General features: G+C 40.3%; 1 protein-coding gene across 13 annotated transcripts; it reads right to left on the bottom strand.

Moving 5' to 3' along the window:
- Positions 1–23309: 23309 nt before the first annotated feature.
- On the bottom strand, positions 23310–67208 carry LOC125768586 (sodium-coupled monocarboxylate transporter 1). 13 transcript variants are annotated; one of them, XM_049436458.1, is made up of 14 exons: positions 66222–67208; positions 65281–65378; positions 63723–63926; positions 60489–61082; positions 60211–60414; positions 59988–60136; positions 55775–55936; positions 44520–44635; positions 42050–42213; positions 40954–41149; positions 36713–36835; positions 28381–28528; positions 26085–26380; positions 23310–24567 (listed from the first exon to the last, which is right to left on the bottom strand). In XM_049436458.1, exons 4-14 carry the CDS (start codon positions 60727–60729, stop codon positions 24270–24272), a joined length of 2097 nt encoding a protein of 698 aa, XP_049292415.1. In that variant the 5' UTR covers positions 60730–61082; positions 63723–63926; positions 65281–65378; positions 66222–67208; the 3' UTR covers positions 23310–24269. The 13 variants fall into 13 exon arrangements, with proteins under 13 accessions (XP_049292415.1, XP_049292425.1, XP_049292413.1 ...); XM_049436468.1 differs by having other exon boundaries at positions 66529–67208; XM_049436456.1 differs by lacking the exon at positions 65281–65378 and having other exon boundaries at positions 63723–63914; positions 65934–67208.
- Positions 67209–72089: the final 4881 nt, after the last annotated feature.

Here is a 72089-nt window from a genome sequence, read left to right as displayed (position 1 = left end):
TAATACTGCGCCCTATCGCATCCGTTTGTGTTTTCAGAAATCATTTTTACAATTGCACAAGGTTGATACGAACATGTTAAGAAACGAATGTAATATTTACGAAGGGTAGATGGTACTGGAAATTATAATCAGTTTAAATCCGTTGTCCGAGCTGAATAGTTATCAATAGAATTTATGCTATCATGGACTTCATGACGGGGCATCTCAAGGAACTGCATTGGTCTAACAACCGGCTTTTTTACTTCGGTTCGTTATTCATCTCAACACTCCACATGCTTGTGTACGGCACAATCATTTCCGGTACGTGGAAAGGAGCCAAAATCAGTTCGATACTCTGACGCAGCTGTACCTCGATCACAACTCGATCGAAACGCTTAAGCACAGCACCACAAATACACTCCAAAATCTCACACTGTCTACAGAGTAAGAATATGCGCAAAGTGTTTGCACATCTGAAAAATCGTGAAACATTCGATCTCACGGAAATCAGGAGAGAAAGTATGATCATGATTCGGAACGAGAAGCGGATGGAATATGTTTTTCATCCAATATGTTTCAAGAAGTCTATGGGATTAAGGAATTACAGTGTATAAAGGTAACGTTGGACGTTAGGAATTAAAAATCTTAAGGAAATTACTTAGTTCTAGTGCAAACTGGTAGGTTGAAGGGCAAACACGTTGCAAATGAAACTTAACCACAACACCGGTTCGCTAGATAGTAGATTATCAATTTAAAAAATTTCATCGAAGTTTCGTTTACGATAGCGAATTGAACCAGACGTTTCTGCTTATTTCATTTTTTTGTACTTTGTTAGGTAATTTTTGTTAACAATAATTTACCTACAGCTTCTTGATATTTAATATTATTTCAAATGCTTAAGTATATAAAATCTTTTGATCAAGATCTAATACAAGAATGTCATCCAGAGTGTTGAATGAGGGTTCACCATGAAAAGAGTACCAAATAGAAATCTATTACTATGAATTAAGCTGTTAAATAAATAAAAAAACAACAACCTTGAGTCGATATTTTATGACAATAAAATTGATTAGAATTATTGCCGGATATTGCCATGGCACAAACCCTAGTGACTACTTTATTTGCATTAATACTTTAGTTCAGATTGCGTTGTAAAATGTGACTTTAATAATGCCAGATTAACAATCAACTATTTCTTTTACAGTGAAATAGTATTCAACAATCTATTCGCACTCAAATACCTCTCCAAATGCAAGTAGGCATTAGGTAAATTGTTTTCAACACCTTACTGACAGTGGATTAAAATACTTCCACCTTTATACAACCCGCACACACAAACACAATTCATCCACCGTTCATGATTGCGTTGGTAGCAGATCTGTGAGCTGTTCCGATAATTCTTCTCTCCTCTGCCAACATATCTGCTGTCATTCGCAAAAGTTACATCTTACAAAACGATGGAATTCAATTTCTTTCCAAACAATCGCCTATCCTGGCAGGAGAAGTTTCACAACCATGGTTGCTAATGGTTGCCGACAGTGTGGCGAAAATGAAAAGTTACAATAACAAACGGAAACCGAAGTATTGCGAAAGGTGGTCTTGAGCTTCCCAACCGTGAACCACGCGCCTTTAAATCGTCTTCAGCCGTCTGAACTACGCCACCGGTTTACGATTATTGTAACTGAAGACGGCCAAATGTTTGCTGCGTAGGTTGTGCTGCAAACGGTTTCACACCGAACACACCGGATAAATTCCTTTCGTTCGAATGGGCGCACCCATTCTCGGGCTTGTCCCAAAACTCACTCCCACAAAACGTTAAACCGGAAGGGAATTATTATTATTCCCCAGCCCATCAAGAAGATCGAAGCTTCCCGGGGAAAATCCGACATTAAACGTGTTGCCGCATCCGAGCCCGTCCGGTGTTCGATCGATGAGACGCAGAGGTAAACATTGAACCCGACGGACGGAAGAAAACAAAAATGTAAGAAAAGGTGGCAAAGACGCGAAACTTCCTCCTGCTGGCAACAGCTAACAACCTTTGCCGCTCACTAACGATAATCCTGTTTTCACTGTCGAGGACGGGAACGATGATGATGATGATGATGACGCTCTGATGGTGATTGTAAAGCGAAAAGCTGATTTCGTGCTGAAACGATGACATTAAGCTGAAAAGCATTCGGTTTGGTAGCGATCGAAGAAGAAATCCAACTAGACGGAAAATGGGTTTCCTTCACGCGCACACTTTCACCTTTCAACGCTCACAAATAACCGCCACTGATACACCCGCTCACTCACACACACACTCTCACGCCATTGCCGTCGTTCCGAGCATGAGGTCCCGGATGTGGACAAAAGTATTTAGCATATAAATGGACGACTAATTTATGATTATTTCACATTCACTCGTCTCGATTTGCTGCTCACAATTTGAAGTCGTCTACGGAAACCCCTCAGAGTTTCCGTTTTGCTGTGTTGCGTTGGTTTGATTTGTTTTCTGTTTTCGCATGCTCACCTTACCTCACATCGGCTGCGGCGTACGGAAGCACACTTAAGCCGGATTACAAACTTTCCCATTTGCTACGAAATACGTTTCCAGTGCGTCACAACTGATTCGTGCCCGTAATGTTGTCCTAAGATTCGCCGGGTAAAAGACACTAAACTACGGTGTGTCACGTGATGCTTCCAAGGAGGGAAATCTTCCTTCGGATAATATTCCCCAAAACGGGTGCGTGTGTAGGGTGTGATGTAGTTTCACCCGATTGGCACTGACCGATGCAGGAAAATGAACCACCGAGTGGAAGTTTTAATCCTTTTGCAAGCTTTCACAAGCTGTCACAAACTCTGGTCCGCGCGGTCTTGAACGAATTCCACACGAGCTGTTAGCTTACCGTGTCCATGACCCAGACCTTTCGGCAAACATCACCAAAATGGGTTTTAATCGGATTTCCGGCCGAGAATGGTCGAGATATTGCCGTCCAGCTTGTGCAGGACGTGCGAAGTTCCGCACTTGTCCGGAACGGGATCCGTCAGCCTTGCGTCAGTCGTCGTGTACGGGCGGAAACAGAAACAGCTGGTTCTGGTTGATTCCTTCCCTGTTTTTTTTTTTAGGTGAATCTTTCTAGAGTCGATGCTACACGCCGGTGCCAAATATTCTCACACATGGCCAAATGGATCGAATCAGACCGGACTCCGCTCATACTCCCGTACCGAAACATTTACATCCTTCAGTTTACCATGCTTTGCAAACACAACGTCTTACGTAAATATTTTAAAAAAAGGGCGGTCTGGTTCTGTTTGCCACCGATTTGCCAACCGTATCGCACCATTAGCAGGGAACACATTTATCGACCCCACCGTGTCTGTCGCTGTGTGCCTATGTGTTTTATGGCATTACGAGGGCACATCACTGTCAGCGGCAGGCAATACTTCGGCACTGACCTCGTTAGCTTCTGAACGGCGGGTTTGATTCCGCCGCCACACACTCTGGCTGCTGCGCATCGATTTATCTTCGTTTTCACCTTAATTTATCATAATTTATGAGCCACTGCATTTGGCCCGTCTGTCACTATATGGTGGAGGTGTTTTTTCTCTCTCTCTCTCTTCTTCTCCCTCCAAGCCTTTTTTTGTTTTGGTGCAACACTGCTCCATCCCGCTTTTTGAGGGCGAAGACTGGAGATTTCACCTCAAAAGGTGTTATTAGATCACCTTTCAGCATCATGTGGGGAGCACTGCTAATATTTCACTACCGAAACTACCACCTTTCTGTATTCATTCGGATGGCGAAGCAAAGCTTTCCAGCCGCGACCATCACGAAAACCAGCGGGGGTGGTAATCACATGGTGTCACCCTTCCATCACATACCTTGACACACGTACTCACACACTTCCACAATGCATCATCCACCGCTAAGTTGGCCGCGGAACAAAAGGAAGAACAAAAAAAAACGGTCACCATTCACGCCTATTCGACCGACGACGGGTTTGAAAATTACGCTACCAAAACGGCTTTCGACCGGTTGCCACGAGGTATCGCAGTTAACTGAAAAGGGAGCCTGGTCGTGTGATCTCCCTGAACTGTGCCGTGTGTGCGGCAGTTCGGCATCTCGGTGCGGCGATTTAGCGATGGTTAAAAATCGAACCCATCCCGTACCGACGATCCGGTGGCATCGTGTTTTGTGCTTCGGCTACCATGGAACGTTTTCCTTGCGTCTATGGGCTCGCACTGCTCGAATCGGGCAAACAGGCTGCTCGAACCACACCGTCGAAGGACAACGAATGGGGTGGCGCATGCGCTTGTGTGACACGTCCGTGTGTACTGCGGACGGTGCATAGTGAAATTGAGCTACTCTGGCTGTATGCCAAACCTCAAACCCGTGGTGCGCTCAGTTACCGGGGCCAGCGAAAACACACAAACATCGGCTAGCGTTCGGTGCGATAGGGTGGCTCGAACGTGACGATACACGTATTAAGGACGGTCTGCATTTTCTTCCTTCTGTTTCCTGTCCACTTCTGTAAGAAGTTGCTTTTTTGATTCTTCTTCTTCCTCCTCTTGAAGAACGGTCACGGGAAATGGTTCATCCGTCAACGACCTACGACTATGTTGCAATCGATGCAATGATATAGAACTGCAACAACACAAAAAAACCCTTGCATTCGTGTGGAGAAGTAAAGAACGTCACTTAAATAGATAGGCAGAAATTGATACTTTCGTTTGCAACCTGCAGCAATAATTACAGTTTTGCTACAAAACCGTAGGACGAACCAAATAATCAATTATTAAGCAGACGATGAGATTGGCAGAAATAGGGGGCATCAAAAAGCATTTCCATTCCGTATGTCAGGAGCTTCCAATGGTGTGGACAACGTTACTGAGAAATGCAATCATAGATGATGTGTTTCCATAATCATCTATCAGAACTCGGTAGGATTTCACCTTGATGCATGTGATACCAGCAAAGCCCAAAGATGTTATTTGTGTCCTAGGTTATTATCACTAATTTGACTTTGTTTGCGTTGGAACTACGTTGCTATCATATGTTTGTCTTCTATTAATTAAATCTCAAGAAAGATAATGCTAGATCTGTAGTGGCCTATAGCCATTTGGGTATTATAATTAAGGCTTCCTTTTGCTGTAGATCGAGTTGTAAGGACCGTAATATGAGACCTTGTAATCAAACACTAGTCGCAATTATAATGATTCCATTCGTTTCATAGACTATTCTTCATACCTTTGGTAGCTCTTATCATCATCCGCTCTTGGTTTTAATATTAAATTAATGTAGAGAGCAGTGGAGACTAACAGATCCTTTCTTTTTGTTTCAATTAAAATATACTACCAATGGATGTACTACTATCCTGCTAGCAACACTGCTTAACAGTCTAAAACACGCAAAAAATTGTCCCTTTTCTCCCTACAGTAACAAAACGTAACGCTAGAAGCATCCCCCCTCTATCCTGCTTCTTAGCCTGCTCAGGGTCGAACACGTCGCGAAGACATGGCCAGGTCGTCAATACGTTTCCAGGAAACTTGGTCCAGAGCTGCAGTCCTCCATCCGACAGGTTCGACTCCACCTGATCCAGCCAACTCGAGCTCGCTGTGCTCCTCTCCGCCTCGTGCCGAACGGATCGCTGACAAGCAACTTCCTGACCATATGCTAAAGGAACTGCTCGAAACTTTTGATCTGCCGTTATGTTAAACGATCGCATCGCAGAAATTTCTTCAAAATTATACAGAAATTTGGCTTTATTTGTACATATGAAGGTAATTAAAATAATTTTAAAATAAAAATGTATAGAAATGTTTGTTTCCATTTCACAAATATAGAAACTATGGTCGTTTCGTGGTTTGCTTTGACAAGCGGCCAGTTTCATCATTCAAAATAACAAACCGTAAAGATTAACAACGTAAAAGGGTAAGCGCGGGATGGAAACGTTTCCTTTCCTGTGAGCCGCGGCCAGAATAGGAACGATAGGACCCCAGTGCTGCGCAATAGTTGAATGATCCCCTATCAAATTGAAACTTGTTTGGACACAAACCCTTCCTCGGTGCCATTTTTATTATCCTAATCCTAATAAAAGGCAACAGTCGATAGAACGCCTCGTTCACTTTAACGAGTAACTCAGATGCTGACGATAGTTTTTTTCCCCCAAGCATAATAAAACGCATCGTGACAGCAAAAGCAAATGGCGAGCAATTTGGCACTTTCGAAAGAAAGGAATATAGTACTAGGTACCGTACGGGATTGTAATGGTTATCGAGTGGATTTTGATTAGTTTTGATTGTGCCGGAACAATAGGACGAGTAAAGGGCTCGTGTGGTTTTATAGATGTAGTTTGAATTAAATGTGATGTGACTACATTCTTTTAAATCGTACAGATGTTTCAATTTTTTTTTCGATTCTTTTGTAAGGAAAGAGTTGTTTAATGTGTATAGCGAAAATTTGTTTGTTTAACAACATTTGTTAATAATTGGTTTGGTGGACTTTCTGTGGATCGTTCATTTATCCAACTATTTTCTCGACTCATGTCGATGATTTTGATTCTGGTTGGATATCGTCAAAAGTGTGTGCTTGTGGAGTAGGAAGCCTTCCTTCTTTCGATGCGATAGAGTTGATCAATAGAGATCGATAGAGAACAATATGTAGAGATCTAGATCTCATCAAACTCATTTACCACTTTGCGCCAGACAATGGACTTACCGTTATAATCCCGTTACCCTAATTTCCTTCCATCTGTTATTTTTTTTCTTTTATCTTCGTTTAATTTGTTTAGAGCATAATATTTAAACTGGTAAAGTAGCAGTAGCCCCCGAGGACCTCCGGGTCAATATAGCTAATTTATATAAATTATGTCAAATATATCGAATTACTTTATAAGCCTCCAACTTATTGCAAAAAATATATTCATTATTCAGTAAATATTCACTTCCATGATGATAAAATGATAAGTACAATGTACAGTGATAAGTAGAATTACACGGGAAAATATAAGCCGAATAAAGAACCCAGAAGAATTATTCATTAAAAGTCCATGCTGTCAAGGTTTCACCACAAAAAAGTCATCGAACAGTTTCAGAGAAAGTTTCAATAGAACAACATGTGTACCAGATCACACAAAATCATTGTTTGCTTTCGTTTGTTATGACGTAAATGAAGATTTCTGGGAAATTTAAAAGCTTATTCTACAGATAACAAATAATTAAGAGCAGAAAAACGTATTTTTCTCAGATTAAAAATATTTTAACAGCAGTGAGTTTAATAGTGCCATTAAATAAAAAACCGCTTAAGCTGTAATTAATAGTAAATTACCAAAATTACCGTGATGAACATAATTCACAGAAAAGCATATTCTTTTATGATTATTTGCCTTGCCACATGCAGGTCGTGGTATTTAAAAATCCGCACCAGAAAATCAGAAAACAGCTTAAGAACAAAAAAATCTTCTAGCAAATCAAGCTTTATTGCACACAATCTCAATCAGGGGTGCTTTGGCTTTGCAACACCCCTGTTTGGTACCAGTGCCCGTCTTCCCTGTCGTACGTTGAATTCATACCGGAAAAACCTACCATTTCCGTTCGCTTTCCGGTTAAACATCATGTTCGTGATTTTCATCGAACACCGGTTCACTTTATTTCTTGTGCCCAAGCCTTCAAGCGTCAAGTTCAATTATTTCGTACGTGTGAAATTGAGCAGCGCTTCACACAAAACGGTATTTATTAAAATCAACGCAACGAACAACGCCGAGCAGCAGGGCGCTACGTCACTTAACCGTCACGGAACGCCGAACGAACATGAGTTTAAACTGAACGGAACGGTTATGCCCAACCCCGAAAAGTGTTTGCTTTTTTCTTCATTTTTTGTTCCCTGAATGCTAGCTAACACGCATTTTTTCATGTTGGAAGGTATTTAGTAGTGAACTGGAAACAAAATCAAATGTCTTTCTGTTTTTTTTTCTCTTCTTTTTGTTAAATCATCACTCAACAAAAAAAAAACAGGAAGCTTGATGGATGGAGCTGAATTCTTTCCGTCGCTGTCACATTGCATTTGCAAATACAACATGTCGTTTGCCTTGCCACGATGTAGCCTTAGTGCTTGTAGTTAACCACAGCGTGGTAGTAATTTAGCAGGATAATGTTGTTTGGCAAACCATTTAAAATTAGACGACAAAAAGGAAGAAAAAGGACATTTTAACTTTTTTCGTATTTGTAGAAATGTCGTTACTTATTTGAAATTTTTGAAGCTTGAGAGGTTTCTATAAATTTTATTTTGAAAATTTCTTTAGGGCCTGTTCTAAAGTCATTATTGGTCAATACAAATTATTGCGATACATGTGATCGTGTGATCGTGATAGTGATCCATCAAGTACAGATAATTAAAAAATGCATAATATTTGCATACTTGTAGGCGGGGTTAACTCTCAAGGCTAAATAATTATTTTCTTAACTATTTTTAGTTTAGTACATACTTGTGATGTGTCTTAATAACGTTTCCATAAGTATCAACGATCATCAAAACTCTCATTTGTAACGAATTTTTAACGCTAGAATCTCCCACCATCAATCCAATTAATGGTAATTTGACTAAAAGAATCGTATAAAGACACACATCCAAGCATACTCAATCCTCTAGCGACAAATAAGTAGCTTAAATCATTGTAATCCTTTCGAAATCTTGTCCAGCTTCAATTATCTCTCAACATATTTATACTGCAACACTCTCTCCATTTCTTTCTCCCACCTTTCAACCATTTTTCCTGACTTGTAAAAGCCACACAAACCAATTATCATACAGGAGGCCCCGTGCATCCTCTTTCACCAGCAGCCAATTTTGCCTTGTGGTGAAAGATCCGAGAGGGGGCAACAACAAAAAAAAACGAGGCCCACACCACTCGAAAACACAACAACGTCAAACCTGTATAAATCAGCGCTAATGTGACATTTTAATGTTACTACACGCAGGTAGTACCACTGCATGCCCAGCACACCATTCGAGACGAATGCGTGGGAAAACGGGATCCACATCTATCCGGCCTACCGGCCCGCTAGGTGCAAGGTGATCTCCAATGTCGACGTAGGAAGTACTGCGAATCCTGGAGAAATTACACAAACAAAACGCAGGCAGCGCAGTTGACCGACTGTACCGGTTTCCTCGTTCCTGGCTGGTAAGCACTGCCCATACAAACACACCCGGACTCGTTGTAAGAACCTCCGTTTTGGGTCATCCCTTTCGGTAAGGGCAATAATAATTAAATAAATATTTTATTGTGCTACATAAATAAATTTGCCCACCAAACAGCCGAAACCATCGACGGTTGGACGGTTTTAGGTATGGCCATGTTGGTTCGGTAACGGCCACCGGAAATGTCGCAGCAAAGGGCAAAGACCATCACCACCTCGCATCACCCGTGATGGGCATACGCGGGTTCGTAGCGTTGTGTTGCTCCATGGCAAAGGAATTGCGCAATCGAACCCGTACAGGCCGTGTACCCATCGGGAAGCATCGACACGAAACGATGCCAGCCGGGGCAATAGGTAACATCCGCCAATGTAGGTAAAGGTTTGCTGTGACCCGTGCTTTGAAACGGAATGATGTAACGGACGAGTGTAGCATCGGGTAGTAAGTGCTAGGGCACGGTGTAATGTTTGAACCGTTGAGGCATTAGTGTCGGGGATAGTGTTCCAGTGTCGTTCGCTGTAGCGAATGGACGGGCAATTGTTTATGCTTGTCGAAAACATTATTTATAGGACATTCGGAAAACGGAATGATGATCCTATCATAAAATGGGTATTGAAATTTGTAATGAGAAGACTTGGAATGGGTAGTGTTGACGATGGTTTGCCCGATTGAAAATAGAAATCGAATGTTGCTACCGTACCATGAGTTGGTATGGAATGACGCAGAGGTTGTTTTTGTTAATATACATTTTTTATATTAATATAGGAGTTGATAGAAACGCTAATATGTTCTATTGTAAAAAAGTTAAATAACTTACTTTAACAATCAAATAAAACAATTTTTAGTGTATTACAATCAGTCGCAACTAAATGCCCCTAAAGGTATGCATTCAGCAATACAACAAGATCGCAATAGGAAAAATATGCTATTAACGGACACTAAACCACCGAAGCAAGTATTTCACCAGATACAATTGAAGTTTATCGTTTGATCCAAGGAATAAGTTACATGAACGAGAAATCTACAATTACAGTACTTTAGATAACACTACTTTAAAGAACTACTTTTTCAAAGCTCTCTTTAGAGCTTTTTAGTCGTAGTTGTTAAAAGGTTACGGTTTTTTTAATACTTCCTTCTGTATCATTAACTCCACTAACTCCAAGACTACCGTCCTTGTGTGCTTCAAGGGTCTTATACCTTTATATTGCAGTATCTTTACATCTTTATCAGTACTTTAATTATCTGGAGTGCTTTATTAAATCACTAGCAGTGATTTAATGCTAGTCCAGGATCATAAAGCTGTCTCCGCATCAGATCGTTCATAGATTTAATTGTCACTCAAATCTCAATAGCAATTTTCAATTCGGAAAAACGGATTCGGACGTGTTAAAATGTATACTTTTAAAGGTAAAAAAGTAAAAAAGGATTAGCTGCATAATAATAGCAATCACTTATCCTAAGCTTAAGCTGTGATTGAAATACGTAGTCATAGTGTAAGTAGCTTTGTACTAAGTTAAAGTATTTTATTTTGTATTGTTATAATTAGATGCATTACCCATTTGCAGGACATTTCTCTTTCTTTACATTTCGCTACATTTGCTAAAGTAAACAAAATTAGACCATCGGACAAGGTTCAACAGATGATGAATAATTTACAATATTTGAGTGTGTTTCGAAACGGGTGGAGAAGTACAGCAAAATGTCTGTGTCTAAAGTGTACCCATCTACCATCATCAGTCATACCAGACCACCCAAGAGGTACCCATTACGGGCAGTAAGTTTTACAAGCCAAATCTATAAAGCCATATCCTTTCCCAGTAGCACACAAATAACGACCACTTCAAACAGGCGTTGCTCTTTAATCTTAAGACCCATTACAGACAGGTCTGGAAAGGACCTTACCATTACCAACGTTCATTGCAAAAAAAGAAAAATCCCCCTTTCTGGTGGCCTCTCTGTCGGTACATACTTTCTTACACTAACGCACCCGGACAGCGGGGCAAGACGGGCTAGACAGAGTGGCATTCGGTCGTAAATCATGCCTTTCAACTAATTTTGAATTTTATCACACCTCGTAAATAAACTTCAACTACATTTTATCCGATCATAAACTTGGAGAAGATGTGTTGCCCACTCCCCCCAAAACCCCAACCCTATATCATACCGTATTCACAGCTCTTTGTGCCAATGTCCAAGTGCTGAAATTGGCTACTGGAAAAGTCCCTGTCCGTGAGAAGCACTTTTCCCCGGTTGTTGTTGCTTTGTATGGAAGAGTTTTTAGAGACGGTGTGTGTGTGAGCGTTTGTGTCACTGGGAAGCTCATGTGCGGAGGAGACTTCTCACCCACCCCTTTTTCTCACTTCGCCACCGTTGTTCAACAAAAGCAAGCAACTGACACTTAATTAAGCTTCGGCTACGGACCGCAAGGATTTCATTCTGGCGCGGTTTTGCACCCATGCAACCTAGCAACCAATGTGTATGTCTACCTACACACTCACACACACACACAGTTGCTTCTTATCGTACAATTGCTTTCGTTCGTTCACTTTTCAAAAGTTTCAGTTCCCACACCCCATTGGACAACTTGTGATGGTGGATGTGTGTTTTTTTGTGTTGTTTTGTTTTACTTTTACTAACACTGCACTGCATTTTATATCCTTCGTTCAGCCATAACCGGAGCTTCCTTTGTACCGTTGCTTATATGTGTATGAACGGTTTCAGACCACTAAGTATGGAAACCATCGCTTTTCTTCGCGGGAATGTTCAAAGCAAGGCTTAGATCGAATGAACAAAAAGAAAACAAGGTGGGAGAGACAAAATCCTAATGATTTATGCTGCAAGATTTGGTTCTTCTCTTTTAATTACTCACATCACTCCACACATTTCGTGCTTACGCGATCCAACTTCCTCAAGATATTTTTGAGCACAACTTTTTTCTTAGATCATCACAAAAGAAAAGGGAGGAAAACCCGGCTAAAGACCAATTGCTATCCGAATTAGTGCTACACCGTAGAACCGAATGGATGATTGAAGAGATACCACGCCGGCTTTTCCGCTTTCGAATCTCAGCCTACTTAGCACCATGGTGTATGAAATGTCTTCCACTTCCAGCCCAACGCCTACTTGATAGCCTAGCCCGATGGGATTTGGTATTATACAAGCATCCAAGAATGATTTGTTGCGCTGTGAGCTTTTGCTCTCATCGCGCGGAAATTAACACCCATCTTCTCTTCGAACGCAGGGCGAGCGCGCGCAAGTGGTGAAAATTTGTAATTTTCAAAACACCGCTTTTACATGCTTCGATGAGTATTTTGTGCTGTTTAGGGAAACGCAATGGCACAACGGCACAGCACTTTGAGGCGTTCTATGCTAAAACAGGACCGGTTATGCCACGGTAAAATACCGGTGTACACCGCTCTCTTCCTGTTTTCTTGCTTCGGAAGTTTTCCAAACCGTGCTAGATCAGCTTAAGCCTGCTGCTTTACTGACGCGTGGAGGGAAGTTTTGCCATGACACACTCCTACCACGCGAGTCGAGCTGATGATGACGTTGATGATGATGCTGGGCGCTGACGATGGTAGCGATACGCCACGCACTAGAGTTTTGCGGTTGGTCTTAAGGTTTTGTACATCGCTCCTGTCGGCAAGAGGGAAAAGATAGATTACACATGTTCGTACAACCGACCGGGTACGGGTACAGCTTCGCACACGTACAGTCAGCTGCACACGTTCCGGAGTGGATTGGGGACACTGTTTGGTGCGTTTTTCCACGATGGCACGAACGCTCATGCTTAGACGGGCAGCGTACGGAACATGGATGGTGTATAGGTTTATTGAATTTAATTACAAAATTAATCTGCCTAATAGTTTGTGTTAAATTTAACCACATTTGTTCGGGGTGGAAACTTTCATTTATTAAACTCTTGGTATACTTGGAAGCGATTTTTAATTTAATGATTCTTTTAGCACTATTTTGAAATAAATAAATGTCATAAAAGGAAACAAAACGAATTGCAAGCGATAATAATATGAAAATAACTATGTTTTACGTATAATAAACACACAACAGAGAGAAACAAAGTTCTCTGTTAAACATAAAAAAATTAAATTACGAAAAAAAGCACCGCTTTTCCACAAACTGTTAATCGGTAAGTAAACCCGCCGTAATTAACTTCAATCAAATTAATTTTCCAATAACTCAACAGCAAATGGAATACGTGCCGGTATAACACATTTGTGGATTTTTTGTGTTTTGGGCCTCCATCTTGTAGTTATTTTTTGACAAACCGTCCGAATCAGAATAGAAGAGAAGGAAAATTAATTTTGCTACGCCGATTAAACATCATTAATAACTTAGGAAGCTCACAAAACGAAGGGCATGGATGAAAACCGGAAAACAAAAATCAAATTTTCTCGATTCTATTTAAAATCGGTTAGTGTAAATAATAATAAAATAAAACCTTATCAGTTTTTTAAACACCAAAATATACTCCCTGGTTTCAAAATGTAAGTGACGATTAAAATGGTTGTAATTTCGTTTTAAAAGGTTTAAAAATAAATTATTTACTTTGAAGTACATGAGCATGGAAAACATTGAAGATAAGAAGAATAAACATTAGCAGGTAATTAATTAAAAATCACTCATCTACCATCGGAAGTGCTTTGAAAAGCCCACCCAATAAATGGAAGGTAAAAGAAAGCAAAACACAAAAATAACATTAATGGAACATAAAACACAGCATGAAATATTATCCAATCTGCTTCGTAGCGAGGCGTGATCAAATGATGCTAAAAACATTGCCTTTATCGGCATCATCGGATATGAAGCAACTATGTGCGTGTGTGTATGGCTGTGTGTTTTTGTGATAAAAAAGTTAATTATCAATCCAATAAAACCTTAGAAGTGTCGATAATGTTACCAGCAAGGTCAAGCGTATGATTTATCGATACATAAATTGATTCATCCCTTCAAAAACCAATCATCAACTTTGAAGGTAATCTTTTGCGGGTCGGAAAGCGGAAAAGCAATTTAGCATACCTTTTTTTTCGCTCCTTTGTTTGATTACTGCCGTTTGCTAATTCTGTATACATTTATGTTGCAAATAAATTATGTCAAGCATAAGCAATAAATTTTCCATCCTTGAAGTGTAAACAAATCATGGTTGTGATTCTTTTGCATTAGTGTCATGCAATTAGCCACGGCACGGGGAGAAAATACACTCACTAATATGCATTAAATCACAAATGCAATATATTTACGTAAGATGACTTTAATGGGTTTTAAAATCACTGTCAATCGATGCTGAAAATGATAAAAAATACAACAACCACATTATGCTACACCCAACATGCGCCCAAAGTTTGGGAAATGATTTCAATTTGGACTAATACACAATTGCTGGGCTGGCATTCTGCCTTCTTTTTTTTTTGATGATATGAGACGCATACAATCCTCTTCTGGGCCCACGTGAAGCCTACGTGATTTAACATTGAAAAGCGGATAAAAGCTTTACGTTTAAAAAGTCGTTTAAAAAGAGCAACCAGCATCCGTGCTCACTTAACAGACGTACCACTTCGAACCCTTTCCATCACACGCAATGCACTTATAATCCATCATCAAACAACATTCCAACATTTATAAACAATTCCAGCACCCGGTCGTTGTGTTTTGCATGCTTTCAACCACTTCACCACCACCAAAAACCAACCAAAGCAAAGAGCTTTAAAGGAGCTTCCCTTTTCTTTTTCTTTTTTTCGAATGTGCCATCACGTGGTAAGCGGCCGTCCCCGCTTTCAACCTTATTTTGATCCTTTAATATGTTCACAGCCTCCACAGCAGCCACAAACAGCCGAAAACCTACAAGTCAAACTCCTTTTCCTTCACTGCGATCTAAATAGTGGAAGAGTTTTACCGGTGTAAAGGGCTGTGTTTTCTTGCGCGAATGTAGTAACGAGTGTTTGAATGTAAACGCAGCAATCGCGTCCCGTTGTTGGGTGGTTAAAAGCTTCTTTAAATGTATGGCGTCTTTCCTCCACATGAAAATCCATTACGAAAACAGCAAATGGTTGTACATTACAGTATAAGCGTAAGGCACCGCAAGCGTTGCTAGCGTTCGAGTGTAATACGATTCGGGTACATTGAGATCACCAGCTTTAAACTAACTTCAATGGAATTTCTACCATTAATCGGATGAAATCTGAAACAAGAAACATAACACATTAACGTGGAGTGCTGTGGGTAGTGAAACTATTGCTCGTTCGTTCATGGTCCTTGAGCAATCTTTGTTATTATGATCTCATCAGATCGCAAGATCATACACAATGTAACATAATCCCATGAAATAGTAAAGCATTTTCACTTTGCCACCACGGCAATATTTCAAAAGTGAGTACATTTCTTTACAATTTTGTCTTGTACTTACATCTCAAGACGAAAATGGGTTTCGTATTGTTTTTTTTTTCATTGAAGTTGCACACACTTCACTTGTAGCATATTAAGGTTTAGATTTGGTTCTGAACGCCTGAAGGTATGCAATGCTTCTTTTTTACCCTGTCATTACATGCTTAGCAATGTTGGCAAATGCGACAAAAGTAGCTCAATTTTCCAAAAAAAATTGCAATTCTGGTTGTTTAACTTTTCTCGTGCAAAGTTTGTTTACGTTTTAATCGAGCCTGTAGCGAGAAAATAATGTTGAAGTAAATGAAATTAATTTAAACAAAGAAAATTATAATAAGTAATAAATTTATTGTTGTGATGAAGTCGATGAGAAAGACAAGTTTTTTAAGCACAGTGACGATGTTTCAAAACAACGGACCATCAAGAAAGCTCGTCACCGGATGCTGCTGACTCCTGTGATACAAATCACGACAGATGCTGCTTTGTTTTCTTGTGTGTTTGGCGCTGGAAAATCTTGTCATAATTTTTCATTTTGAAAGTTATAGATTTTTTCTTATTTTTTTATATTTTTTTTCTTTTTTTTTATTTAAAGCATTACTTGAGTGAAAAGAAAGTTATTTGAACAAATTCGCATTTAAAATATATCAATTTATAAATTTTGCTAAATTTCCCCAAAAAAAAGAAAGAAAAATTTAAACACAACGTAGGGCAGTGTTCGTCAACAACCTTGTTTTTGCCAGCAAAATCGAGCTATCCTGATCGCCAATACAGAAAACTGTCGTGGCGTCAAGTCGCGCTTCGAATAGCGATTTTTCGCTGAAAATTCACGTATAGCGACTTTTCGCAATTTTTTTTATATGGAGTTTGGCAAAACAATTCTGAATAGCGTTCGCAAACGCAACAATTGCTAAGTGTTTAGAGCCTATGACAAGAGTTCTTTAAAATTTTCAAGGTCAGGCGGCTTCGTCATCCAATCCATTATTCCGATCATTCTCCTCCGTCCATATGGACGATCAAAAAGGACTTTACGGGTTGGGGCGTCCGATGCCATCCGAATGCCATGATTAGCCCACCGCAGCCAGGCGAGTCTAATTCGCTGTGCAAGCTATGAGGGTTTCGTCAGTTTTGGACAGATTCCATGTCTCAGAGGCGTATGAGAGTACTGGAACTACATGTATAGGTTCCATATAATCCCAGCTTCGATCTTCGTAACAGGTGTTTTGAGGGAAAAAGTTTTCTCAGTCTTTCCTCAGAAAGGCCTATTGCCAGCCAGCACTCTAGCGCGCATCTCAACATCAATGTTGCTATCGGTGCTGATCTATGATTCAAGATAGCTAAAGTTTTAGACAACTTCAAAAATGCGTTTTGTACGTCACCACTGTTCAGGACAGGATTTGTAAGCAGTGCTGCTGCCACCATTATCTTGATTTATCTCTCGTTAATCTCCAACCCGAGGTTTTCTGTTGCCTGCGCGATGCTTTAAAGCAATGATGTTTATGTCATCAGAGATGATGGTTCCCGAAGCTGCCACCATTGAATCGCCGATAGAAGAGTAAATAAGATAGCGTATGCCTTTAACGCAGACCATTGGTTATAGCAAGGGGTTCTGAGAGTTTTCCATCTACCACCACCTTACATGTGACGTTGATCATTGTCATTAGTCCAAGTCCAGTAAGCTGGACCGAGATTCCAGGAGTTCTTGTAAAGAATTCGTAGAACTTGTAGAGTTCTTGTAGCATTTGCAAAGATTTTTTTTTGAAATATTTATTATATTTAATTTTAACGATGCAACACATTCACCGGTGGCAAAGAGATAGCGTTGGACGTGAATTGGAAAATTCATGAACTTGTTATCACCCTTCCTATCTTCTCTCTCTCTCTCTCACACACACACACACTCTTTCTCTTCTGCTTGACGCAACAAACCAGTGCCGGAGGTGTACAAAATACACTTCCCAACAGCCATCTAGGCCAAGATGTTGACGATGCTCAATCATAATTGGGACGTTAGCAGGCGTTGGTAAGACGATTGCAGGTAAATCTGCCGTTCAACCGTTCTACCGTTGGATGCTTTCGTCTTGCATGAGTGTCAATTTGTTGCACATTATTCGGAACTGCATCTAGCGGGGCAGCCTTGGCAATCCAAGTAGTTGTTATGATTTTACATAAAAAGAGGATGGGCGGGATTACAATCCAAATGATTATTATTGTCTGTGCTTAAGTCATTTTTCTTTTATTACCTTGCCTTTTGCAGCTTGTAATGGCATAACCGTTGATGAGGTACCAGGCGTCTCCATTAGTTCAGGTTGAGGTACCGGGCGCCTCCATTAGTGAGGAAAAAGTGCATAAGGTTGCATTGGAAATTGCAAAAAATATCTCAATAGTCGAACATTTCACAAAAAAAGAAACAAAAGTAAAAAGTTAAAGTAAATGTCTTAAAAAGGAAACAAACATAAATTTTCAGTTAGCCAATAGAAAAAAAAAATTGTAGCAAAATGAAATTGTAATTTATTATGAAATATGTAACAGGAAGTTTGTTAACGATGGCACAATATCTTCAAAATTTAGTTCAACCATCTAGGGGTATAATTTTTCCACCACCCCGAAAAACCCTCTCACCTTATTTGCTTTACCATGTTTGCTCAGTCAAGTGAGATTAAATCCGAATCTATCATTTTCCGAACCCCTTGAAACGTACAAGTTTTAAGTGTAAGAGTTGCTCCACGCTGTAAGCATACCATCCATCGCTCACACTGTCCACATACGAGATCTAGCCATCATAAACAGCCCTTACTGCTAGCCACTAGCCCACCAATGCCATTACCCATCAGTACAGCGCCTTCTGCCGCCCTCCGCAGACACCCATCGTGTTGACCCATCGTGCTCAAAGAGTGCTAAAAACTTGAGCTACTGTTACCGGGATTTTACCGGCCAGCCACAAAAACGGGTCCCTTGAGTGTTCACCAAAGCATAACCCCCGTCGCCAGCACATCCAACAACATGAAATGGATGAGCGGGTTCGTAAAGCTTCCTGGTGAGTGGTGTTGGTTTTCGTTTTGCTTTCCCCCAAAAAGACGAACGATGCCTTTTGCGAAGTACGGCGAATACGGCGATGAAGATTTATGTTTGACTAACGATTTCCCTGGCAAATATCGCACCAGCACCACTACTAGACCCGACGGATCATCCGAACTGTCGAAGCGTTGACGAGTGTCGACGATGCTCTGGGAAGGCTGATTTACAGCCATGGTCATAAATCATGGAAATTATTTCAGCAAAACTGAATATCTACCCAAAAACTGAAGCTCCTGCACCGTATTGGTGAATACTGGGGTAAGTGCAGTGCTCAGGTTTTATACACTTTTTCTTTACAAATGGATCCCCAATTTGGCATGTAGGAAAAGTCGAGTCAACAAGGATACAAGTGGCAGGTTGGGAAAATTTGTACGAATGGAGATTGCAACTAGATAATGCAGTGGCTTACAGCTTAAACAGTGCATTGCAACGCAATGTAAGGGAATGTTAATCCTCCAAGGGTCATACAGATTATCAGTTCATCGTTTTTGCAGTTTTGAGTTGAGGTTAAGAACGAAAGTAGTAACTAAATTGCGCTGAAATTCAACACATTCTGACCACAACAACAAAACGATCCAAAAAAGCTTTCAACTAATTCCAAATCAATACCAATTAAATTCACTGCCCATATCGAAATTATTCCAATTACCGAATTCATCAAACGTGAATGATGTAAATCCGACGCTAAACTGTACCTGATTAAATTAATATTCCTCAGATCAGATAAACACATCATCAAACGCTTACAAAACCATCTTTTTCCTGCTTCTTTTTTTCATCGATTGTCGATGAAAATGTTGCAAACAAATCAACGCAGCCCACAATTCAAAATCGAACAAATTAATGAGCTAATATTTATTCGCTGCGTTCATGATTTACGGATTTGTGCTGAAGTGCGTATCAGAGCAGCGTGAAAAGTTTCGTTCGTTTTGTTTGGTTTTGTTCAATCCCATTTATCAATGACGTAGTGTGTGGGTGTGTGTTGCTTTTTTTTTGTATCCAGAAATACATTTTCGATTCTGTCTGTTCGTGTGTCATCATCCGAATTGCAAAATCAGAGTGAAAACCGCAACAAAATTTTGCGTGAGCTGTTGGTGAAAAAAAATGCAATTCTCTTCTAGTGGTTAAGCTTAACCACATATAAGTGCACAAAATAATGAATAGAATGGTGGTATAAATAGACAACCACAGAAACCTCGAAAGAGTAAATACTAAAACATTTGACCGCCGAAATCTACGATTAATTATGGGTTATCGTTTTATATTATTAAAGCATTGGAGTGTTTATTTTGATACATTAGGCTGGTGCTAACACCCAAATAAATTCTTTTTTTCCCTGAGAATGTTACGAGTTTTTATGAAAAAACCTCAATTTATTTGCTTTATATCAATAAAAATTTATAAGCTTGAAGTGGCGGTGAACTCATCTTTTCTTAAGTCAAAAAGCATTTTTTCCCACTATAGGATAGGGTTTCATTATAAAGTACGGGTTGATATGCATTTTTTCAATGGGATATTAAAAAATATTAATTTCCTTACATCACCAAATACCCAGAATTTTATGAAATAATGAATAAATTATCAATTATTAAGTATTCGACCACTGACATAAGATTAATAATTCAAAACGGATAGGAAAGAAAAAGAAATTAAATGTGACATATGTTTGTTGAAAGTATTCAATAAAAAAACAACATCAAAATATGAAAAGTAAGTGAAACATTCAAACCAATGGCTCAAACCCCTTCTCGTCGCCACATTTTCAAACTTCAGAAATTATTTTTCTCTTACCGTAAAACGTTCCCTCCTCGCATCAAATCAAATAAAGATTGATTGATTTATTATAACAATCACGGTTTACACGTTTGCCCTTCATGTTGTCCCTGTCGTTCATCGGCAATGGGATTTTAATTGATTGAATGTGCAAAAGCGTACAGGCAGACTGACACACAATCGCGCCGTTGATAAAAATCCATGATTGTGTTAGTGTGTGATGAAATAATTTCAATCAGCACCTCACTCAAACACGATTTAGGGGTCCGGTGTGTTCGGTGGGTTAATAAATTTGAAACCTTTCGGATGCATTTATTTCCTATTAGTAATATGTGTGAAATTTTCGCGCAATTAAGGCTTTTCCATTTTAAAAAGGGATATCATTTCAATCCATTATCACATCATAAGGAAACCACAAATGTGTAAAAAGAGGTATTATTAGACAATAGCAAATAATATTTTGTGAATCGAAATCAAATACCATAAATATAGCTTACAAAATGATAATTAAAATTTATCGCATTTTTGGCTCCCACCCATTGAACTATAACTCGTTCGGAAGGTATAAAGTGATAAAAATATGACCTACATTAAACGCTTTCAGCGGTGGCAAGTTTGATGCAACAGAAACAAGTGACACATTGCGCAAGACATGCTTTTCAGCTTTCTTTAGCTAGAGTTTTCTATCAAAATGCAGCAGGCAACATTTGACAACTCACTTTTTACGACTTTGTTGCACCACAGTTTTTGGTCGAAGAGTAGAGATTTTTTTTTTGTCTTATTATGTGTGCAATTTGCAGTTTCACGACAAGGTCCGTCAAAAGTTGGTAGCAAGTTTTTTTTTCATTTGGTGAGAACTTTAAAGAAAATATAAAACAAGAAAAAAACGCCACAAAACTGTACGATGAAAAGTCGACCAGTGGCCGTGAGTTGTGTCGTGAAAATGTAGGATGCAAATACAAAAGATGGCCTTGGTAACATTTGCCAGTTCGATACCTTGTCGTCCGGTTGGGTGAACGAGAGCGTCGAAAGAAAAGCACTATTTTATCGCCTAGCCTTTGTAGCCAAAGAAACCTCTTCAAACTAACAATCGTTTTATCCATATAGGGGGAGTGCTCGTCTACAGTGGCAAGCGACCGACGCTGCTTGTGCTTGAAAGTAGCTAAAAGACACAGTTTATTTGCATTTCTTCAGACTTTGGACTTTGTTTTTAAACTTCCTCCATCGGTGGAGTGAAAATTTTGGCTTGCTCGAGAAAATGTGACAGCCCTCCCCAAAAAATACCCACAAGCCAGGCAAATAAACACACATTTTTGTTTTTCAAACGGGCGTTTTGAGAAAAATCATCCCACATGCAAAAACCGCCCCGGAAACGGAACGCATGTACTTGCCTGCATGCTCATGTTTCTTTTATGGTAACGTTTAAAAAAAAAATCAACCCCTGTTCCAACCCCTCCCGGCTGATACGATGACAGCAAACCTGTCTCTTTACACAACTTTTACCCAAACGAAACATGTATTTCGAGATAAACATTTGCAAGTTTCGCGTACACCAAATGTGCACCAACGCAATGTTGGTTTCCTGTACAAGCACAAACCGGAAGTTGTACACGAGACCGATAAATGACGCTTTTTTGGCAAAAGAGTTAGGCAAAGGAGGAGTTGAAAGAAATATGTTGCTTACAAACAAAACCTTAAATTGTGGCAATTCGCTTGATATGCAAATACACATGATGATGTGATTCGGTTTAATTTATAAAAGATTTCTGGTAAAAAAAGACAATATTTGCGTATAGAAGAGGAAAAACTCTTTCACTAATCATTAAAACATAAGAAGACACAACAAACTTTTAACAAAAATAACTAACCCGCCTTCTTCGTTTCACACATAATAGGTTGTTCTCTCGTTCCAATGTTTGCGAATGCCAATATCAATATACCAATCCCACAAAAAAAAAACAAATAACCTAAAACAATGGAGAAGAAATGGACCGAGTACCGAACGAAGAAAAACTATTATTTCCAGCTAAACAATCAGAAAGGTTTAGTGCTACTGTCACCGTAAGTCACTTGTCCATTTCCTTTCCGGTCTTATGTACATATCGATAAATAATCAACTGAAATGATTGCCAATTGCTCGTGGCATTCAAATCGTCCGACGCTGGCTTAACATTTTACTTTGCATTGCTTTTTCTGATTGATTGCAAAACCATTCCTATCATGACGGAACAATCAATCGTTGCTCTAGATCGACCGAAAGTAGTAGTGCTCACTGTATGGAAAAGAAAACTAATTTGATTGAGTTTGGCCTTCTCCGTACCAATGCTCGATGTGACGTACATAATAAATTGTAACTATTGACATGTCAGGCTTAACATCAAGTGAGATGATGGATTTAAAGCAAGATAAATTACGTGTCTGTCATCGGAAAAAAAGTTGCGTCCGGTATAATTTTACGATCGATTAAGTTGTTTTGGACGAAACAATAAAAAACATACACATACAGATTATGAAACGATCTGTCTATTCAATCGGGATGAAAGGAATCGATCATGAATCAATTATATCTGAACGGTGATTAAGCTGTGTGAAATCCATCGCTGATAGGCCGGGATGATAAATGTATCGATAAGCGATTTTAATACATCGGACGAAACGAGCTGATGACAATTTTGTTACATGGAAATGAAGAAAATTTTACGGTTCGTTTTCTACACGGCAAGCCCGTTGTCAGGAATGGTGGCCCGGATATTAGCTGGTACTGTCAGCAAAACGGATGCATTTCTTTCGATTCGTATGCACTGAATATTGCATGCACCAAAGGGGGCGCGAGGGGTTGGCGAGTGCAGCAGAAACTCCTAACGAAAAGCTTAATTAAACGCTCAATCAGCCCGCATCAGGGCATTCGTCGTGCTTTCTAGAAAACAAATATCCGGCAGCATGGCCGATGTTTTATTTCCGCCCGAAAGTATGCAATCGTGCCGTACATTTATAAGTTAAAAAGCTGCAACAGACCAGATTCAACATCTCCATCGTCGTACATACGAGCTAAACATTTTCATTACCCTTTCACTGGTATTCGGGGATGGAGGGGGAAGGGTTTGTACATAAAATCAAAATGATAAATACTGAGTGTAGGGTAGGGTGCACTAACTTTTAACCAACAAAATACGAGTCTATGATAAGGCAAACAAAAAGTCCACTCGGTTTCGAGTTTCTGATGCAGTGAAACGTTAGTAGCGTAATGCAAAGGTGTATAAATACGTGCTCTGTTCTATCAAAAAAGCAATACACATGTCCCACAATTTCGAGTATCGATTGGAAAACCCTAGCTTACATAATAGAGGACACCTGAGAAATGCTGGTCCTCCTTCATCGGTATAGTCTCATTTCCTTTCGATAGATGAAAAATTATTGAACGAAAATATCTATCGCTACCTTCAGGCATGAACCGTACCCGCTTGCTCCTGAGCTGATTGGGAATGCTTTTCGTACGGAAATGGAAGCTTTAGAAATTCATAATTAAAATCGTTCACTTTCCACCTTCACGGAAGATTGTGTCGTGGGAAAAGTAGCGTACCCGCTAATACCGCCACGATTCGTCCATCGTTCTGGCCCTAACGCTACTGTACGTTCCGGGTCTTCCTTTCTATCTTCTTCCGTGTACGATCCCTCAAGCTCGGAGGTAATCGTTTGCTGGTCGATGGAGTATAAGCTCGCGACACTGGAACCAATGCTTGCTTCGTTCGCCAGAATTTCCTTTGACTTCGCGTTACTAGAACCATCGGCCGGGGTGTGCTTTACCGATGTACCCATCATCAGTGCTAGCGGAGCCATCGAACCAACGCTGAGTTTGTTACGTTTTTCATCACCACTACCGACAGCAGATTGGATTGATTCCTTGGAGGTTACCGCACATGTTACTGGTCGGTAGAACCGATGCAATCGTAGACCGGTTCCAGCAGCTCCACGAACTGTCCGATGTGAATAGCGAGATGAGTAAGCCGAAGATCACCGTCAGCAATGTCCCGAGGCAACTGTACCACATGTAGCTGATTTGGTATACGGCCGCAAACCATGAGGACGCACCGTCGGTTGAATCCTCCTGCTGTCTGGTGGATACCTTTAACACATCACTCTGGAGCGAAGGTGCAGCATCGTCATTGGACAGCCTGCAAAACCGAAAATAGAAAGGGAGAAGATACAATTATTTTACGAACCATAAACAGCTCAATAGACCGTGTTTAGTCGGTATACATAACATAAACACGTATCTTCTGCAACATTTAGAACTTCCCACCGGGGAAGTTGAATAGTTAAGCTGATTGATGCTGTTCTATCCTCAACATCTCCAACCACAGCTGATAGGAATAGATTCACTCAGCAGGTGATTGTTTACCAAAGGATTTTCCAAGCATCGACTGAAACCTCCACAGCAGCTTTCATACCTTCAGCAACAGTAACGTATTGAACAGAGCAAACACTTTTCTTTTTACTTATTTGCACTACTGAAGAGGTTTAGCAACTCTAACCGCGACACGCGAACCGAAAGCAAAAAAAAAGATGGTGAATTCCGTGCATAGCGGTTACGTGTTTACTCTCAATTAACTTTCGTTCCCACGTAGCGCACCGAATGAACTGCAATCAAATTGCGCTCGCTGTCTTCATTTTGTCAGCCGTACTACTTTGAACTATCGATCGGTGTAAGGTAAAGATAAACGTAAAGGTGAAGATAACGAAAAAAAACGTATCAGTAGTTTACCAGTTTGGGTTTTTTCGAGGGTAGTTCAGAACAACTTGAAAGTAAAGAAAGTGATTACAAGGCAAAAATGTGCTACGTTTTTGCATTCCGTTTTTTTGAAGATTTGAAGCTGACTAGTTCATTATTGGATCGGTTAATAAGATTGTTTCCACACACACAATAGAAAGAAAGAAAATATGAGGGAAAATTTCATTATCCAATGCAGATAAAGAATGTATTTAATCTTCTCAAAAGGATAAAATTCGTTCAGCATTAGAAACAAAACACCTAATACAGTTTCCATTGAAAAAAGGTTAACGAAGTAATGTGAATTGCATACTTTCAGGCTACTTTTAAATTGGATCAATCCAAACATCCGTACGCATTATCATCCCTTTTTCCCTCGTCCTGATTTAACCACACAGATGCAAACAAATGCTTTTGCCGAACACTTCCGAACACTTTTTGTTTAACAATTCAAAAAGGTCAAACCCGGTAATCGCAACCGGTCGGTTTCAATGTCCGCTTTTTCATTTGCTTTGCATGAAACTCTGAGCAAAGTAGATGAAAAATTTACACATTTGTAATTGTACAACAGAAAAGCAAAAAAAAAAAAGCAACAACCTTGCGAATGAACAACTAATTGTTTTGGAGCAAGTTTTTAACCGGTTTTCGCTTTTCCGACACTTGTGGACAGTTGCAGCAGATGCTGTACGAATTTAATTCTGCATTCATGTAGCATGTGTTGGTATTGGGGATGGTTGGTTAACGGATAAACAAAAACTGATTGATTTAAGTTGATTCTTCCATGCAAACTTCGGTAAGCACTACCGTGTAGCTCTCGTAAAAAAAAAATACTATCGTATAATATTCATTTTTTTTGTTTGTTTGGCTGGAAAGTATCTACTTTTTCGTAACAAAAATTTGAAATAAATTTTCCAAACATACCTGTAGAAATTATTTTCCAACTCTCCACCATTGCTCCAGCCATCTTTGGTGGCGATCGTTAGCAGATGTTCGAAAGCTTCATTTCCAGAATGCTGCAACGCCACGCTAACCAAACCATCGGATGGTGCGATTTCGTACGCAAATCCTTCATGTGTTAGTGGAGAGTTTAGTGGTATCGTCACGTTACAACCGTCCACCGATGAGGGCAGTGGTGGTGTTTCTCCGTTGTTAAGCTGTGCCAACACTCCAACCACTATGACCACCACTATCGATACGATTCCACCAAATAGCGCACCCTGCAGGGGAGTAAAAAGAATTATATTTTATTTCAGTTTATGTTTACACTTCAGTTATATTAAAAAAATATTAATACCAACTTTTATCTATTATTATTATAATAAACATACTTAAAAAGCCTTAAATCCACCAGGAGTGAGTTTGATGTTATGCAACTTAGCATATCTAAAACGGTTTATGTTTACCTCTCAGGTGAATAATAGAGCCATAATGGTGTGATTACAGTTGAAGTTCCATCTAAAATGATCTCGCACCAGTAAACTGCACTACAACGAACCCTCACAACGTTTGAAAGCTCTTGATGAAAGCTGTTAACCGCCAGTACACACACATACACATACCGACTCCATGGACATCTATTCAAGTGGGCAACTATTCACCCCACGAGGGCTACTATCGCATCTCAAGGACACAGACGGCCACACTGTATGCGCTTAGCCATAAAATTTGAATCTCAACCTCCCCAAAAAGAGAAAAACACGCTATAGAAATGATCCATAATAAGCTCATCTTGTAGCGATTGCGCCACAAAAATGGTATATTAACAGGTAATCAAATTTTCATATTTTCAATTTCCACTCACCCACTTGAGAGTGTGGAAAAATGGGATGGGAAAAATGTAAACGAGAAACGGTAGAAGTTTGTTGTTGCAGCAGAATTACTGCTCGGTTCACTCTAAAGCAAGAAGTAAAAAAAACACGAAACCAAACCGCTCACAATCTTTCATTCATCTTTTTGCGAGGGAAAGATATGTTTTTTTCTTCTTACACTCTTATCCCAAGACAACCTCACACACACACACACGGTTTTGAGTGGGCTTGAAGAAGAAATGTCATTTCTTTCCCATTTACACCTCACCGATAAAATGATGCCCTTGATCAACGGCATCAGTGCAAACAGTGATGATCCTTCTCATCATCATCTGCGTCACCGTACGGTGAAGTCAATAGCAGCGCAACACGCATTGTCACATCGCGTAGATTCGTGCGTATGGGTGTTTATCATGTTGACAATGGGGATTTGATGCTGTCTTTCCCTTGTGATCCAGCAAATGCTCCTCGGTACTTTGCAAAAAAATCGTTCCTTTGCAAACACGCAATACCAAACTCAAGAAGGATAAGAGCATCTTCTACCGATTTGTGTACGTGTGTGAATAACAAAAACCTCATCCCAGTATGTGTGAGTGTGTGCGTACGTGTGCATGCAGTCAACCGGAACCGGGGACACAATAAAAAGCTCATTTAACTTCACTTCAATGAGATTAATCGGATAAAGTGGAGTGTTTTTCGTTCAGCTTTTGCTGTCCCGTGCCACTGTTTGCCATCTAATCCTCGCTGTGTAATCACTAGCGTACACACACACACTGGCAGGCAAGTAACTTACCAGCGATGGAGGAACACATAACCTTCCGTAATCATATTGCACGAATTAGAACGCTCGTTCGGTTGGGGACACCTCCCCATTCTGGACACTTTCGCCGGCGCGTGGAGAGAGATTTGGCGACGGTTTTCGTTAAAGATCGTCACACCGTGTCCGGGTGTCGTACGCTGTTAAACAACTTAAATTGAGTTTCAATTCAATTTTGTCGCCTTTCGAGCATGAAAAGCATTTGTAAATGGTTTGCCTAAGCCTCACGCCTACTGACGCTTTACGCACACGGATGGGCGTAGAAACCCAGAGATAATGCGTGAAACAATTTTCTAACCCAACCGTATCACTGTGTCCTCGGTGGCGTTTTGGCGCTGTTTCGCTCGTGCCACACAAACAGGCTCATTATTTTATTGTAATTGTTTTTCACCTTTTTCCTTTCCGTTTTTCTACGTGTGCTTAAAACTCATTAAAAAGTAGACTAATAAGCTCGATGATGAAATGGGAATGTCTAATCTTACAATCCGGTTTTGCAATGTGTTCGGTATTTAAATCACTTTTTTAATTCACTTTATGAAACAAAATTTTAAAATAAAACACAGCGGTAAAACGATAGAGCAAATTTACGTACCTTACTGTTTGCACGGCGGAAAAATATTCCAAGACTAAACAGCCCAAGCGTAACGCCACCGATCAGCCCGTTCAGTGTCAGGGTGGCCTGCAGAATTCCACCGAGCCGTTCCACCACAAATACCAAACCGAATGAAACCAATCCAAAGCTGTGAAGTAAAAGGAAGCGAAAATCATAAAACATCAATGTGAATATATTGCGGATACTGAGAGAATGTAATATAATAAGTGCAAAGAATGATAGGAAACACCTTCCGCTGGTCCCGGTAGCATTTATATTGCATACGGAGAAAATACCAGATGTTTCAGTGCATTTGGAAATATCAAAAAGAAAGTGCATAGAAAACGGAAAAATCATATATTTCATGGCGAATTAAAAGAACGATATCCAGGTGAGCTGACTGAACAGAAAACAACAGACCGAAATTTTCTGAACATGACGACCTTTTCACAAACCCAGACAAAAGTTTGAATAAAATCGTACGTTATGGAAATTCACGAAAATGTTTAAAGATTTTTTACACTGCTTTTATTATTATTTTTGAGAATTAAAACAAATCATTGCAATGGTGATCATTTAATTCAATTCGAATAAATAAAATAATTCCTAATAATTGTATTGAGCACACTGAACAAACAAACAGAAGTTAATTAAATTTCAACTGAACTGACCTCCCTTAGCCGGGGATAAATTCTGCTATATTGTGGTGGTAATTACTCTAGTACACGACAAAATTAGTCAAAATTGACCTATCGGGTCGTTTACTTTACAAAATCAAATTATGATGACGAAGCCTCTAAACACGGAGATAAATTCAAATTTCATTCCATGATTCCTAGAATATCTTTAGCCAATATTTTACACTGTTCACCAGAATTCTACTCTGAAGCTGGATCATCCAATAAAACCCATAACCCTTGCGCTTGAAGTCAATCAGATCGAAATTCCACACCATAGCGGCTGTTATATCCCCAACTCGATGTGCCTTTATGACCGTTGATAGGAAAATACCCATTACTCGAAAAGGTTTCCACCGAAACAATTCAACCAGGTGATCCATTTTTAACCCCACACAACAACACGCACCATCCATTATGTGTGAGCGTTTTTTTTTTATTTCAATCCCAGGTTTGGAGCTTCACGCTATAGCTCTCGGTTTGCCCAAAATTTGTTCTATTACTCTTCGCTTCATTGCTTCTAGCGGCGAGAATGGTTTTGCGTTGATAAATAACGCAAACGCTACCCTGATACCTGATTTCAAAAATGCAGAAAAAAGGCCGCAAAAAAACAGCATCTAAAACATCAACCGATATCCCAAAAAGCCGGCCACAAAATGGAGCCACAAACGCTTCAATTCCTTTGCGCAACTGAGCTAACGAAGGCAGGAAAAAAACGTCCAAACGTTGATCGGGATTTGGCCAAACGCTTCTCCGTCACAGATGGAACAAGCTTCAAGTGCTGCCGTATATCGTATATGCCAACGGCAGCAGGAACTATTTAATCCACCCGTTCTACACGGTTGAAGGCGAACAGAAATTCTTTATTTTTCCTACATTTCTAACGGAGATATAAACGCACCGGAGAATAGAAATGGACGAAGCACGAGAAAAGAAAAATCTATTCCACGCGCTATAAATCTCAGAACTCGAAGTTCGATTTTCCATCATTTTGGGGTTGAGCCACACGCAGCGCCAGCAGTGGGGCAAAAGGCGGCACGATATCCAATATGCCAGACGCCGGTACTTGAAAGCACTAACGTCTCAACGCAACGAAAACAAACCGCCGCCAATAGATCAACAATGCTCAACTGTTCTTTCGCGAATTCTTTTTCTTCGGTCGTGATATAAGCGACGAAGGTTTTTTTTTCTTTCGGAAAACTGCTGCACCTGCGTGAGAGTGAATCGAACTGATAAGCACAGCAAGCATAGGCCTCATTCTGGGAAAGCTCCTACAGAGTTTTTTGCTTTCGCCCCAAAACCATAATCCAAACAACAATTCACCCACGAAAATCGTTACTAAATGTCAGTTGGTGAACGTGATAAAGTAGCTGTTATGGTTGCAAATAGCAACAGCAGAAAAGGATCTTCTACTTCATCTTAAGCGAAGCATGTTAGTAACAGAGAGAGAAAAAGAGAAAAATACAGAAGAATATACTGAGGAACGTTTGATGACGATGCGTGACGCAACCGTGTTGCTTATCGTGTTGATATCGATCCCGAGGAAAACTCAGAAAACTAGTAACAGTGTAGTATAGCATTACAGAGTTATTATTTACCTTTACCGTGCAGCAAGACCGAAACGAATCAATTCGCAACGGTTGATTGAGTGAAGGCAATACGGCAAGAAAAATAAGCCATAAGGAATGGAACGGAAAGCGGCCACACCTGGGGAACGATTGTGGCTTCCGGGAAATGGAATATTAGGATCATAATCCAGCCCCGGGAGATGGTGTATGTTTCTCTTTCGGTTCATTGACAGAGCGTCGTCTTTAGTTCCGTCTCATTGACTTTGCTTTTTTCATGGACGGGACCGGGGGGGGTGAGATTTTTTTTTATTAGTTATCATAACACAATGCACAACTCCACAATATGGTTTGAGGTTGCACGTGCTGTCACACGATTTGAAAACAGAATAACTGGGAAGCGAAGGAATGGGAGGTAAATCTGCACCCGAAAGGAAAGGAAAACGTTGGTAGGAAATCTTATTCTAGCCAATAACCGTAGCAAAATATACTGAATGTATTTATTTCCACTGTCAATGCTGTTGGCTGTGTATGTGTTTGTGGATGTACAGGAAGAGTATTGATAGCAGGGAAGGTATAAACCACATCAGCACCAGAACGTTCAAACACGTACTAGGATAAACAGATTTGCTACATCCTCCTTCAGGCCAACGTCGTGTCTAATGGAACGGGGGGAAACATTCGTTTGAACAGACAGTAGAACACATACCGAACACACCGAATCGGAAATCGTTTCTCTCATATATGTATAATGGCAAATATAAGCATAAGCCTAACGAGTGGTGTGTATTCATCATTGATAGTAAACGTAGTTACTGCTGTTAGTCTACGAATAATTCTGCAACATGAGAAATGTTAAAAGATCGTACCAACCACAACCTAAGGCAATTAGTATGAACCTTATTACGGTTCGAAATAAGTCAATCACATTCGCAAACACTGCGCACTGAAGTAGTGCTGCATGATCGTTCAGTCGAATGAACGATTGTTAACCGGATTAAATTCTTGGCTCTATTAAATACAGCTTTAAATATTCAATTTTGCTCAAACAAGCAAATGCAGATGCACATGCAGATGTTTTTCTAATCAAAAATGTACTCAAAAATTAAAATTGTGTAGTAGTACAAAACATAGTCAGGTCATATAATAAATTAACATTCATAAGCATACAAATTGCCTAATTTTAGGCGTTTGAGTAAAACCTTTTCAACGATATTAAAAAAAACTGTGTATAAAAACAAGGGAAAACAATATTACAAAAAAAATCCCTTGAAATCATGAAATGAAATAGTTTTTTTTAAGTAATGTAATGTGATGAAAATACAGTTCATATTGTTTTTGGCCTAGATCGATCTTGAGGTTCTTATCAAGTGTATGATTATCCTTAAGTCTGTTTAAACTGTATAGTTTTTCAAAACCTTTCTTGTTTTAGACGTATGTTTTAGACGTTTAGAAAAGCAAGACAAATTTTAAAACCATTGGCGTATAAACATATAGATTATAGTCTTTATGATGCCTTTTATCATATAAATTGTTGTAGATTGCATACTTTCAGGAAATTTTGTTTAATAGAAAACAACGAGATCTAGAACGAACCTCTTCTAGCAAATTTATATGATTTGTAATAATGCTTTAAAATATTAAATAAATTCAAAACTTGAAATATAAAATAATTAAACATCACATTAGCAAAATGTGTGAAGTTAATCTACAATAATCCACGACAACACGCGCCAAAACTCGTAACAAAACTCAATAAATTAATTAAACAAATAATCTATCGATTTCCTACAAAACTCATCAAATGAAAGGAAACAATTCGAACGGCATCGTTTCGCATTCCTTCGTTTGTTTCTCGATCGTTTTTTATGAAAACGGTAAACAATTCACCTAATTTTTCCACTAACGACTTTACGAAATCACGAATTCCACACGCAACACAAGCTTCCCTTTCCGGTTTTTGAACTGTCCTTGTTAAAACTTCCCGGCAGAAGGTGAGCCATCCCACCGAGATGTCCCCGTTGTCCGTAAGAAAACACAAATTAAATAGCATTTTCCTGCTGGTCGGCCTGGCGTTGCTGTCATGAATTTCAAAACATTCCAACCGTACCGGGTAAGGTAAACTACTTAAGCGGACAACCATCGATTCGAGGGGTGAGATAGCGTAATGTCTTCACCTCGCTACGGATGAACAGAAGGATGGCGATTCCGTCCCACTTGCCATGATTTGCCATCGGTTTTCCGTCCGCACCTGTTTGCAACCGGGCGGGGAGGCAAATAATTCAAACACAATCGGGAAAGCGCCAAAGGAAAACGCACGTGGCCCAATCGAAATGACAAATCTAGACAAATCGCACCGCAGCCGAAGGAAAACCCGTCAACAGTGTTTCGCATTGCTTACGTCAGCAGGCAGTAAGCGGAAGATCGGTCTCGCAAAACCGTAACCGTGAGATGAAATTTCAAACAGGTTAAAGGTGAAATCGAGCGAAAATCCAATTACATCCGTTTCAGTGCGCTGCCTGGATGGGAACCGATTTCTTCGCGAAACTAGCTGGCCCTTTTTTATTGACGTAGTGAGGACTTTATTCCAACTCCCTTCGGTGTCCAACGTATTGCCCTCCCTTCCCATTTGCCATTCCAGAGCTTTAGCTAGCCTTCTTTTATTGCTTGCTGTGTCTGTTTGGCTTTTCACCGGCTGTGGTCACCAAAAACCTCACACCCTCGGATGGGGAAATGAGGGCGGATAACAAAACTACCCCCCAAAAACCTTGACCAAAAAACGTGCCCGGTTGACCGGAATCATACTTGGCCGATTGCCGATAACGGCGTATATAGATTCGCTTCGAAAGTGGGTAAAAAAAATCCAATTTTTAAAAACAACAGGATTAATCTTTTGCTTTCCACATACACACACACACGGCCCCATACAGTCGTATAGCCATTTGAAGCTATCAGTTGAAGTGTTTCTATATTACCGATCGCTTTTTGTTTAAGTACCGCTGGGCTATGTTTCTCCTTAGCTCGCGCTAAAACCGAATGGTTCTCGGTGTTGCATCCCTAAAAACAAACCTATCGCCAAAACCAGTCGTGTCGTTCGCGTATGGGGCTCTTACGTCAAATGGGGCGAGAAAGATTCGAGATTTTATAGCTTTCCATTAGAACGCGGACCGCGGGAAAAAAACCCCTGCTCCTATCGAATCTGTGCCGGAAACTGGTCTGTTTCGAACAAAACATGAGAGAGAAAAAAATTGTTTCACCCCTTTGCGCATAGTGGCAGGACACACCAACTGCTACAATTGAAGTGAAATTGTTCTTCTCCTCCGTATCCTCGGTGGACACACAGGCAAGCAAGATAAGGCGAGATAGATAGGGTGCATTTCTCCGTTCGTGGAAACCCTTTTTCCCCGCATCCACATTGAAATCGAGTGAAAATCTGTTTCGATCAACAACGTCAGAAACGCCACCAGTACACACACTCCGGGCATGGGAGAATTACGGACCTTTTGCCAACATATCGTCGAATGACACATTCAGTTTTTTTCGTTTTTCACCCCGGCCAGAGTTTTGAAATCTTCAGCACAGTGAGTGTGGTGTGCAGCACGGTTATCTCGTTTATAGATTTCGATATTTTCCGATGCATTTCATTTCTGCCAAATCTGGTTCTTACATTTTTTGTTTGTTTTGTTTTTGTCTTTGTTTTGCCACTTCCCAGTCGACACTTTCTTCCCGTGCGAACTAAGCTGAAGAGCGTTTTGAGCTGCAGTTGCAGGTTCGATAGTTCGTTGTTTTTCCCCTTTTTTTAGCATTGTTTTTTTCTGAGAAGCGTGAAAAATCCAATATCCGATATAGTTTTTCCCACCCACCAGAAGAATGGCACACACCAGTTTCAAACACACGATCACGGCCAGCATGTGAGTCAAGCACGGAAATATGCAGTACAACGGGTGCTGTCGAACTCGCTGGTGGTGAATTAATTTTTAGTACAAAACATTAAATCTAACTGCTCTGCCTTTCGCGCCAAACTTAAACGAGCTACCCGCTCCGTATGAGGTAATCTTACGCTCATATCAACACGAAAACAAATGGCATGTACTGGGCGTTGCTACATCAGGCAAACAAAACTACAAAACAAAACAAAACACAAAATGAATAGTGGCAAAGCGGATTAAAAACGAAACACACATCACTAAAACAAACAAAACCCCATCCCCATCCCGATACGAAACGGCAAACGTAGTATGGCGCACGTCTATCGGTGAATCGGGAAAACATTTGTGGCGGGAAAACAAGAACCGGACAAGCGATTGTCGGATTGTAAGCCATTATTTTTCGCCTGTCAAAATCGATCGTAAAAAGCACCAGCAAAAAAAAAACGCACACACTTTCTATTCGGGGTCAACGAAGGGGAACAAACCAAATAAAAACAAACCAAGGTTGTCTTGTAATGAACTGGTTGTTTTCATTCCTTTTTCTACCCCTTGACACACACTCACATACAGAACTCACCGTGATAAGATGAATGAGATAAATGAAGGTAAAACTGTATAACAAACCCAAAAGTAGAAAAGGAAGAAAAAAAGTACCAATACCGAACTCAAGATGTGCATCATGTGTTAGTGGGAAACACTGTACCATGTTGTGTGTCCCTGGTCTATGGGTAACAGGTCATAAATTACCCTTCGACGGAAAAAAGGGCAAACACGACAAAATGGCACGGCACGAACCACTGTGTGAAACACATGAATGGATGGAAGTAAAGCGGGTCATAACCATTTGACATCAGTAGCCAGGCCTGACACCGGAAGTTCGGTCCCATCTCACGTGCTCCCTCGCACCACATGGTCACATGGTTATATTTTTCTTACCCCGCACCCAAAATCACCGTTTGTGCTGTTGCGTGTGCGATGGTGGTTAATCTAAAGCAACGGCCCCCTCATATATTTGCTCGGTGGCAAAACGATGTAATTCGACATGTGGAAAGAATCGATAAGCACGCAGGCCACACTGTGGGGTAGGGTGAGAAAAAACTGTCAAAAAACCGTCACCAACTGTGTGATGGCGAACGGGAAACGCAAAGGTACGAGTAGGTGACCCACAATTTTGTCACCCGAGTTTTACGACGGTCATCTATTTTCCTATTACTAGGGATAGTTCAATAGCTGATAGTGGTGATGGTGCGAGGTAAAGAGGTGCTACTAGCGAATAAAAAATCGGCAAAAAAGGCAACTTGACTTCAATCAATTCATTGACTTCCGTGACATTTTGTCACATTCTATCGAGGATGTGACGTATGTTGCTCTATTTCTATTTTATTTATTTTGCAGTTGTTAAAAATGTAAGTGATTTTTAAATTATTATTCAGTTTTAAATTATGTACCTAATTAAGAAAAAAGCTCTTTTTTTCGTTGTTTTTTTGTTTTCTCAAAAATTGAAATTTCAGGAATATCTGGCAGTAGTTCAAAATTAATTTATCGACAAACAATGAAGTGAACTCTGTGACCTGATGCAAATAGAGGGATGTTTAGCAAATCGATCGATCAATCAATTCGGTCAATCGATCGAAGTTTTATTGCAAACCTGAGAACTGGTTGATTTGAAAATTTTCTTAAAATCTCCACCAATTCAAGTGTTCTTCAATTAATCGAAATTACTGATAATGCAGGTCGCCAACGTGAGTAATTCTATTTGTTTTCCAGAAAAACATTGACAAATTTCTAACTTCAGACGAACTAATTGAACTAACTAACTTAGAACGAATATTTTTCTATTTAAAATAACCCCAAAAAAATACTTGTTTTCAACTTTCTGGGTAGTTATTTTCGCCTTGAAGTGAATTTATTTTTCTTTAAATAAATACATTATTTATTAAAGCAAAAACTCCCACTCTTATCATCTTCGGTACAACCCCAATTACCAACACGTCAAAGAAATTCCCATTAAACAGCACCAGTCTAACCGAAGGCATGAAACAAATTCATGAGCCTCGTCGAACATAAAGCACATAAAACTGGTGTGCCAATCTCGCGGTAAACGTATCAACATGTGAAAAGGTCATAATCATACAACGAAATTACGCCATCTACTACTTACCCCAGGGACATCCATTTCGCGTACAGTGCACCCTTCCCGTCCGGGATCTTTATTTCCATACCGGCCTCGAGCAAATCCTCGGATGCGACTGCCGCCAACGAGTTCAGTGCCGCTGCAACGGTGCTGCAAAGTGAAGCATAAGAAGAAAAGCATAAACATAAAAAGCGCATTGAAAGCTGTACCCGCCCCACTACATCACACCAGTAAAACCCTTACAAACTTGTGGCTACGATCCCCCGAAAAGGCCGACAATGTTCTACGCTCGATCGAGTATACAGACGCCACGGGGCCCGCAGTCTTAATTGTGCTGGAAATTGCTTCAATGTGAGGCACTTAATTGGAACCGAATTCTTCAACGGAGCGGGTTTTTGGGATCTATCGTACCAACCGGCCAAAGAAATGGTGCCAAATGCCATTCGTTCGCGGTCCAGGAAGAAGGTAAAATGTGGAGCTCACTGTTTCCTAGCGCTCGAACTCCAACAGACGTGCCGAGCGTGTTTGTTGGTGTGCGGATACGAGCTCCAAAATACGAATGTAATTATTATAACAACATAAAAGACAAGGCGCTATAGCGGCCGTCGACTTCATTCCGGACCCACTCGCCGCAGCAGCATTGCGGCAAGTGATAATGCGAAAAGGAAGTTTCACGACCACGACGACTTCCGAGAAGCTCTGCTCGAAGAAAGAACCAGCAACAACAACAAAAAACACAAAACCCTGAAGGGGATACTCCTGTGGCAAACTGTTTCAATTTCAGTTTTCTCATGCTTTCAAAAGACAGTTCTTGTGGATTCGCACACACACCACAGTCGAATGATGATGCACCCGAAAAAAAGCAGTTCCGGCACCGTCAGCTCGTTAGGCAGAAGTTATCGAGAGACCCGAGCACGAGACAGACAGAATTTTATTAGAATGTTAATTTTATTCCACCACACGAATGCGCGGACTTGCTAAGAACAGGGAGACGGGGGGAAGAAAAGCATAAGACACTTCACACCATAAGGAAGCTGCTGGCAAGCAACAGGGGGAAAGCGAACAAAGCGACGAGTGTTTAGTCACCGGAAGGAACTCGTAGTACTCATTCGCTGGCTTGTGTTCTGACAATCAAATTTGAAGTCGTTGTGCAGCGAGGACTTTCGGCTCGAACTGGATGCTTCTCTGTGGTGCATTTTTAGATCAACGTGCACAGCAAAACAGTGGATTGAAGGATTGATTTCATGCTTAATTTTAAAGTTGTTGTCAAATTTACACAAAAATGTTCAATGATTTGTTTAAAAAAATACCTTATACAGGTGTTATAAAAATTCTTAAATTTCACCATATTCTTCATTGAAGTAAGATAAAATATATGAAATAAATTATAAACGTCTCTTAGATTTTTTTTTGTAGAGTACAAAAACCAACCAATAAATTAATTAGTAACTCTATCAATCATCAGGAAAGAATGAAATTAAAATATGTTTCCATCGTGTTTAATTAGAAAAAAGAGACTTGTTAGAATGAATCACTCCAAACACTTGAAGCGAATGTTTGCAACAGGCAGCAGCCACAAAACCTATCAAACGATTTTTTTTAGTTGAAGGGAAAAACGCAACAATGATTAACAAGAAATGTTTCTCCCCATTGCTTGATTCCTTGGTTTTTATTGCTTTTTCCCCGTCAAGCGTACGACGTTCTAAAAATCAATTCTAATTCACTGGTGTACGGCACTTCCCGGAAAGGTCAGTGCACGTGTCCATTCCGTGATCCTTCAAATCCCACACTTTTGATGCGGCCAAATATCGTAAAGGCCGGCCACACACACACACAAACACCCTGGTAACTGGTAGAAAGTTTAATTTCTTAAGAAATTTTATTTTCCTCCACCTTCAAATCAATCCCAATTTTAACAACCGTTAACGAAAGCTACGCGCGCCGAAAGCTAACACACATTCGCCCACATCATGATGAAGCGTTTGAGCCGAATGACGAAGAAGGAGCAAAGCACAAAGGCAAACAGCTAGAATAAAGCACCATTATATCAGAGAGAGAGCAAAACAAAACAAAACAAAAAACTCTCCTTCATGATGGCGGTAGAGTCGTACCCGTGTACCAGAAGCTATAACCGGATGCCATACTTTTATGGTTGATCGTAAAGTTGATTAATCGGGTCTATTAAAAACTTATCAAACCTTCTCCTGTTTTGTACCTTTTTGGTTGTGTTTTGTTTTTTGTTCATTCATTTCCCGACCGGACCCGGGGATGACCGGGCAATAGGCGACTTTCGAAAGGCGTTCATCAAACGGCCATTCGCCTAAGATTAGTGTCTCAATCCAGCAGCTGCCCCAGTAAAACGAACAAAAACAGACATATTTCGCTGGAGGTGGCCCTGGATCATGGTACCCAGCATCGCTATCAAACCACTCCAAAGGGCTTTCCTGGATTTTTCGTGATAGGATGGAATGCTTTAACAGTGAAGAAACCACCGCCACGTACCACATTGGCGATGGCTTAGTAGCGATGATTAGTGTTCGGTCATCAGTGACCTAATGTTATGCTTTTTCATTACTGCGTCTACTGTGGCAAATGCTTCAGCTCTCAACAGCAGACATTTACACTTCCATTGCGTGGTGTTTCTCGGAATTGCCTACTACCCACTGCTGCGGGTTTCTGTTGCTGATTTAATGCGTCTCATTATCGATATTCGTCAATATCCGTTGTAATTGCCTAGCAGAAAGCTAACGAGGAGTAAAGTGAGCTATAGCTTATGCGTGCCTGGAGTGGGGTGGTAAATTAATTGAAGATTTTAGCCACAGAATGAGCAGAGCGGTTGGATTGATAGCAATCAAACAACATTTTAGTATTGAGGTTGCAGTACTAAAACATAAAAATTGATTTTATATTTTATGTTTTTGAGGTATGAGGTATGAGGTAGCATATGCGCGAATTTCTATCTATAAATAAAACATACATTTTTGCTTCAACATTCTCATATTTATAAAGAAGTTGGTTTAAGAGAACGTACATATAAACTAAAAATGATAACATGAAATTGATGTACACTAGGCAAAAAGTAACCACTTCATTCCAATCAAATCAATAATGATCACAACCCTATTTCGAAAGGTCATCAAAAATTACAAAACATAACACGCCATTAACCTCTGTTGATAACCTCACCTCAGGGCACCCATCGAATTGTGGAGTTCAACAGTGGATTTTTTTTGCTTTTTAAACAATGAAAACACAAATTAAACCAACACCATCATTCCCGGTTGGTTGAAGTGCTAATCCAATGGTCAGCAATTTGGTGCCTTGATTTGATTATTTCAACAACGTTCATCAGCAAACCATCAATGCATTTCAATTAGCCATTCGTACCTTATTGGCCAAAATCTAGCAAACGAAACAGAATGTAGACCATCAAATGTTGGTGGTTCTAACGCTTGCTTCGAACCGAAATTCCTAACCACGGCATTCCAACATCTACCAGTGATCGTGGTTACCGGCTGACCTGTACTTCATCGGGGTGGCCCTTTACAGCTGGCATGAAAACACACTAACCGTCGGTGCAAATGTATGCAACAAAGACAGACGCTATGCGCTGAAACATTTAGCATTTCGTAAATCGAATTGTGACAAGGTATTTTTGCTATCCACTGGCGATAATTAACCGTATCGGTTCACTTTGCCGCGAGGTGGCAAAACCATCATTCGAGAAGTGTCTGCAGCATACCAGCATATTGTCGTGCATATTTTCATTTGCCGATAAATTCCTGCTAACCCGTGGAGCTACAATTCCAGCTGCGGTTATTAACTGCTCTCACAGATTTATGCATTCCTGGGCTGTGAAGCTATATTTAGCAATCACTGTAGCGTTGTCGATAGGCAGTAATTTATTAGCTAATTATTACAAAACCTATGTGGTGTGTGTATACTTTTAATGATGATATGAAAGGAAGAAGTGTATGTTAAGCACGCTCAGCAACAGCTTAACGCTGAAATAAGCGCGTAATTCGCCACGAAGAGTGCTTAAATATTTTTTACAGTCAAAACGTATCTTTAGACGTTGCTCAGGACGTAGAAAACTATGCGGTAAAATGTATCATTCAAATAAATCTACCAATAGCATTGATAGAAATATACCAAAAGATCTTCCATCTGAACTACACACAAGATTATCAAAATTCTCTATGATTTGGTATTTAACAAATAACAATTGATAGTGTAGTAAGAAAAAAAATACCCCAAAACCCACTTACCCCAAGCTGGCTGCAAATATACCGGCCACAAATATGCCCGCCATACATTTGATATGTCCGAACACATCCATCACGTAGAACGGCAGCAGTTGATCCTTGGCCGTGATCTGGCCCACCGCCAGCGGGTCACAGTCGGAATAGTGTGCGAAAGTCATCAATCCCGTGTAGAAGTTCATCAAAAACACCGCAATCAATCCTGCAAGCGATAGGGAAAGGTATGATCAAGCAAAATCGCCCTCCAAAGAAAACAACCTCAACAAACATAACCCCAATCTCGCTGTCCGGAAGCTGGAAATGAAATTAAAGTAAACCGACAAATAACGAAACCATGCCAAACGGAAGTAAGGAAATTTGAGAAGGAAAGTGCACAAAATATACGAAACTAATCGAACGGTTTCCATTTGCGCAAAACATATCAATTAGATTGACTTATACGTTTGTCCGGATCGCATCCAAAGCGAGTACCGTGCGACAAGATTAGTTTAGTTTTTGGTAAACAACTCCAAACAAACAACAAAATTTTATTTCGAGTTCTTCTTCTAACATTTAATTAACTTTGACCAAATACGACCAATGATTGGGCAGCGACCAGAGGGGTAGAATATCTATGCTAACCACAAAACCATACACCGATCGCTTGAAACCGGAGGAAGTTTCAAAAGTTTTTATTTTTTCCCGTTCGTATGTTTGGTCAATGTGCTTATTTCCTGTTATTTTAGTTATTTTTGGTTGATGGAAATTTCATAGGAAAAAATTGATTTTTTTTTTTCAAGTACTACCCGTTCCGTAGATGGTTTTCCAAACAATCATTGATGAGCAAATGTAAACCAGTTTCAACTAGACCTACTCTTCACTGTAACATGTTCGATGCTGGCGTATATGTACTCCACTGATGCAGAGATTCATCAAAAACAAACTTTAAACTACTCAACAACATGCATCACGCACACAGCCAACGTAGTCACAAATCAAAAACAAGAGATCTTCCGTTCCGTAACAACAAAAAAATCGTTTCGTCCGTTGATGACCACCCGTTGGTAACAGCGAAATACAACAACAAAAATAGGAGAGAAAAAACCATCACCTCAGCACTTACCGATCAGCGAAAAATAGAGTGCAAGTTTGGCCGTTTTCAACGATTTTAATGACATGCATTTTTGAACGGACGCCTGATTGGTGCAGAACATTGAGGTCCAGTAGAAAAAGCCACCGATGATGACGGAAAACACCGAATGCCGGGTCGTCGGATCCGGATCGAAGCTGTCGTACGGGTTTGTTGCGTGTGTGTGTGTCCCGTTGTGAAGCGTTGACGAGCATGATGAAGGGTTTGACCATGAGCAAGAGCAAAAAAAAAGAAAACAAAACAGAAAAACCAAAAATCGCACGCCATCATGAAGATTCGTTGCAGTCACAATTCATCACCATATATATATGTACGGTCAGAACCGGGCGGGTAACATGAAACGAACGGTATGTATGTGCCCGTAAGTTCCACAGTCGTTGCGTCGTTTTAACGAAGAGATTGATGTTTTTCGTGTTTATTTTGTTTCGCCATCAAGTTGCACCATCATGGGGTTTGTTTTCAATTGTTCAGTCAAAAACAACATTGTCGTAGCGGGTGATGGCAAGTTCGAACACGTTCCGTACGGTGGTTTGCGATGCCCATCAGGCAAGTGTTTTTGGGGACCGAAAAGATGATAAAATTCGATAAACATCCAAAAATCGGTCCAAAACGATCCATTAAGTAGCAATTGTTTCGGTAGGAGGTGAAAGTAAAATCATGAAAATAAAGAAAAGAAATAGTACACAAAACATAAGTACCCAGGAAGTAAGACAAATTAAAATTAAAAAAATAAATATTTAATGTAATATCAGGAAATACAAATAATTAAAAAAAAAGGCAGACAAAACATATTTTGTGGTATAAAATAGAAAAACAAATAAAACAGTTAATAAATGAAATGGATTCAGAAGACACTAAACAAGATACAGCAATAATAATTCTTATAAAAAATTTCATAATTGTAGAAATAATTGAGTCATTAACAACCATGGAACATACGACCATGGAGATAAATGGACATAGATGCATACTATCATATATGTAAAGAGAACAAATTTCAAACCGCAAACGAAAAGCTCTTGCAACCGGGCTGCTACATCGCGAGCATCAAACGTTTGAAAGCAACAAAGGCTTTTCTCGAATCATGTTGCTACATGTACTTTTACGCTGGCCCACTCATCACTGCAGTGGTTTTCATGTTCTCTCTCTCTCTCTCTTTCTTCTCTACAATCCCGACTCCTGTACAAAACATCATACAATTTGGCATCACTGATGAGCTTTTTCGAGGCTGTTTATCGTTTGCTTCAATCGAATCGCCTATTGCGAAAGTACAAACCGAAATTCCCATCGGTCCAAAAACCGATGGAGGCGCCTGGTCGTTCACACAAACACATACACAAAAAAGCAAATTATGTGCATAATTAATATTTATGAACTTCCGCACACAGCTTTCAAAACGGCTTTTCCTCTGTCTCTCGTTCATACTCAGCGCTTTTCTTTACTACGGTCACTGTCGAGTGATGGTGACGATGACGACGGCAGCCATATCTATGACGATGAAAATGTGTGCGCACAATTCGTGTGATGCGATCGACTGCGACACAACACGATACCGGCCGGGACACAACAGTACCGAATTCACGAGAGGAAATATTTAATAAAAACAAATACACCACAGCGGCAGCAAAACTGCTGAGATGCAGTACGTGAGCGCACCAAACCAGAAACACAAGAAACAACAATTGCTTGAATAAAACATGATGCCCATTCCGGGGAAAAGGTAAAGGAGGGCGATGCCGGGCGATGGGCGTTAGGTGCGATGATAAAATTTTCACCCACTACGGATAAAAACCTTCAAGTAGCGTGTAGTACGCTATTGCCAACCGCGCTCTTTCGTTCGTAGAGCGAACCGAGTGGTGGCTCAAGGGTCGGACAGAAGAAATGCTTTTCGCATAAGGAAAACGTGAACGAGAAAAATGTAATAAATGAAACACTAAGGGTAAGCCAAGCGATTGTACACATAAGTGTTTGCATTATCAACATCTTCCGTGAGGTTAACAAAAGAGTTCTTCTCGCATTGTGTGGAAATGACACGAGGGATTGTTAAATAAAACATTCTTCAAAGGAAATTAATTGAAAAGTGAAATTACAAATAATTCCATATTGTCTCTCAATTCAGTTGAGGCACCAACTTAATTTTTATGTATTCTTAATTTTTTATTAAACAAAACAAAACCAAGCGCATAAACACCCAAAGGTGCTTTTTTGTTACATACTGATGCAAACAAGTATTTTGAAAGCTTTCACTTGCACTTTATAAAGTGAATGCATACATCTAACCATGAAACACCAACACATAAACACAGAAACATAGTTTAAATACACACTTTCTCCCTTTGGTTTATGCACTTTACTGGAACTACTCTTGACCGTGCGAGGAAACGATGCGTAACAAAAAAAGAGCGAGAAAATAATGCAATTTTTAATTAAAAGTGAAACTTACTTGAAAAATTCAATCCTTTCGTGTTCCGCCGCACGACTAAACACCTCGGACAGTCCGGCCGAGTAGTGTGTACCGAGCACGAGTATTAGTATGAGCGAAAGCAGCAACACAAAAGCCTAAAGCGAGAAAAAAGATAGTTAAAAAAAAAAGTTTTATAAAACCAATACAGTTTACGTTTTAGCGGGGTTTGGTTTAAGGATACAAAAAGGCGGAAAAGATCCACTCTTGACTATTCTAACATTTTCATTTTATCGCCTCACATTTATTACCTCAGCTATTTCTTCTTCCGTGCCACACAATTCAATAGATGAAAAACGATTCGAAACATAAACACACAAAAGTGCTGCTGACAGTTTTTGATTCGATGAGCACGAAATCGGGCGAACATAGATTAACTAGACAATCCTTTTCCGGTTTTACTCCCCTTTAGTGTTTCGGCAGCGGATAAAACTTCATCTCAGCGATAAGAGATCTGAACCGTGCCACCCCTTTTCCCACCTCACCCACTTCCTGGTTTACGACATCACCAGTTACGCCATTATGTGCTCATGGAATTTTCTTTCCCACCGCCAAATTCGCTTTTTAACAACGTTCAAATAAGCTGTTCCGGACAATCGGAGCCAAGTTTTGTCAACACGGGCATTCGGTAAACATTGCACCAAAATGATAAATGATATCTTCTTACTCTTTTTCTCAACCTCTTCCTCTTCCATCACGCTTCCACATCAGTAACATCTGCCACCGCCCGTTCGGCGATTCAGTGTCCCCCGCCCCAAAAGGCGTAAGCTCTTTGTCTAAAATTTTTCCCGAACGGAAGTGAAAGCATTCAATTAGGAAGAAACCGTCCACTGGGACTACTGCCTTCCATACCTTCCCACCAGAGCACACAAGTTCATTCAGATAATAATAATGTTACCAAAAAAAAAAACAAGTCAAAAGTCCACACTGGTGTCAGCTATTTCCCAACAACAAACCAAAAAAAAAAAACAGAAGAAAAATTGACATTGTCCGCCACATTTCGGGAGACATTCCTGACGCGAAACCTATCGCTCCAACGAAACGAAATGTTCCGGCACCATACTCCACCGGGAACGGGGGGAATAGCGGACAACTCAGTTCTCGTTTTTTTTCTCACTTTCCCTTCGTACCATATCATCGTATCCATCATCACGAACCTTCATGGGAAGTAACCAGCGCGGGAGGGTTTAGGGCAAACAATAAAACTTTCTAAATCACGTTTCAATTTCGTTTTCCCATTACTTCCCACCACTCGGGCGGCTTTTTGGCCAGCGGTTTGATTTTCACGAATCCTTTTTAAGCGTCGCTTCCGTTAATCTAACCAGAGCTGTGGGCGGTACAAAATGGCACGATGGATATGGAATGTTTGACCGGCTTCGTTTTGGGTGATTTCCATTTTTCATAGATTCCACCCAGTGTGCGAGACATCCGGACAAAAGTTATGCCCTCGGGGTGATCAAACATGGGAACGAGCCCGGCCTGAGATGGATCGACGAAATTTTCATTCGCGACAGCTGGTGTAATGAATGAGTGATCAGTTTGATTTTTATCCCGAACGGAACATTCTTTAATTTATAACCATCTTTACTTTTACTTTAAATTTTTTAAATAAGCATTAAATTTAAGATACATTTGAAAGGAATGAATAAATGAACAAATGAATATTAATTATTTTTTCATTGTTTGTACACAAATGTCAACCACTTTTTCAAAGTTTTCTTTAAGTAAAACAAAATCTCAAAGACTGCAGTTTCAGTCAAAGTCATATCAATGCAATGTTAAAGTTCATAACAAAGCAAAACTTACTTCGAATAAAAGTTCATTCTAGCATAAGGTTGCATTATTCACCACAAAGGAATATCCTTATGGTTTTCTTGGACATTCTGAAGGTCATTTGGAAGCAATTAAAGAGACCGGAGTATTGTCGTTTTTCATAGTTTTTCTTTTAGTGCTTCAGGATTTTTTCTTGTTAAGGTATGTTTATTTGCTAGCTTTTAATACTTGCTTTATAATTTGCAAACTTAACAGTGAAGGGGCTGGTGTAAATGGTAACAATTATGGAAAAATCTTTAAAAAGAATGAAAATTCGTATTATTTCTATTTGAATAAATAAAATAAAGTATACAATACACTTCCCACAAAATGAAAAGCAAATAAGAATAATAATCACGTTGCGTATTTCCACCCGTATATTTTGCAGAAAACGAAACAACAACAAACCAGAAGAAATATAAACAAATCTTTTGTACTATTCCGACTCCTTTTTCCATCCGGAAAGGGATGTAAATTTGCCTACCACACCTCCATTTCACATGTACAAACGATTTAACACCCGAAATCTGCCACCGTAGAAGACTGAATGGTATGAAAAACCAAAACAACAATGTTCGCACCTAACGCCCCTTAGGTTTTTTGTCCATCTTTTAGTGTTTTGTTTTGTTCGGCAAATGCTTTTGTTTTATCCCTTCACAGACGCATCGGCATTGGAGAAGCCGGAAATCGACGCCGAAATAACACACCATCAAACAACACAAAAGGGTGGCACAAAAGTGACAATAAAACAGGCGCCAAAAACTTACAACAACATCAACAACAGAACAACACACAAAAACCATTCCTCTAACACTGTGATGACATCACAACGGTGTCGGTGTAAACACAGCCAGATACAAAGCAAAACAAAAAAACACACAACCCACCGAATGCTTCCTTTTATGCGCAGCACTTTCTTATTTATTATCATATTATCATCTTCTGGCGGTGGGTAAATATTCATCGTCACTTCCTGTCAAAGCTGTGTAGCAAAAACCAAACCCCGGCCAGGCCGTTAGTGGGGAATGGTTTTATTTTTGTTGCTACAGTAATCATTGCGCAGAAAAACGAAATGAAAAACAAGAATGTAATAGCAAAAGGAAGTTCATCTGTTTTTTTTTGTGTTGGCATCATACGAAGAAAAAGCATGTTTACTATTGCTATGCCTTACTGATGGTACTTTATGCTGTATATTAAATTACTATGTTTAATGTACAGTGATAATCATTGGTAACTTCATTATTATTTTTCTTCACTTAGCGCATTTTGTTAAGGTTATTTTGTACGGATGAGTTGAAGGTTGTGATTAAGGAAACATAATACCAAAACCAAAAAAAAGTTTTTTACATGTTAAAAAAGTACATTAACGAGGAAAAAAACTTTATAATTTAAATTATTTTCCCTTTTTGTGACTTAAGCTGAAAATTGAAATTCGTTTTCAAAAAAAAAAAAAGAAATAATCACAAAAGGGTAAATGGCTTAAAAGCCGGTTCACATTCTCCATGTTACAACATGCCACTCACTACACTCTTCAGCTAATATGCTACTAAACTTCAATCTACGTGATCTAATTTCTCTCGATATCAAGACATTGTGTGACACACCGGTGAAACATTCAATCTGTTTCTATAAAGCTCTAGCCCGATTGCGCCACACTACGTCTCACGAGACAGCCAACGTATTCGGTAGAGTAAATCGATTCAGGAATTAAGAATGACATATACTTTTCTTCTCTTTTCTTCGTGCAATGCGCACGCGATTGGTGTAAGACTAATCAGACAATTCCCGCATCGTAGACAGAATATTTTCTATTAAGAAAAGCCAAACGATATTCTCTACGGGACAAGATCGTCAGACTGTCGCGTTTAGCACAAAACCACACATGCACACACATACATGTACGTTCAAATCGTTTGATTGTCATCCGAATGGGATGAAAATCCCGCTCGAAATGGAGAGTAACGTAGGGTCCCCTTCCTACCGGCGTGCGGGAAATTGAGGAAGCACCAATCTGGCAATGAGTTGGTACGCCACCGTCCCACGGCAACTGCCACTCTACCGATGCTGGCAGACATTGTACTGAAATTCAGATTTCCGCTCAACAATTCGTCGCTTCACGTCTAAGACCGTGTGCGCCGACATAATCCTCACATCCGGAATCGATTACTCCCAAGCACACATCCTACGGTACGGATGAAGTAGCTTTGAAGTTGACAACAATTCCCGTGTCGGGCTGAAGTCTTCGAATTGAAAGTAATTTTACGTGAGTGCTTTAGGAGCTTTGGCGCGGATAGGAGGTGAACGGGTAACGATTCCTTGTTTGGGGAAAAATCTTTCGCTAGCGTCAGGCTCAATGCAAAGGTGCACATGTACGGCAGCTTCGAATTGGTCGTAAAGCGAAGTATCTATCGCAAAGTAGCAGCCGTTGCTGTTCTACTAGGAATATGTTACACTTTCTTGCCATACCACGACCGAATAAAACTACCACGAAAGTGCCAAAGAACCCATCGCCTACTGATAAAGATGGATTGATTTAGTTTTTAGCACGCTTTACGGTTCACTACATCCTGGGAGAATGAATTTTCTAGTACGCCATTCGATAGCCTAAATAATGGGGGACAACGTAACTGGTAATTCGTATCCTTCACATATTCGCGTACAAACGCGTACAAACGTTGAAAATAAGCTCTTAATTTCCAATGTACGACATCCAACATACATTCAACAATAGACAAAATTCCTGATTTAAATTCTGATGAATCTTGCTACAAATAAGCAACAACTGATCAATAAAAGAATATTAGACGTTTGGAAATATTGACATCGACTATACATCTTTCTCCCTACACTTTCGCCTAACAGAATGCAATTTGCATGACAAAGGTTTATTTTTTAATCTTTAGTTATTTTTTAGATATTGAAACCCGGCGCACTAATAATGTATTTTAGACATTGAAACATTTTAAATTTATTTAGATTGAATTTATTGTAAAATTGTTTCATGTGTTTAGCTACAGCGTTAACTACAGCATAGAGGCGACGCTTCCGTTTGGTAGCATTCCACGAAAAACCAGATTTCACACAAATCAAAACCTACGATTTGCATAATTCGCTTTGCCTCTTTACCACCCGCCAATCAACACCAGCACCGTTGTGAAATGTAATCATCTTCACAAGTAAACTCATCACCGATCCACAAAACCCTTCAAAAATGTCCGTACGGTTGCTCCCCATGCTGAGAAGCGAACGACAACGACAGAGGAGCATCAACGGACGAACGAGGCTTATCGAGAATTCTGCATAAATCTCACCTCAAAGAGCGTGCTATCAGCGGAGGCAGGAGCAAAGCGAACGAACCTGGGGTTTCGTCGGTTACAGAATTATGCTGAAACGAGCGATCATTCCTGACGTCCTCATGATTGCTGCAAAAATGGTGGGAAATTTTCTCCCAACCCTGTGAGTTTATAGATTCTCCAAATGGAGAAGGCAAAGAGGGAAAAAAACCTTCGGCCAGAACCAGATGAAGCAAACTCTTATCTTAACTGCACCAAGTCCGTGCAGCAAACGGCTTCATCTTAAAAGGAAGAGGTTTTGCATAGTGCTAGTACCATAGCTATACTGTAGCCGATAACTTTTAACTAGGAGGAAAGGAAATTTCAAATGAAAATATATCATGAATGACGTAAAAGATAAACAGTGTAGCAAACAAAACAAAACCAGAAACACTTGCGAACAGCATCACGGCTGACCAAATTGCGCAGTAAAGTAGCTTAATTTTCATTCCCAAACGAAGAACACATAGCAGCGAAGAATATACTACTTTACCAACCGACCAGCAACAATGCGCCAAACAACTACATCACATCAGTGAGCGCACACGTTATGATTTTACAAACAGTTCATATTTTTCATCGGCTTTCTAGCGTTACGAGCGTTTGCAGGGAAGCACACTGCCGTATCATTACGACATGCCAGGAAAACGAACATTCGTTTTTTTCTTTTTTTTTTGCATTCCCAAAGCATCACGATACCGCTGGAGCCCATTTTTTGCGAGAATAAAAAAAAACACCCCAGAAAATCAAGACTTTGATTGCACGGTGAACATCGAAACGAGCTGCTTAGGAATGATTGACTCGCGCGAGTGACTGAACGCTTTCTTTCTTTCACGCCGTAGGGAGCAAAAACGATTCCATAAGTTGACGGAAGGAAATAAATTTTCCACTACATTCCGTTCCTTTTTAAAGCCCGTTCGATGGTTTGCCAGGTTGGGCGGTTTTTGGGACCGGCAGGATGACAAAAGAGTGGAAATGCCTCCGGAATGCTTTGACAGGAAGGCGCTTGCAAATTTACAACCTCACGCCTCGAGGGAACTGCCAGACGGAAACCGGGCCTTCACTTTCCCGGGGAAAATTTATTCAAATTCGTCATATTGGATGGTCCCGTGGTTTTACGCGGAACCGTGAGAAAAATCAACCATCGTTCGCTACCCATTTCCATATGACTGATTGCGATAATCGGATACCGTTTGTCAGGCCAGCCGTCGGCAACATTCCTCGGCACAAACTACAACCGCGAAAAGAGTCGCGTTTTTGTTTCGATGGTGGATAAAAAAAAATATATTGCTCTCCATATCACGGCTGGAAGTCAGCTACATGGGACAATTCATATCATACTTTGTCAATTTTAGCATTGGCGCGATTTTAGTTTTTTGCCAAGAAGGAACTGATTTCGTAGAGGAAATGAGCCTACAATTGGGGTGTTACTCAATTTTTCTTCCTTTCGAAATGTGAAAAATCATCATTAGATTTATCTTCCGTTGTAGATGAATTTTTTACCTGTTAGTTGTTAATAAAAGAAATGAGAGAGAATATTCAATCAAACTTAATTTAGTGTTTCAATAACTAAAGAAAGAACGATTGCAGTCCACTTAAAACTTTAAGAGATCCTCAATGTGTTTTTAGTTGCATACATTTAGGCTTAATTTGAGTAGTTTATCCTAGAAAATTAAGATTAAGTAAACAAAACACAATTTGTTTACTTAATGTTTTACTTATAATCGAGTTCTAAGGTATGCTAACACCCTCGTTTCCATAATAGAATCAACTACCGATGTTTTAACTGAGGGTTGATGATTAAAATCCATATATTGCATAGCTTTAGGCGATCAAACTCGAAAGTTGCTGTTGCGAAACACACAAGCTTGACAAACAAATATAAAATAAATGATCGTCAAGCAAATATGATAAATCTACAACGAACTATGCTAAAAAAACATGAAACAAATTTTCCTTGCTGAATTTTCCAGCAAATCGATATTTATTTATTTCCTCACTCCCTAATCTATTGAAATTCAAACTCATCTTTATAATTTTTTTAAACAAATTGCTTGATGCTGTGTATTCCAAAGAAAAATCAAAAAGGGGAAAAAATCCAACCCGCTGTTTACACATATTTATGAAGCCAAACACTGGGGACTGATTTTTTTTTTGTGACGCAAGCACGCACCATGGCAGTTGAGTTATAGGATCGTGTGTATGTGTGTGCGTATGCAAGCGCCAAAAGCAAACTTCCTTTCTCCATTGCTTTAAATGTTCCTCTCTATCAGGTACTCTCGGAACGCAACGCAATCGTGTGTTTCACACACAGGTCGTTTAATTCCTTTGAGAGCTCCCCGTTTCGCTAGCGTGTTCTAGCCACCCTTGCAGCCACTTGTTGCCGGTACCGAACATTTTACGTACGCAAAACAATCTTCAAACATACGTGTCTGTGCACCATTTCCACACATTCCTTTCGTTCTTCCCACACACGGGCTCCTCATCACCAGAACCAATAACATTAATGTCACGCTATTTATCTTCATATTCTATACAGGTGAGATTACACTCATCTGTTCACTTTGCAATCTAACTTTGCCTATTTTTTTCCAACCTTCTTTTCCCATTTGTTGCTTCGGTTGGTGCCACTCACCGCACATCAGCGCTGAATTTTGCAGTGAAACAATGTCGCACCCTAAATTCCGTAACCAACTTCAACACGCGCCCGGATTCACAGCAAAGCGATGAAAAAAGCTATGGCACGTGGTTTCAATTGCAAAATTTTCCCTCCCTAACCTACATTATTTTGACAGACAAAAGCCCTCTATCGTGTGCGGTTGGAGTTGGGCGGTTTGTTGAATTTTTCAGCCTTCCGGACCGGTCTGCACACTTCACAAACTACGACACAAACCACCACCAACCCTCGGGCTGGTCTGTTGCAAGAAATGTCCGTGAAAGAAACAATAAATTTCCATTAGGTTTTCTGGGCGTCTTACGCAAATGGTAACGTTTACTTCGCTTCCTTTCACATCGAACGCGCTCGGTTGCTGCGGATGGAGACGCATGGTGGATCACGAATGGAGACGTCTGGTGAATCATGGATGGAGACGCCTGGTGCTCGAGCTTTGTGTTGTGAAAATATTTATTCCCCCCGTCACTGTCTCTTAACCCAGCCACAGATTAGCATTACTCTACCAGTGACTTCACACGCAGCCATGATACCACGTTTAGCCAATACACAATTTCGTACTGAAACGAAGACATTCCCAAACCAGATCCGGGGATCATGGAAGCACAATTTTATCATGCCCGAACTTCTGGTAGACGGATGCTAATGAATGCATAATTTGTCTAATTACAACCACCAGCAGTACCGCAGCAATTCGGCACAGAACAGAACAACCAGCGTACAATGGTATAATTCCCAAATTATGGAATAAGCGGCGACGGTTTCAATTGTTACCGATAGAACGACCGCAGCTACGTTCTACCACCGGAAAGAAGAATGAAGCTTTTTTTTTGCTTTTTTTGGGGAAAACACTTCCCGTCGTGTTAAGTATAACTTCGATACGAACGTTGAACTGAACCCCAAAGTACCCCAGGGGAGTATAATAATATTAGGCTTTCACGGGTTCGGGCCACCATATGATATCACACACAAGCTACACTTTACACCGAGAAGCTTTAGCATACTGGGGTGATATTAGCAGCACAATAAATGGCAGAAATGGATGTGTTTATTTGTATCAAATGAGCCAAAAGCACTCCTGGCACTGTTTGCGACTAATCGAATTCAATTTGAGCTGTGGCAACCATTTGCAAAATTCCTACTTTTTTAAGTAAAAACTTTACACTTTTGCGTGAAAAGCTGTCAAGCAAAACAGAAAATTGAAGTGGTACTAAATAAGTAATTTTTGAGTTCAACTTGGTCGTTCAAGTTCTACAAAAAGAAATTTTTCTAGAAAGGTTAAAATACACTTAGACGTGACAACTCTCTATTTGAAAATTTATATCTTAAGCTAAGGAGCGTCTATCTAAATTCTTATTTTTTCAGGTCCAAACATAATGTGTTCTATTAATAATAAAAAAAATAGCTCTAAATGAAATCCTGGTACAATTTGATTAAAAACATGATTTAAAGCGGAATCAAACCAGCGAACGGTTGAACAAATATTAAATGTCAGTTGTGATAGGAAAATAAATCAATTAATCTTTTAAAAACTTCCCACCGGCAACTGAAACTATTTTTTTTAAACTCCCCTTTCCAGTAAGCACAAAACGAACCAACCAACATCTGACAGAAAGTGTTGCCTTTTGTCCCAATTTGCTGGGATAAATAATTTGTTTTCTGCTGTCACGATGTCACGAACGCTAACAGTCGGTGTAATTGTCAGTGAATGGAAAGCAAATCTTTCATTCACAACGGCAACAACAGCAACAAAACTACAAAAGAAACGAGAAAGCCAAGCAATATGCAAATTGCTTTCCACTTTGCTTTTCGGTGCCGTACCATTCACAAAACACACCCGTGTGTAACTTGTTGTTTAATTTGAAATTGTTAAACATCACGCTATACAAGCAATCAAAGCAAAGTTTGCTTTATTGTACTGATGGAAAATCCTTCCATTCCCAGCGTTGCGCCATTACAACGACGACTCATGTGCTGCCTTTTGGTGCGGACACTTAAATGCGGCGCTTGCCTTGTATCACGCTGCTGAGCTTTCCGTTTTTCTCTTCTTCCGAGTTACAGCAATCTACGAGAATGGCTTTGTTTTTGTTTGTTTCCGCGTAAGATTGAGATTTTGTGCTTCGGTGCAAGAAAGCACCTTGAAGAAGTGTCTCCGGATCTGGATACTTTTTCTATTTAAAAATTCACCAGAATCATCGGAGCTTGACGATACGAGCGTGGAAGGCAATACCAGCAAGAAGCGAAGATGTAAAGTAAGATAAAACATACACACGGAAAAGAGGGGAGAGAAAAAAAACAATGTACGTATAAACATAAAAGCTCTTAAGCACTCGTCAAGCGTCTGCAAAGACAACACACACCTACACACCCACACATCCACACATAATCTGTCTTTCTAAGTGAGCAGTGTGTCGGGCCCATCATGCAACAGGGCTATGGAGCTCTTCATTACAATGTAATCCTATCATTGGACGACAGCTTAGCCATCCTTCTTATCGGCACTCGGTGCTGCAAACCAAACCTTAGCGTGGTGTTCCGGCGCGCCGTGGCTCTATTCCGATCTGTAACGTTTCTTTTCCTCCGCCCTCCCCTTCCATCCCCCTACCTTCATCCTCTGAAATCTTCAACTTTTTTCCCTTACGAGTGAGATTCTGTTCAAGCGCAAGAAAGCTCAAACTGTGCGGAATTGTTCCTTTGCTGATCTGTTTGTCTTAGAGCTTCCTGACTGGCGTCGTCAGACCAGTGACAATCTACCTTTCTCCCACGGATAAGAATCATACCCGCACCATTTTCAATGGTTGTTGTCGGATTGAGGAAATAAATACTGTCGGGAGGCAAAACACAAGACAAGCCAATGACACAAGACAATGTAATAAACTGCAATGAAGTCTTGCCGTGTGGCACCCATCTAGGGCCCTGGGTGAAACGATGGCAAAAGCGAACGTGACATTGTTTTGCCGAAGATAATACGACAAACCCGGGCAAACAAAAAAGGAAATGAGAAAAGTAAAAGAAGCTGTGAATGCCTGCGGGCATTCCCCGTGCTTGACAGTGTTTTGTTATATTTTGTACTAAATGCTGTTTCTGCTATTTTGCTCCTTTCTTTCCATACGTACATGAGTACATTTTGCTTGACGACTTGCTGCAGATTGTTTGGGTGCGTTACAATGAAAGTGGAAAATGTGGCCCGGAAGTTCTTACCGGTGAACCTGCCATAAGTGTGCATTGTTCGCCTTTAAAGAAAACATCCAGTTCCAACCAACTACACCCATACACACATTACTGAAACTCTCCACACACAAACGAACGCTCGTACATCCGATGTACGATGATCCTTTACACCGATAGTCCATTAAGCAGCGACAGCAAATGAGTGTAAAGGGTGGAAAAAAAAGCAAGAAAACACGAGCACGGCAACTCACCTGGAACGTATCAGCGATAACGACCGCCTTCATGCCACCCTGAGACGAGTAGAAGATGCACACAAAGTAGATCAAGACGACGGCAATGTACTTGTTCAGACCTGTTGCTTCCGAGAGGGCGATGGCAGGTGCCAAGACGGCTACCGACGTGTAGAACAGCATCTGTGAAGAAAACGAGAAAAGGGGGGAGAAAAAAATATCATGAGCTTGTAGGACTGGGAAAAACCGTACAGTACCATAACACAACCCAACATAGAACTGGAGAACTGGGAGAGCTGTATGTCGCAGGTACTCCAACATATATAAAACATCCGGACCAACAATAATGGGAACGTACTACTAAGGCTCAACCGAGCAGAGTCCTTCCTTTCCTTCGGTCAGATCCTTTTAGATTCATCCCCGCAGAAGTACACAGCCACAGCAAAAACACACGTACAAGAACTGATTGTGATGGATTCATGGCAAACGATATAGCGCTGTACGTACATCGCCATCTCCTTAACTACTTGTCTTCAGTAAATGGAAAGGATCTAACCTATAGAAAATCATATCGTCCAGCAAGAATGGCACACGATAGGATTACCTGCCATAGCTTGCGACCGGTAAGATGACACTGGATTAAGAGAAAGAGATTGAAGAAGAATTATGATGTTTACAGCCAGCAACACGGTCACCATGATGAGCCGACCACGGTGACAGGAAGCTGCTGACAATAAAAACGAGACACACGAGTACACTCGGCGGTCACCAGGTAAGTCGCCCCATTCAGACCTAATGTGCTGGTGGACATTATCTCCTCACCGGGCTACCACACCCGTGAGTGTCCTCTCAAGACAAAGCACGGCAAACGTAACGGAAGCTACCGAAAGCCTTCGGACATTAAATGTACGTAAAGTGTATCTCCATCTTCAAGCCCGACCACCACATTTTGTGGAGCACATTGTGGATGGGATTTCGAGCGCATCAAGAAGCGCTCTTCTGTTGGGCCCTTCCTTTCACACTTCACTTGTTTGGCTTCAAATTAATCCTTAATCCTCATCTCGTAGGATAGGAATGTAATTCTGGCAAAACGATATGATGGTCTTTGGGGTGTAAGTGACCGGAACAGAACGGTCCGAAATTGGGAACAGTATTTATGCCCGTTTGAGCAAACTTCAGCTACGCCACCAGAAGCGGAGTTAGAGTGAATTCGCTGAAAATACTTCACATTTTCCTGCTTCCTTGCTTATAGTCACGGGGAAGAACCCGAAAACAATCAAATCGGCTACATTCTCTGTATTCTCATCCCATGGGAACATGGTGGATAAAACTTCCTACGAGAAGTTTGTTTTCAGAAAGGCACGCGTACCGAGACATAGTCAACTCTGCACACTGGTAGACTGGTAGAATAAAATTCAATCAAACTTAATTCCATCACACCATTTAATCCACCTTTGATCAAGTTTACCTTTCCACCTAATCCACCTGCCTGGGTTGGTTTGAGCTGAGCACTGAATAAAGCTGGGCTGTGTACATTTTAAGGATGACGCAACTGAAGTGTCGTTTGGCTGTATAGATGTAAAGTATACGCCACTAACACAGACACTAAAATTCCTCCAAAGCAAGAATAGTCTTATCCAGGAAAAAAACTAAATTTTCCTCAGGGCTATGGTTCTCAACAAATCCCCAAACACATCCTTAAATGCGATCGTTTCACGAAGGTACTTGGCCAAAATGCGACACACAAATTGTTTGATTGATAATCGTAACAGCAAATATCACAGATAGCATCAGAACCTTCCACGTACTATGACCAAGTCCAAGGAAGCATAGAAGGACATGTAACACTAAATACACCGGATACCATTTGCTAACAATAGTGACACCCTTCCGGCAATACTTGTGGATTAAACATATCCTGTCAAACCACAATAGGTATGGCCATTTTACCAGTCAGAGATGGCATGTTGGATTTTGTTCCTTACTCTAAATGACAAAAAAAATCCTGCTCCATTTCCCGTGTGGCAAAAAAAATTAGAACGTGAGAAAAAAAGACAAATATTAAGCATAACCGCCTACAGCGAATGTATGCTACAGTGTTGTTTCGTACGCATCCCTATCTGGACGAACCCATTTGCACCTGATCCTTTAAGCTGTTGGATAAGGCAGGATTTTGCATTGTAACTGAGCCGTGCCACCAAAAGAAAGCTGCCTGTAAATTAGGATTTATTTACGTCATGTTATACAGAAGGCACATGCAACAAAAAAAACTACACAGAGAAATAATCTCTGCAGTGCGATTCGAACCATAAAATGGTTTGCACTGAAGAATCCACATGAAATTGAAGACAAGAATTTTGGGCGATGGATATTGTTTTCTATCTCTGTGAAAGTTGTTTAAGTTAAAATGTTACACAATATGTGAATACATATTAAACACTCATTGGTTTTCTAATCGATAAATTCTAGCAATTCCTCAACTTAAAGCTTTTGATCAATCCTGACACCTGCTACTTCACTTTAACTGTCGCCCTACTTTTCGAAACATTTCACCTACACCTTTTCGAAGGAAGAAACATAAAATCAAAGCCCCAAAGCACACACACACCTCCTCAAAATTATTTCTCAGAAGTTTTGTAATTTTCTAATGCATGCCTCTATTCCCAGAACTCACGCTTTATAGCGAGGCGCGTTACCCTTAAAAGTTGATAGATCTATACCATCTGAAACGAAGCAAACGACATCACAGTTTAACCATTTTACTGCAAACACACACACACACACAAACACCTGCACCTAAAATATAAACCTCCCGAGAGGCGTTCGATAGAGCGCTTGTCGGGTGCGTAAACAAGCGTATCGTCCATAGGCAAACATACGAATTAAATTTTCTATCACAAATAAACGGCGCTCAGTTTTGAAGGGAACAGATTTCATTTCATTCCGTACTGCTACTGCCCCATAAATGGTTCTTTTTTACATTTTACAAACAACAACACAATAAGAAATACGAAACAGAGGTGAAAAGAAAACAAACAAACAAAAAAAACATCTTTGAAAGAACCTACGGAAGTCATCCGTTTTGAAACGAGCCTTTATCTCGCTGCTTGCTATCTATGACCATGGAATACACTGCCGCCCGGGAAAAGGTATAGGCCCAACTCTAGATTTTTTGTTGTCCTTGCTGCCCCCTTCCCACCAAAAAGCTTCCCAGAAACGGTACAAGAAAATGCAAATAAGATGGGCGGAATGGGAGTTGGTAAACATAAATTTACGAATACCCAACTCCTTTACACCGGTTATCACCAGTTACCAAACGCGCATCCCCTTTTGTTTGTGATCAATCCGAACGCATTCAGTTTCGTTCCTTGTGCGGAAAACGGAACCGGTATATGCGTGCCCAAAGCAACAGCCAAAAACAACAACCACACACATGGGTTCGGTACTACAGTTTAAGAAGAAAAAAATACTGGCAAGACAGAAAACTGTAAACTTGGTCGTGGTTCCTACGGGTTTGATTCGATTTAACGACCAAAAATGAAAGACAAGATCAAATATAATCAACGCAAAAGCATCATCAACCCGACTTGGTTTTCTGGCTGGATCTGCCATTCCTTCCAAAGCCCCAAAAAAGGAAGAGAAGGGAAAAAATCCCTAGAACCACAGTACAGTTTGCCATGTTATAGGCTCCTTGCAAAACCGCACACGGTCGGAGTGAATATGCGTGAACGGAAATAAAACACAACCTCGATGGCAAGTAATGTTGCTCGAGATCTGTGGAACTGTGGCTTCCTGGAAAACGCATCGTTGTGTTTGAAACAGGCTAGAATAAACCACCACCACTGGATGAAGGAATTGAAAGTAACCCGGAGCAAGTAACTCGCTCACAGTTTTATCGACGTGTGAATACCGTGACCAAAGTTTACGACACATCCAGTCGTAGAAAGAATAAAAAGCATCCAGGAAGCTTCCTGGATCCATAAAAACGATACTGCACAACATACACTAACACACTGGAATGTACCTTTGCCATCCTGTTTATACGGTTCTCGGTAGTAAGGCGAATCGACGAGCTTAGTGCAAGAGAGCTAGGCCCGTAAGCCTTTGCTAGAGCGTTTCCCAATGATTACAGGCTTCATGGCGTCCCGAAATGGATTTCGAGTGGAAAATTCCTGTTCGTGAAAATCCCCCTTTTCATCCCATTTTTCCCTTTCACAATGACGAATGAGCTTACCTGGAGAATGTAAAGTACCGCTCCGAAAATTCTGATCCGCTTATCGAACCGCATCCCAAGATATTCGTAACAACTGGTGACCTCCAATTTGTAGTAGATCGGGTAGAACACCTTCACCGCAATCGGTACAACCAGTACCATCGAGATGACTGGTGAAGTAGAGGGAAAACCATAGGAAAGTGGGTAAATTAAAACTATTCAAACCCAAGTTAGCAATGCTTACCAATTAGCGAGAACTGCGTGCCATTGAAGAACATCTCCGACGGGTTGCCGAGCAGCTCGATAGCCGTAATGAAGCTGGTGGTAAGGCTAAGCGTCACCGGAAACAAGCTCATGCCCGAACCAAGCAGGAAGTCATTGCTAGAGTCCGCTTCGCAACCGTTCACATCCGTTGTGCCCTTCGGCTCAAACCAACCATAAAACACGCCTTGTTTCGGGGAAGAAAGAAATTGGAGAGTTATGGAGGGTGAAACTTTGCAACTTCCTTCTACGACATCTTACCGATGCCTATTGAGATGACCAGCATGGAACCGACAACCAAGTAATCGTAGACAGTGAACGATGGTTTCGAGTCACCCGACGGTTCGTTTCCTTCACTATCGCTCCTTAACTCCACATCGTCCTCCGCGACGCCACCAAGCCTGGTCGAAGCCGACTCAACTGCACCGAGTGCGACAAAGCACACCACCAACACCACAAAACACCACCACTGAACAGTTGCAGTGGACATTTTGTGCGCCATTTCCTACTGGAATAACTCCGTATTCCGTGATGCTCTTTTGTTGTCACACGCGCTAAGGATTTCCGGTCAATAGGCACACTATGGCGAGTAGACGCTTTCGATCTTATTCACACTTGTAAGAATTTTCTATACACACACACACGCACACAGACAGACACCAAGTTGGAAGCTTTTGTACGATGACCCGTTTCCGGTGAAGAGATGGTGAAGAACTTAATTTTGCTGTTCGTACCGTAATGGCGGTCTGGTAGCTTCGGGGTCTTTTGCGTTTTTGGGCGAGTGATTTACATCTCCACGTAGACGTACACAGCCTGAAGATGAAAGTGTGTGTTTTATTCTTGTTTGTTTTTTTCCTGTGGAAAAGAGAAATTTAAATTAAATGTTAAAACACCCGTCGTTATAATGGATGAAGCTTCTCGCGTGAAAAAAGTGTGTAAAAGCTACCTTTAAAGAAAGGCACGCTTCCGATGGGATGATTCTCGCAGCGTTAGAACAGTACGGAACTGTGCTATCACGATGCGTCCCTGGCTGTCCCTTTGGTATAACATTCACTTTCGAAACAAAAATGCACGAGCAGGAGTAAATTTCCCCACAAAATTCTGCCACACAAAAGTCGTCAACACCAAAACTAATTGTTGAACTCAGTAACTTCACCTCCAGTGAGACACATATGATCTACGTTTGAAAGAAAACTTCCTACTAACAGCGGTCGATCGCTCACGGCAACGTTTATACGGTGTTGCACTATCAAGATCTTCACAAGATTTGTCCCGGAGTACTCGACCCTGCCAAGGAGAAACCTTTGGTTGTTACTGCACTTCTATGCTCATCTATCATAGCATGACAACACGCGCCCCAACAACAACCCAGGGCTATGTTACTACGTGTGTGACGTGCATTTAATTTTTATCTATTCCGTACCATTGCCTCTCATCGTTTCCCTTTGTAATAATACCGATAATAGTGCAGATCGATTGAGTTAGAAGAAGATCCATCCAGTTCAATCTTCAGAAATGCAGTGTGCTCTTATGCCCATCCAATCAACATACGCGCAAAGATTCCGAACCCGCATACTGAGCTTTTGGTATTGGTTCGATAAAGGCACAAGCACGGCACGGTGATTGGTGATTGACTTATCACAGTAAAGGCAAGATACAAAACAAAAACCAGCATACACTAGTAGCGACGAAATGTATTCTATTATATGGAATCTTTTTAGGGGTAATTTATTAGGGGTATGAAATCTTTCAATCACCTCTACTTATTTCTTTTCTATCGATTTTCTATTTATTTTCAAGATTTCCAACATTTTAATCTGCAATTGTTCTATGTTTGATAACAAGCAATAATTATTCTTGTTTCAGTAAATTACGCTTATTGGAAAATTTTGCAACTTTTTTATTTTATTTTTCTTTTTATCTTATCTTATCTTTTTTATTTAACGGTGCACAGTGTGGACAAACAAATTTGAGTTATGCTTTATAAGGCCTTTACAGATACTTTATTTAATTTACAGATTACAATTTACTCTGGGGCAGCCCGGTGGTGCATGTGAAAAACGGCGCCCGTCCACACGGCAGGACCGGGTTCAAATCCCATTCGGACCGTCTCCCCGTAGCATGGACTGACTTTCCGGCTACGTGGTAAAAATAAATCTTTATACGGCCAGGCTGTTCTACAAGAGCAAAAACAAAATTACAATTTACTTTGTTTACAGAAAATTTATTTAATTTATTTTCCATTTTGTACAATTCGTAATGTTTGTGATGAAAATTTTAATTCATGCGAATTTCAGTAGCGAATCAATTTTTTTAATTTAAGATAAATTACTGAATAGCAATATTCACTGTAGAAATAAAAACTTTAACATTTTTTCTCTCCCTAAAAGAAAATAAAGAAGAACTCAAAGACCATAAAATAAAGAAAAACTCAAAGACTATATTACTATTTGAATATTCGTAATACAAAGAATTTAGGTCTGTTTTTCAGCAGGAAAAAAACAGATAAAAAATAATAGAACAAATCTAGAATAATCAATATGAATGTTTTTCTTAACCGTTTTGAGGAACAAGCCTAATTAATCAACTTAAAACAACGAGTCCAACTGACTCGAAAGGCGTAAATGTAATAAAGTATAAAATCTTTACTGTTATGAAAAAAAATATGAACAGAGGCCACAACTTGCTCGATTTAGTTATCAAATAAGACAAGTTTAAGATTATTTAAAAAAAAACTACAAAAAAGCTCAAAAGAACCATCTAGATAACGATTAGTGCAAAACAACAATCAAACCTTGCGATTGAAGAAACATATTCGAAACATAAAGCCACACTGATAGCCACCACTAATAGGTAACACAAACAGCATTGAGCTAGGTTGTTGCACTAAACGTGACTATCTTATATATTGTTCCTCCAATTGTTTGTCGAACCGAACGGAACAGAATGTTCATTTGGGAACCATTCATATTTCAGGAAGTATTCATCGCACCATCAAGAAAACAACAAACAAACATTTGATCTTCATATGAATCACCACTACATACTTGTTGTTAGTGAAGGGAGAGAGAAAAAAAAATATGAAAACGATAAGAGCTTCTTCCCCTTAATGTGCTTCACCTAGTTTCGAACATCTTCGAAATGGTTTTGTGCAAAAATGAAACGACAAAAAAACTGATAACGCCATCCCCTGCACGACCCGCATCAAGCTAAACGAATCGACACAAATTAATCAAGATGTTATCATCTCGTGTGAGTGTATGCTTGAGGAGAAGAAGTCGAGAGTGGAAGATAGAGAGCCTACACACCGGAAACATAATTGATAGACATACACGGGACATGATTAGATTGATATGGTTGATAATTTTCTTTCTACCCTTCGACTACCCACCACTAATTGCTACAATGACTGGATGGATTTTCCCCGCGAAATGAATGGAAATGTTTCTTTTTTTTCTTTCTTTCTTCTCGATCACACAAATGTTTCATAATTACCTCAACGAAATTGGCGCTTCCGGTGCGGCACTTCACGATACTTGAGAAACGTTCTAAACTGCAGCAGTACGATCAATCCAAAGCTTCCCGTTCTGTATTGCATTCGCGAATTCACTTGCCTCGAGCCACACACTAGCACTACTGTCCGAGGGGGGGTTTTTTAATGCGAATATTAATGCACTCCGTCAGTGCCTGGAATTGGGGCTACTTTTCATTAAAACACTGTTTTAAAAACACACATCCACTGTTAATACTAAACGCCATTAAACACTGTCCATAGAGGATGGAAACGTTATGCTCTCTCTCTCTCTGTGTATGACTACACCGCACGACAGTAAATTGAAAACTCAATCAAACGCAACCGAACCGACCACCATTTATTAGAAAAATGCTTTCGCATTGAGACCCCCTCTCCACCATCCCGTCCACGTCCCACCCTACCGTTCCTTCGGGTCACCTTCGAAGGAGGGGTAAGGAAACTTCCGATCGATATCGGTCGAACTCTACACGAGCGCACGATCGGGATATTTGTTTGTCACAAAACATGATCTCTATCTGCTATCGGTAGTATTTTTTTTTCAAGAAGAATCATACATACATCCCCTCTTGCTTGCCGAACAAAAAAAAAACATGATCTTTGTTGTTTTGGCTGCATGTGGCTAGGTGTGGGTCTGGGTCAGAGTGGAACAATCTTTAAAAAAAAACCACCGAAAACAGCACACGTGTGCTACTCTATTAGCACCGAACACATGTCAAAAATTTTCCATCACAGCGCGCTTCTGCACAGTGTTTGCACCCTTAAGGGCTTTTTCATCAAGGCCCAAACACACTCCCTTGGGTGTACCCGGTACCGGGCGGATCAACTGAGCCAAAAGAGGATGGAACTAGTTCAAACTTAAAGCCGGCGGACATAACCAGCTGGAACGGGGGCAATATGCAAGCGGGTGCGATCGAAAACAACCATTGCACATGAATGCCAACGGTACTCACTGGGTCGACTGACTCAGCTCCATTACGAGGTGGTGGTGGGGGGGTTGGAGGGTTGGAAGATGTGTCCGTTGGTTCTAGAGATGCTCGAGATATCTAGCCGATAGAAAACACAGAACTGCAAATAAACATTGTAATAAAAGCACTGACCTTGATGAGAAAGTCATCGAAGTAGGCAATGTGAAGAAACTGTCACCGCAAAAAAACAGAAAACTCAACAACCGAACCGCGTTATTAGGGTTGCGTTAATTAACCTTTAGAACCTAAACTCCTTAACGTCTCACAGATGTGACCGTTGTTTTTTTTGCTTTGTTGCTGTCATTGTACAGAGAACAAAGCACTACGGCAAGTCATCTCCAACGAACATCAAACGATCCACCAAGCGCACCAAGTACAACAGTAAGTTAATAGGGTTGACATTAATTAATTGTCTTAATCCGGAGTGTATCACACACACATACGCGAGTGCTGGCACACCACCAAAGCGAGTTTATTAACGCGTTTTTATTAATCTCGCTAGAATCTTATCATTCCCGTAATAGGATTACACGGAGGCAGACACATCACTTACTAAGAGCTTTTTTTTGCCTTCAAACACATCACATCACTATTGGGGAAAACTTTTTCATTTGTTCTGACGCTTTCTGTTCCGGCATGCCGGCGTTGACACTGTAAGAGAAATTGAACTTGTACTTGTGAATTTTCTACACGATTCTACAAACAATTTGGATGCTGTTTTGATACACCAAGCGTCTGTCACAGCGTACGCAATAAAAAACGCACGTGCTACTTCGATCGAATTAGTTTGTTGCATGCGAAGGTGTGAAGTGTGCAATTATTTGACAGCAAATGAATTAAATTTTTGGATGGTTCGTTATCACGGTGGGACCAAATTTTAATTTCCTCCCCAAAAAGTGACCGGGTTGATAGCGTTTTGTTTGGTGCTTGTTAGAAATCTTCTCCTCAAGTATCTTCGTCTAGTTCGGGAAGAGTTATCGAAGGGTCGAGATGCTTTTTTTACTTTTCAAGTGCCTTATGACTTCCAGTGAGGTGACGAAAATATTCAAGTAGCAGCTACTTCTAGCGCAACAATACAAAATCCGTGCCATTTTTCCCTTATCTGCTTACCCTCGGTTGTTGCGCTACCTCAGTTATCTTTAAATAACTAACGAGATTTTATTGCACTAATTAAAATCTATCGTGTCAAGTGTCTCGGAACCTCACCTCGTGTTTTAACTGCTGTTTTAGCTGAGCTTTTTTTTGAGATGGGGTCGGAATGTACGACACGATCGTCAATCATCTGTTTCGTATCACAATGGCTCGGTTCGGGAAGCAAAAATGGAAAAGCGACATTCTCTTTCCTAGCCATAAATGGACGTTTTGAAAATAGTTAAACTTTGGTCGTAAATTTTCATAAACATTTCACGCTTGTGCACTTTCCGTTGTTCCTCACCCGATGAGGGACACAACAAAATGGCTAATGGATATAAATGGGGACGTACTTTTACCTACCGGACGAATATCTTTTGTCGGAATACAACATAAAATCACATTTGAACGACAAATCGGGTAACCTTTGGCGAGTTTTGGTTAGCACTTCATCAAATCACACCAGGCAGGACCGGAAGTTGTGTTTCTTTTGAAAAACAAATTTTCTAAATGGATGTAAACATCACCAGAAACAAACAATCTTACAAACAGCAATCCATCATCCAATATACTTTGTTTACGAAGTTTCTTAAATTAAAAAGACCTTCCCGCTTGGAAACATTCCTAACCGGTTAATCAAACACGCATTGAACAACTGTTTGCTACTGACATCTAGAAATTCTCTCACAAATTCACCACTTTTTCTTTACACTGCGCAGAGTATGCGGCTTAAGCAAACTAGAACACCTTTCAGCACGGTAGATAAGTCACTTATGAGCAGCAGAATCATATCCGCTCAAGAACTTTATTAGCAAAAACGGTCGGACAGCACAAGGCTCCCACCCCAAAAGCATCAACCCCATCGACTGGAACACAGTTCGCAACACTCGACCGGAACTGGAGTGGCATTTTTAGTGAGATAACGTGTCACTCTCTCGCTCACCAACAACAAAAACAACAACAACAAAAGATACACACACACATGCATACATATTTTCGATTAACGTTAACCAAGGTACAGCTGAAAAACCGCATCAAACCGATTCAAACTACCAGGTGTACGAAGGTGCAGTGGACGAGACGTGAACAACCAACCGGGTGTCACGGGCATTTCGCTTGCACTGCGACGTTGCACGAACGATATGGTCGGTTTGGTAAAGATGGAACCAGTTCAAACTGAGCCAACGATACCGCTGACCTGTGCGTACGACGGTGAGCGGTGCGTGTCGCATTCAGAAACTACCGATCGCGAGCACGATCACGTTGACTCACGAGCTTTCGTCATTATGTTGTTTGCGGTGAAGAAGAGGAATATTAAACACTGCTTTTTTTTTGAAGATGGAATGAAACGATCAGTGATATTGAATCGCTATTAAGATCATGTTTACATTCATATAACGCAGCTGATCGTAAGGTATTTAAAAGCTCTTCTGGTTTGGTCTTATAACCGTCTAAAACCCACTTCTAAGATCATCAAATAAAGCCTAGTTTTTAAAATCATTTTATAGACGTACACGAATTTTTTTATTTATTTTATTTTATTTATGATTAATTATTACGGCATTTAGCCGTATTGTTAGCCTCAAAATGCTGACTTGTTCAATAATCACAAGGCATTTCCTCATCGTACAAGATACAATAGTAGATAAATAGGGTTTTTATGGTTCGGGAAATGACTTAATATGTCACTTCAATCTTCTTCAACAAGAAGTACAAGTTGTCCAGCGGTCGGAATTTATGGTATCAAGTGAATGCATCTCTGCGATACGATTTCAGATGCCGAAGATATTAAATCTCATCCCTTTGAATTTTTTAAGTCTTCAAGGAAACCCTGGAAATATCCCAGGAAATGTGTTTCATACTTTGCTTCATGATTTTTACAACAAATTTCTTCCACAGAAAGTAACCAAAACACTAATTTAAATAATTAACCATTAAGTGAAAATTAACATAAAACCATATCACAAATTGATTAACTCAGATAACTTGACGAAAATTAGCTTAGGATTGATTAAACATCAAAAGAGGAGTAGAAAAGAGGAGTTGTGAACTTAAAAGAATAGAACGATCGTGCTGGAGAGTACGTAGTTGGGTGTATAAATAAATTAAAGAATGCAGAACAGAATTGTTTATTTATCACAACAGAATTCCACCAAAAAGACAGGATTTATTACTGTTTTTACATTTAGTATAAATATTAAAATTTAGTTATACACTTCTGAACTCCAATAGGCAATATTATACTTATCACACAACTAGAGTTGTATCAATATATCAGTAAACCTTGTGGCGATCATTCCTGTTGATACATAAAATTCAATAATAATATTACTTCTTTCACTATAATTTGCTTCATCCAAATATGTGGGTGTGTGATGACCTTATCACCGTACCACAAAAACAGCATGTTCACCATTAAAAATGACTTCAAATAAAGCAAATGCTGGGTAACATCATAATTATCAGGTAACATCTCTCCACCAAAAAAAAGCTGTCCCCACTTCCAATTACACTACAGTCCACTGAGAGCATCCATACATTGCATTCACAAAATTCATGCTAATGCAATATTTCTACGCAACACCACCACCACCACGTGGCACATAATTACCAATCGAACGTGCTACTAAATGGACCGTACCAAAGTACATCCCAAATCGTGCCAATCGTGGTAAACAGTCATGCTAAAATTCACCATTTGCAGAATGAAATTTGTCACAAATAGTTAACAGTTCGCACTGATTAGCGTGACATTCGAAACGACAACACCACTCCTAGGTACTATGACCCCTCGGGGGAGAGAGGCACGTGGGAGGGAAACATTCGCACCCAAAAACGATATCTAATTGCCGAATGGACGACCGGCACAGCTGACAGAATGTGTTGCCCGATAACCAGCTCCCAATACCAGCCAGACAAATTAGTAAGCTTAACAATCGATGGTTCAGCGGATGGTCCGGAGTACGAATGTCCGTATGGGAACCAACACGCATCACACACACACACACACACACACACACACACACACACACACACACACACACACACACACTATTAGCTCATCCTGTTGATGTGCCACATTCCATCTTTGGGAAAATGAGTTTTAAGAGCTGATTTTAACATTGCGCGGGGTAATTGATTTGATGGTGAACCCCGTTTGTGTTCGCAAAATACTGTCCGTTCGTTTCGCTAATTAAATTGTCATTTGCCAACTGGAAAATGGTCAAAAAATGTGGGTATTTTTTTGTTGTTGCAAAAACTGTTTAACGATGATCGGTTTTGATCGTCCAAAATACCGTACGCAAGTTGTCGTACGGGTGACGAAGTAGCGCGATCGCGCGCCATGCATTGTGTCAAGCGTCAACAACCTATTTTTGGTGCTTTTGCTTTGACTAACTATTCGCTACGCAATGCAAAACCGCTCCAAACCTGATCCAGTCAGTGTTCGGTGCATTCTCACCGGTTCTTCACCGTTTCCGGTTTCTTATGCACGGTACAGGGTCAAGGACGCGGTGTGCGAGCCAACGACCACAACATCAATGTCTCGCAGCAAGATTACACAGCGGACTCACCGGAACCGATTAAGACCTGAGGGGTTTGTGATTATTTTCTACCCATTTCCTAAACCACAAAAACCACCCCTTTTTCTCTGCTATTATCCGTCACGTTTTTCGGACTCACCTTGGGGAACGTCATTTCAATGGGAATGGGAATGCAAACAAACAAACAGTGAGCGTCGGGGATTTGCTTTCGTTGCGTTTTGCGGGATGAATGATTGAAGTTACGTTTGACGATCGAATTAGCGTACGATCGAGAATGAGCTGTGGTGTGTACGATAGACATGAAAGAAATCATTATGGGAAAACGAATTTTGTGAGACGTTCATTGAGGAACATAAGCTGGAAACTTCACAACGAGTATCGTAAGTGGCTTGTGGTGAATGAGTGATTTATTGTCTCTGGCTGTGTCGTCAATTAGGGATAGAAATTATTTACTTTGAAATAAAAATACCCATTTGTCTTTGTGAATTGCAATCGAACTATTCCGGCAATTTGCTGGCTTATTCGGTGTCATGATGAACACATGATCAGTCTGTGTAATGAGTTTATCGTATAGCTAAAGCAGTTGGTCTTCTTCATTGCCATTTCATGCATCTTCTTCTTCTTTCTTAGCCTGCTCATGATAGAACACGTCGGGAATATATGGCCTGGTAGCCAATCCGTTTCCAATAAAATCAGTCCAGGGCTGCAGTCCTCCATCCACGGCTGCACCAGCCGATCTCCGACAGGTTCGACTCCACCTGATCTAGCCACTGAGCTCGCTGTGCTCCTACGCGCCTCGTGCCGAACAGATCGCTAACGAGCACCTTCCTGGTGGGGCATGAGTGTCATCACTTGCCCCAGCAATCGTATCCTTCCTGACAAACGTCAGGATATCTGTACCGCTCAGCTCAGCTCGTGGTTCTTTGTCCTTCTCCACACGCCGTGCTCGTACACACCGCCAAAGATAGTCCTTAGCACCCGACGTTCGAAAATAGCGAGTGCATTGGCATTCTCCGTTCAGTACTCGTACCCGTATAGGACTGCCAGACGTATCAGTGTGCGATATATCGTGCGTTTTGTGTGTTGCTGGAGCCTTCTGGATCGCAGGAGTTGGTGGAGCGTAGTAGGCACGATTTCCCTGAACAATGCTCCTTCGGATTTCGCTTCTCATGTTGTTGTCCGAAAATACGATCGTACCAAGGTAGCAGAACTCCTCTACCACCTCGAGATCGTCGCCGTCAACTGATACTCTGCTTCCGAGTCGGGCTCTATCACGGTCAGAGCCTCCGGCAAGCAGGTACTTTGTCTTCGACAATTATTTCGAAAAAATAATTAAAAATAAAAAAAAATCTATAAATTTGAAAATTTCCTAAGGCTAAAGCCTTAGATTTTTTGACCAATTTAGCAAAAATTTTAAATGTGATATATTTTAATGCGAATTTGTTGCAATAAGTTTCTTTTCACTCAAATAATGCTTTAAATAAATAAAGACTAAAAATTAATAAAAAAATAAAAACATTTCTATAAATTTGAAAATCTCCTAAGGCTATAGCTTTAGTTTTTTTTGGGTAATTTAGTAAAATTTAATAAATTGATGTATTTTAATGCAAATTTGTTGAAATAAGTTTCAAAACGTCAAAACGGTACCAACGTCAATTTGGGTTTCATCCAGCTTGATCGCGTGATCGTTCTTGTCTGCTCAAGACCAATACTACAAATTCAAGAATAATATTACCTTTATAGTGATAGATTTTGAGTTTTTACTTACCATTTACCAACGGAATGCATTTTTTATGTGCTTTTATAATGTAAATCGTTTCACTATCATCTTTAAAAGTTTATCACATGAATTCGAGTTCTCCAAGGATCATAATATCAGGATAATGTCTAACAGAAAATGTTTATTTCACTTTCACACTGGCTAATGATGAAATTCTTCTCAGAAATATATAATTAATAGGTATAATCATCCATCCAAACACCTACAGGCAAATGAAACATTTCACCCAACATAAACAACGGTGTATTATTTTTTTATAATTGTTTTCCACCCCCGCAGCTTTTCTAACCTGATGATTTGAAATATTATCTATCACAACACACACAATTATCTCTAACTATCCTCTTCACAGTGCCACAAAACATCATCTGCCCTATTCCGCCTTTTTTGTTTTTTTTGGTTGGCAAAACGCAAACGCATGACGGTATTATTAAACATCAGCCATCAGCAAGCAACATTCCTGTGGCAGTGGCGCACATTAATGCATCACGAATGGGCAACCGAATGTTTGTGGAGCAACTATTTCCGTTGGGTAAATAGTTGGGGAAAATCGGCCCGGAACGGAGCGGTTATGCAGGGATGTGCACATACCTTGCCATCTTCATTCCATTCCGTGTGCCGTTCAAAACCTATGTTCAAGTGTTTTATTTATACTTCTAATTATGATAAATTGCCGCATTAGTCCTCAGCAGTGTTGGTAGTTGTAGTAGTAGTAGTAGCGGGGGTATGCTTTCTGCATACCAGCAATCCCATTGCCAATCTGTGGTTTTAAAGCAAAAAGCTAACAACACATCACATCATCCATACGGGAAATCGAACGAGAAATGGTGCCACCGTTGCACGGTTTGCTTAAACAGGAGCGAGGTTTTTTCCTCGTTGTTCCGTATATATGTATTGAATCGATGCGCT

Source organism: Anopheles funestus, chromosome 3RL (assembly GCF_943734845.2).
Source record: "Anopheles funestus chromosome 3RL, idAnoFuneDA-416_04, whole genome shotgun sequence".
NCBI classification, from domain to species: domain Eukaryota; kingdom Metazoa; phylum Arthropoda; class Insecta; order Diptera; family Culicidae; genus Anopheles; species Anopheles funestus.
This window is presented reverse-complemented; position numbering and strand designations above follow the sequence as displayed.

Coding starts and splice junctions, on each gene's coding strand:
- LOC125768586 (XM_049436456.1), bottom strand. CDS start 60,729: ATGGCGCACAAAATGTCCACTGCAACTGTTCAGTGGTGGTGTTTTGTG. Junction 36,836..40,953: donor ATATTTGCAGCCAGCTTGGG/GTAAGTGGGTTT, acceptor TTCACTTTGCAG/CACCGTTGCAGCGGCACTGA. Junction 24,568..26,084: donor TTGGAAAATAATTTCTACAG/GTATGTTTGGAA, acceptor TCGGTTTTGCAG/GCTGTCCAATGACGATGCTG.